This window comes from Rutidosis leptorrhynchoides, chromosome 6 (genome assembly GCF_046630445.1).
Source record: "Rutidosis leptorrhynchoides isolate AG116_Rl617_1_P2 chromosome 6, CSIRO_AGI_Rlap_v1, whole genome shotgun sequence".
Classification (NCBI taxonomy): domain Eukaryota; kingdom Viridiplantae; phylum Streptophyta; class Magnoliopsida; order Asterales; family Asteraceae; genus Rutidosis; species Rutidosis leptorrhynchoides.
In genome coordinates, this window is record NC_092338.1 from 203,717,781 (window position 1) to 203,789,869 (window position 72,089).

Sequence of the window (72,089 nt, forward strand, 5' to 3'; positions counted from 1 at the left end):
AAGCTTAATTTATGTAAATAAAAATAACTTTCGTTATTAGAATCTAATAAATTAAGTGATAAGGGTTAAATACCTAATTACACAATAATGGTTCTTTTGACTAGGCTCAATGTTAAAAATACTCAAGTTACATTTTAATTTTTTACAAATGATTAACAATCCATTTCACTAGGGGCTCTACATCTAAGCAAACACTAGGGAAATTTAGCTACTCATTATACTAAGGTAAACATAAAAATATAAATATGCAAATATAATAATAACGATAATTTTAACAGAATATACTTACTAAAAATTCTTCACTTTCATTAACTTCAAACGGTAGAAAATTACAATAACAACACCCTTTCACGCGTACAATAACACCCTTAATCACGAATAATACACCCTTAATATTTGAAACTATCCTAATCTTGAACCTTGAGAATTAAATTGATACAGAACTAAATTATACGGAGTACTTGAAATTAAGAGTAACTAATAAATTGTGTGTGTAGTCTCCTTGAAAATGTATGTGTGTACTCCTTGAAAATGTATGTGTGTACTCCTTCTCTATTTTTCTCTGCCTTTCTTTTTGTAAGAGTACTCCGTATTATAACATGTGTAGTAGGTCAAAAGTTGATGTCCTTGTTGTACCACTTGAAAAAGAATGAATATTAAAACATAAAAGTAACCGTCCCATTTGCTGTTGAATCTGGATCTGGACTGGATATTACGCGTTTCGCGTAGGAGTCCACACGATCCGCGTAAGAGTTAAATACTACGCGTTTCGCGTAGGTTGCCACACGATTCGCGTAAGAACAGCCGACAGTTTTTTTTTGTTTTTATTTTATGTTTTGTTCTCTTTTGATCCCGCGTTGACGTTTATCGATTTGGAAATTTTCATTTGAACTTTTATTCTTTGCTCATCTTGAACTTGTATTCGGGTAATGTTATCTCGAAATATATTTGGTTTAAATCCATCGTTTATCATCTTTTCTTCAAACTTTGAGCTCGTATTATCTTTTGTCGTTTTCTCGTGATTTATACATTTGAATGTCTTAGTAAACAGTAAAAACCTATGAAATATAAATGATATTGCGTCGAATAATATGTATGTTTAAAGCAATATCAAAATACCCCACACTTGAACGTTGCTTGTCCTCAAGCAATTACATCTTCTAAAAAGAATCGGAAATTTACATATTTTTCCTTATCGATCATTAAATCACACAACACACGCTACACGAAATGAAACACACGCTATATGGAAAAAGTTGTAAACACTACACAATTTTTATTGAATCACACGCACACCACACGAAACGAAATCCTGACAACAGAAACAAAGTTGAAACTCGTGATTAAGGTTTAAAAATTTGGATCCTTAGGGAAAATTGGACCTTGTGAAAACGTTTTATGATTTTATAAAATGTCATGCTAGTTTTTACACTAGACACGTTTTCCGGTTTTAACCTCAAATTTTGGTTGAGGGTAACTGAAAACCAAAGTCTCAGTCGGCGATTAGCAAGCTATCCGCCCCCATAATTGAAGTATCATGGAACTTGAAACCGAATGTCCTAAAAATGGTTTTACACTATATAATTCATAAAAAGCACAAGTTTTAGAGTAAAATTATATCGTGTCCAAATATCATCGGTGAACCATGAGTTTGCACACCTCAATTTGTTATGGCATATGTATGTTGACCGCGGTCAAACATAGATGCGGTTGATCTTTACGGAGATCATCCATCTGGGGATTAGATTCATTAGTCTTAAAAGCTAATTTACAATGTGCCCCCCCATTGTACGAGACAGATCCATCTCATGGTTAGGATAAGTCTGACCACCAAAAACCCTGTTTGATGCTGAGGTGAGGTGGATTTCCAGCCGATGATAGAGATGACTTTTCAAGATTTTTCGTCAACCTACAGCTGTTCTGGACTACATCTTCTAATATAAGTTAGCAAGTGTGTCATTTTTGAAAGACTTTACTTCTTTTACGAGATGTTCAGGTTTATACATTCCAAAGCGATGATATCTGCAATACTTCATAGAAACATGTGATAAATAGTTCTAAACATATAGAGTTTATAAATTCTGTTATACTTCATTTTCTTTTATATATTTCAATCAGATAAACTTATGTATTTTTAATGTATGGAGACAATAATTTCGGTTTTTGACACCTAATCTTTAATTGCTCGTAATTACCTTAAAAATTGATTAGTTATATTTGTTTAAAAAATGTAAAATTTTTCATAAAAAACCACCAAGTTATAAGTTCTCGAGAATTTATATATTCCCTACCCCACACTTAAGATTATGTAATGCCCTCATTACATAAAATCAGATTAAAATGTATAAATTTGAGAGGACAAAAAGTGTACAGTATATAGAACTTGCTTTGTTAAGTAATTGGATATTGTAAAATGCTTATCGTATGAACATATCCAATCCGTTTTATCACAATAATACTTTCGTGTTTCGCTATGTCGAATCTCATCATCATAAGTACTTGTCAACAAATATGTCAATCACAAACGAGATGGGGTTGTACTTTAGTAGTACAAAAATTTTACCCCACACTAGAGTTTTTGTAAAATAATTAAAGATAAGAATAAATTAACACACCATAAAAATCATTTTATACAAACAAATACAAAATAAATAATTCTAAAAATAAAAAGAAAAACTAGAAAAATGACCACGCAGGGCCTCCCTGATCTTCCTGTTCTCGCTCCTGTTACTGCCGTTGTTCGTTTAGGCGTTGTTCCTCGTAAAAACGCCTATAGGCTTCCTGACTCGCGGCAAGGGCAGCGTTGGGATCATAAGGTGGAGGTAGAGGGTCACCGTGTTCTTGCCACTGGGGTATGATGGAAAAGCTGAGGGAGCGTATTGTTGTGGGTTAGCTGTGTATAAATAAGCCTGATGATGCGCCCACTCTAACTGTGCTCCCTGGCCCCTCTGATCGTAGCAGATGTTTTCTAACATAGTATCCTGGGCCAGTTGGGTATGCCTAATATCCCCTATTTGCCTAGATAAACTAGTGTACTGTTATTCTGATCTCCGTCCCCAATTATCATACGAGTTCCTTAAATCTAAACTCAATGAATTAAACAAATTTTGTAGCATATCGAAATCAGAAACACCTACATTAGACGTACTAGCCTCATCTGGCTGTCTTCGTCTCCTCCTAATTTCCCTAGCGGGTTCCTCATCCTCCTCCATAGGAGCGTGAGCGACTACTTCTTGCCGTCTCAAACTAATTACCCTACCCCTCACTTGTATGGCCTTAGCCGTCCTATACACGTCCAATCCTAAAGTTCTATGTGACGACCCAAAAATTTCCGACTAAATTTAAACCTAACCTTTATATTTTTCCGACATGATAAGCAGAATTTGTAATGTTGAATCTCAAAAAGTTTGGAACTACATTCATGTAATCAGTTACCCTTTGACCGTGTTCGACGATTCACGAACAATTATGTGTATATAGATATGTATATATAATATATAATAACTGAAAACATTAACAAAGTATTTGATATATATGATACTTTACATGAACGTATTTGTTTCGACATATTTATCGACAGAATTAAGAGATAATATCAAATGATTGAATTATCAGATACATTATGATATGATTACGGGCCAATGTTATGAGGTCCACTGTGATTTATGAAATCTATTCTTTTTGACAATATTCGGAAAATGGTAAAGTGATCTATAAGTAAGAATGTGGAGTGTAAATAACTTAGATGTTGGATATCGACAAGTTAAGTAACTCGACATTTTTCATTAAGATGATTTCATACGTTTATTAAACCTTTGGATTTTATCCCATGCTTCACCAACGGACTGTAATTTAAAAACTTGAAACCTATTATGAATATATATAATTCTACTTTTCTAAAATGTTTATGATATAATGATTTAAATTAATATTAAATATATTTATACGCGTATTATACGTACATAGTTTTATACTTTTACTATACTTTAACTTTACCTTTACTTTACTTTTACTTTACTTTTACTTTACTTTAACTTTAATAATTCACTTTAATAATTCACTTTAATAATTCACTTTAATAATTCATACTTTAATAATTCATTTTAATAATTCATACTTTAATAATTCACTTTAATAATTCATACTTTAATAATTCACTTTAATAATTCATACTTTAATAATTCACTTTAATAATTTAAAAATCGATTATAAATAGAATTCAATAGGTTTTATTATTTCATAGAAACTTGAAAATATATTTTTCTAAACTCTCTCAATCGAATTACATATATATATTTACTTAGTATTATTTCAAGATATTATTAGTATACATAAAATACTACGACGAAGTTATATTCAGAAGATTTCAAAATAAGTTTTCAAACGGGATAGAGCTAAGGAAATTATGGGTTATAGCTATGGAGGTTATGGATATTGTTCGAGGGTATTGCTCGTGAGGTCAACCTAACGTTTATCATTTTCGTTGCGTCTACGTACTTTCCTGCAATATTGAATCACAATATTGATACGTGAGCATTCATATCTTATCTTTTATATATTAATAGTGTATCCCTGACTAGTGCTCGAGTATATATGATTATGCATGTTTGTATGCTTAGTTTCGTCTTTAAATAGTTTATGATAAATCACGAATTTGATACAGATGCTACTGAGATAAGGTATATGATATGCATGTCGTTGAAAAGCTAAAGAAAAATTAATAACTTTTCATTTAGAAATCGTGTGGGTTCGATGAACGGATTAAAAGATATGTTCAACTGAATTATTATTAATTTTAATATTATTATTAAAACGATTATTATAATTGTTATCAGTTGATGTTATTACTAAAATTATTTTTATTACTAAAAATTAATATTTTTATTGAAACTATCATTTTATTATTTTTATCATTATTATTATTATCAATATTATTTAATCAAATAAATATGCGTACAAAGATATTTTTACCACACGTAATATAATTACATTAATAATACATACCACTATATTTTTATGATATTAAGTGAATTTTATAAATTTTATTACTTGAGATATATAAAAGTATATTTTTATCATATATGAATTTAAATATAAATTTTTATTTATTAATAAATGACTTGTATTATTTAGTATAATAAGATCTGATAAATATATTTAAATATATAAAACGACTATATATAAGTTATATAATAAACATGTATAGATTTTGGAAGTCATTTTGGGTCAAGTTGACTTTTGTTGACTTTTGCATGTCGGTCTCGAGCATTAGGATTGTGATACACTACAACCTGACCTAAATTGTTAGACAGATATTGACCAACATATAAATATATATATACTAAATATAGGTTCATGAATCTGAGACAAACCCTGCACTTGTTCAGTGCCGTCATATACATAATTGCTACGAAATACAGTATTGTGAGTTTCATTTGCTCCCTTTTTAATTGCTTTTGCAATATATATTTTTGGGCTGAGAATACATGCGCTGTTTTATAAATATTTTACGAAATAGGCACAAGTACTAAAACTAATTCTACGTGGGTTTAAACTAGAAATATACCCTTAGCTTGGTAACATTAAACTACTTGTCTATGTACGGTAGGCGCGAATCCTAAAGATAGATCTATTGGGCCTGACAAACCCCATCCTGACTATGGGATGCTTTAGTACTTCGAGGTTATTTTAAACACATCTGATCTGGTGTACTTCAGAGGGTAAACCATGAGCGTTAAGGCTTGTTACCGGGTGCCTACAACTTATAGAATACTTTTATACACTTGCGAGTGTACATATATTTATAAACGGAAATCTTGTGGTCTATTAATATATTGAAATGATTGATATGATAAACCTATGAACTCACCAACCTTTTGGTTGACACTTTTAAGCATGTTTATTCTCAGGTATTAAAGAAATCTTCCGCTGTGCATTAGCTCATTTTAAGGATATTACCTGGAGTCATTCATGACATACTTTGAAAGACGTTGCATTCGAGTCGTTGAGTTCATCAAGATTAATATTAAGTCAATTATAGTTGGATGTAATATGAAATGGTATGCATGCCGTCAATTTTTGATGTAAAGAAAGTTTGTCTTTTAAAAACGAATGCAATGTTTGTAAAACGTATCATATAGAGGTCAAATACCTCGCGATGTAATCAACTATTGTGAATCGTTTATAATGTATATGAACGGATCCTTTCAGTTGGTATCAGAGCGGTAGTCTTAGAGAACCAGGTCTTGCATTAGTGTGTCTAACTGATAGTTGTTAAGATGCATTAGTGAGTCTGGACTTCGACCGTGTCTGCATGTCAAAAGTTTTGTTTATCATTTTTAGTCGGAAATCATCTACTTACCATCCTTAGGAAATTACCTGCTTATCATTCTTAGTCTAGACACGTCTTGCTGCATTGATTGCATGAATAGTGTATAGACAAAATTCATATCTTAGCATATCTGCTAAATCATATCTTATCGTATCTATTACCGTAAACTTTGCCTGACATATTCCGTAAATTCCTCCGTAATCTATGAAATCTTTTGATCTATATATATATATAGATATTCTATGTAGTTAGAATACCACCCGATAGCCGGAAAATCATTTCGTATAAAAAAAATCCTTTATCAAATCGTACGAAATGGAATTCGTCATCAGTTCAAGTTCCTCGGATTCCGAAATGGAATCCCACTCAAGCTTCGAAAGCAGTGTGACTGGAATGGATCAACCAATCAGCCATCATCTATTCTGGATGAATTGGGGATGGGTTCGTAGCCTCCTTAATCATTGGAGACAAGAAGAAGGCGATCCTTTCCATCCACCACATTGCCCTCTTGGAAATGAACCTGAAGCACTTACCGGCGAACCTGTCCGAAACACCATTTTCTCTCTCATTTCCAGAGTATCTCGTCATGATTATATACTACACCAAATTCTAGATCTTATTTATCCGCTCGTCCGAACCGACAATCACCCCGGTGTAATAGAAGAAGTCAACGAGCTTCGCGCTCGGGTAGTGGCTTTGGAGAATATGGTGCAAAGGTTACAAACACCAGCAGCAGCACCAGTACCACCATCAACAACATCAACAGTACCATTACCACCACCAACAACAATCGCATCGCAAACCTCAACTTCACAATCTGTCCCACGAGCATCGACGTCATATGCCATGTAGATACCAAGGAATACCACAACGATGAAGTACTGATTCATAACTTCATTGGGAAAAAATTCTACGACGATTATGTAATTTCTAAAGTTTAGAAATTATCTATCCTAGCCTTAACCATAAATCAAATGAGTTTAATTTAATATTAACTCATTAAATCTATATTACATCTGAAGAAATATACACATATATATTTCCATAAAGACTGTAATAAAATTCTTTTGTACAAAATATTAATTGTGAAATTTTTTTTAACGGGTAGGTAATACCCGAGAGATATATAAATTCACAATTAATATGTTACATTCTTCGAATCGGATTCAGCAAATCATCCATTATACTCCCTACTTTCACAACAATATACATTCTTTTATAGAAATCAAAACAACCATACTCATTCAAAATCTAATTACATATTCTGATTTTGAAATCTCAGAATTCGATTCAAGATATAACCGAAATCATCACTCTTATATTTCTACATCTTTCAAAACTATACTTTGACTTCAAAACTGTCCTAGAACCTCATTTCTATTCAAGGAACTCACAAAAATATTTGTATCATTCAAAATCTTAGAACATCATATGTATATTAACAATTACAATATGTGTTCAAACACTTCGAAATTATTAAAGACATGCGAGATGATGATCCAACCACACATTACCCACTGCCATGCACCTGAAAAGCTCTCGAAACCAAAGTTATAGTTTAACACGTATCCGTGTCAGATCCTTTGATATTTATTACCAAATATAATTTTTCAATCTCTTTCCAAAATAGACAGTTTTGTTATAGCTTCAACAAATCACCTTCATTTGTTTATACGAATAAACCTTATTATAACAATTACCCCTTCATCATTGTTACCGGGGAACCTTTCATATCTCGCCACATTAGCAGTAAACTTATCAACAACTTCATTAACCTTCGACTTAAGCCTCTCCGAAAAGCCACTATACTTATTCATTAAAACCCCATAATGTACTCACCTACATCCTGTAACAATAATTATCACACCAACTACTGGGAATTAGCAATCAGTATTTTGAATTTCGCGACAATTTTACGTCAAAAGTTATATGTATACATATAACGTCTATCTCCTAGACTTACATACTTCGAATGTGAATTTTCTGAAAAACATCCCAAACTATGAACTAGTTCTCCGAAATTGGAAAAATGCTGATGAAGCTGCAAAAACTGTAAACGACTTTAACAGTCAAAAGTTTGATGATAAAGAATAGTATGGTGGTAAAGCTGAGAAAAAGAGAAGGTTTAAAACTGGAAAACGGATTGAGCAGACCATGAAGGAGGCTGTGGACAAATCACAAAGACTAAACCTGCCTTCAAAGGATCCAAATGATTCAGTGTCTACTGAAATAGTTAGCAAACACCTTACTTCTTATTCTAATCCTTCACAGACAAATCGTCTTCATCATCCATCTATGTTAAGAATTCTAAGATAATATCGTATCTTTTATTATAAATATCTTCGATATTCCTGAAGATATTTTCATAACTATTCTTATCCAAAATCTTCTATCTATTCGCAATATCTGCGTTACAACATAAAAAGAAACTGTGTTAGTTTCTAAATTCTGAAGAAAAAAAAATTCGAATTTAAAATAGGAATGTTTTCGAAGTAGTATTGGGAACTGAAGCATGAGTTAGTATAATATAATGACACTTGATCAATGTGATTATATTACAGTAAGTCATACTGAGTTTCTAATGGAACGTGATGATTCACAGAACATACCGTCATCATGTACTATTTACACGACTCTTACATTCTACCCAATTTCCAAACATATTAAGAACATATCATCTTGATATCTCTATATTTTAGGATATTCTGGTAATTTGCCAAATCAAGATCGTGCCATTACGATTTTCTTCTTGGAACATTAACTATGTTCATCCAAAAATTCATATCTACAAATTCTGGACCATTATCCGCTTGACTTAAGGTCGGGAAGAGAAAACGAAAGCATGAAGCTCCGAAATATAATGGAGAATATAAAGCCCGATAACAACCCCGAAATTATAAACCTTGTATATCAATGCGTATAGCAATATAAAGACACGGGAGGATGAAAAACACAATAACCCCAAGGTAATGGTAGAAGAAAATAACTTCCTCCGTTGGTAGATGAAAAAGAAGAATGACAGATATGAAAGTTAAGAGTATATCAAGAATCAATACTAGATGAAGCATATTAACGAATGCTTTAAAGTATGAATTGGGGAGAAAGACTAGAAGGTGTGAGCTGTGGAAATAAAGAAACGAAGGGGTGGATTTATAGTAAAATATCAGACAGAGAAATCGAGACAGATTATCACATTTAATTAAATAAGATCCTGATTTCCTTAATCGCCAAAGAACCAAATCTTATTGCAAAGATTTTCTTTAAATTCCATGAATTCCGGAAATCAATCATAACTACGTCATCGGTTAAAACGAATATACGTTTACTCATTTCACTCTCTTGCGATAGCTTCACTTATACTCTTCGCGTACTCAAATTGTTTTATCTATATTACTCAATGATGATAAAACTCTATTTATCAACTCATATTCGTCATGAAAACATTTTTAAAGTTAGCCATGACGACCTCGATCAAATTTCGGGACGAAATTTCTTTAACGGGTAGGTACTGTGACGACCCGAAAATTTCCGACCAAATTTAAACCCAACCTTTATATGTTTCCGACACGATAAGCAGAATTTGTAATGTTGAATCTCAAAAAGTTTGGAACTACATTCATGTTATCAATTACCCTTTGACCGTGTTCGACGATTCACGAACAATTATGTGTATATAGATATGTATATATAATATATAATAACTGAAAACATTAACAAAGTATTTGATATATATGATACTTTACATGAACGTATTTGTTTCGATATATTTATCGACAGAATTAAGAGATAATATCAAATGATTGAATTATCAGATACATTATGATATGATTACGGGCCAATGTTATGAGGTCCACTGTGATTTAAGAAATCTATTCTTTTTGACAATATTCGGAAAATGGTAAAGTGATCTATAAGTAAGAATGTGGAGTGTAAATAACTTAGATGTTGGATATCGACAAGTTAAGTAACTCGACATTTTTCATTAAGATGATTTCATACGTTTATTAAACCTTTGGATTTTATCCCATGCTTCACCAACGGACTGTAATTTAAAAACTTGAAACCTATTATGAATATATATAATTCTACGTTTCTAAAATGTTTATGATATAACGATTTAAATTAATATTAAATATATTTATACGCGTATTATACGTACATAGTTTTATACTTTTACTATACTTTAACTTTACCTTAACTTTACTTTTACTTTACTTTTACTTTACTTTAACTTTAATAATTCACTTTAATAATTCACTTTAATAATTCATACTTTAATAATTCACTTTAAAAAATTATACTTTAATAATTCATACTTTAATAATTCACTTTAATAATTCATACTTTAATAATTCACTTTAATAATTTAAAAATCGATTATAAATAGAATTCAATAGGTTTTATTATTTCATAGAAACTTGAAAATATATTTCTCTAAACTCTCTCAATCGAATTACATATATATATTTACTTAGTATTATTTCAAGATATTATTAGTATACATAAAATACTACGACGGAGTTATATTCAGACGATTTCAAAATAAGTTTTCAAACGGGATAGAGCTAAGGAAATTATGGGTTATAGCTATGGAGGTTATGGATAATGTTCGAGGGTATTGCTCGTGAGGTCAACATAACGTTTATCATTTTCTTTGCGTCTACGTACTTTCCTGCAATATTGAATCACAATATTGATACGTGAGCATTCATATCTTATCTTTTATATATTAATAGTGTATCCCTGACTAGTGCTCGAGTATATATGATTATGCATGTTTGTATGCTTAGTTTCGTCGTTAAATAGTTTATGATAAATCACGAATTTGATACATATGCTACTGAGATAAGGTATATGATATGCATGTCGTTGAAAAGCTAAAGAAAAATTAATAACTTTTCATTTAGAAATCGTGTGGGTTCGATGAACGGATTAAAAGATATGGTCAACTGAATTATTATTAATTTTAATATTATTATTAAAACGATTATTATAATTGTTATCAGTTGATGTTATTACTAAAATTATTTTTATTACTAAAAATTAATATTTTTATTGAAACTATCATTTTATTATTTTTATCATTATTATTATTATCAATATTATTTAATCAAATAAATATGCGTACAAAGATATTTTTACCACACGTAATATAATTACATTAATAATACATACCACTATATTTTTATGATATTAAGTGAATTTTATAAATTTTATTACTTGAGATATATAAAAGTATATTTTTATCATATATGAATTTAAATATAAATTTTTATTTATTAATAAATGACTTGTATTATTTAGTATAATAAGATCTGATAAATATATTTAAATATATAAAACGACTATATATAAGTTATATAATAAACATGTATAGATTTTGGAAGTCATTTTGGGTCAAGTTGACTTTTGTTGACTTTTGCATGTCGGTCTCGAGCATTAGGATTGTGATACACTACGACCTGACCTAAATTGTTAGACAGATATTGACCAACATATAAATATATATATACTCAATATAGGTTCATGAATCTGAGACAAACCCTGCACTTGTTCAGTGCCGTCATATACATAATTGCTACGAAATACAGTATTGTGAGTTTCATTTGCTCCCTTTTTAATTGCTTTTGCAATATATATTTTTGGGCTGAGAATACATGCGCTGTTTTATAAATATTTTACGAAATAGGCACAAGCACTAAAACTAATTCTACGTGGGTTTAAACCAGAAATATACCCTTAGCTTGGTAACATTAAACTACTTGTCTATGTACGATAGGCGCGAATCCTAAAGATAGATCTATTGGGCCTGACAAACCCCATCCTGACTATGGGATGCTTTAGTACTTCGAGGTTATTTTAAACACACCTGATCTGGTGTACTTCAGAGGGTAAAACATGAACGTTAAGGCTTGTTACCGGGTGCCTACAACTTATAGAATACTTTTATACACTTGCGAGTGTACATATATTTATAAACGGAAATCTTGTGGTCTATTAATATATTGAAATGATTGATATGATAAACCTATGAACTCACCAACCTTTTGGTTGACACTTTTAAGCATGTTTATTCTCAGGTATTAAAGAAATCTTCTGCTGTGCATTAGCTCATTTTAAGGATATTACCTGGAGTCATTCATGACATACTTTGAAAGACGTTGCATTCGAGTCATTGAGTTCATCAAGATTAATATTAAGTCAATTATAGTTGGATGTAATATGAAATGGTATGCATGCCGTCAATTTTTCATGTAAAGAAAGTTTGTCTTTTAAAAACGAACGCAATGTTTGTAAAACGTATCATATAGAGGTCAAATACCTCGCGATGTAATCAACTATTGTGAATCGTTTATAATGTATATGAACGGATCCTTTCATTCTAACAGCTTGATTTACCAGTTGGATTGGAGGTTCTGATTCACTCGGGTCGAGTCCGAACCAGCTTCCTAGACACGTGATATAGTGACCCCCCGACATGTCACTCGTCCCTCGAGCACCCTTACCAACATGGGCCAAAAAGTAAGCAACTCCATAGGGTATACTAATAAATGTATCCATATCTCTGATTGCATCCAAGTACCAAAGGTCAATATAATTAATTTTATCTGTATTAGTAAAAGACCTTTGGTTTATTGTGTTCGCTATAAACTTATGAATTATTCTGAAGCGAACATCAGTGATCTTTAGATAAGATTCCTGGCCTGGCTCATATGTATTTCTATTAGTGAAAGATCGCCAGACTAAACCAGAATCATAGTTACCTGTATATCTAGCCCCTGTAAAAATATATTCCCTAAAACCGGGAGCTATCATCTCGTCTACGGTGTAAATCCCTAATGCGGTAGTCACGTCACTTAGGGACATTGCTCTATCTACCCCACCCAGCCTAAATTGTAGAAAATTAATATCATCGATATTTTCTGGGTGTAAACTTATTCTAACGGTATAGTAGAATTCTAAACACCATTCTCTGTATACAGGGCTATTTAAACTAAACAATCTCTCAAAATCATTAAAAACCAAAGTCATTCCAAATTCATTTGTAAAACTTTGGTTTAAAATTCCCTTTATTTGCAAATCTAAATTGACTGGTGGTCCTAAAGGAGCCCAGTCCACAACGTATACTGGAGAGATATTTCTAGTGACCAGAGAAAGTAATACCTTAACCTTTTGTAATCGGTTAGGTACATCATCAGGAAATCTCAGGTTTGGGTGTAGATTCTGTAGTTGTTGTTCCATTTCTGGGGTTACTTGTTCTTCCCCTTGCTGTTGGTTAACAGCTCTCATTCTGAATAATCCCTGCATAACATTTTAAAACACGAGAACCGTCTCAATTGGGTAGCAAAAACAATAATAATAATGGGAAGGAGAAGCAGAATTCGACAGATATGGTTTTTTGTATTTTAACCTACGCGTTTCGCGTGGGGTTACGCGTTTCGCGTAGTTTTCGATTGTATGCGTTTCGTGTGGTATACCACACGGTTCGTGTAAGTATTAGCCCCTCTTTTTTTTTTCAACTTTATAAGTACTTAAATTTCAAAATATCAATTTTAAATTTATAATTGATGTAGCGGAAATTTCGGTTGGTACACCTAGTCTTTATCCGTTTATAAATTTTCAATTTTAATTTATAATTTAATACTTCAAAAGTTAACGTTTTAATATTTTTCAAAAACAACTTGAAAATAAAACACTCCAATTTTTTTATTTTATTTTTTTTAAAAAAAATTTTATAAAAGAAAATTAATATTTAGAATTAAAAACAAGTACATGAAAAATAAAAATTAAATGAATTTAAAATACACACTATATTTTTTTTTATATATACTTTTAAAACAACTAATTTTCAAACTTAAAACTTTATTTCCTATCAACTAGGTAGAGACAATCTCGGTTGTTATACCTATCATTACCCACGACAAAGGTTTATAAGTTATAAATTTTTACAGTTATTGATAAAAAAGTATAATTTTAGTAGTTTTGATTTTTCTTCTGTTTTTGGTGGTTTACCATATAAAAGATATATTATGAATCCAACAATAAATTTCGTGCAATTTGAAGAACGACAATTCAGTTATTACACTTAGCATTATCGTTTTCAATGAAAACAGGTTAAACTCAAGGTTTATCAATTTTAAACGGTAGACCATTTTTAATAACATCACAGCAAACAAATACAAACTAAAACATACCAAAACATAAACACACAAAAATTCAAAAATACAAAAGTGCACAAAAATACAAAAAATGCACAAAAACACAATTGGCGAGAAAAAGACTTAGATTGTGAAACCGCGTTGACTAGCCTCATAGTGTAGTCGCATCATTTCGCCCCCCATGGCTTCGTAGGCGTAACCTCGTTGGTTTAAGAGGTTTTCTTTTGAACATTTAAAAGGCCCTTCTCGGCATAAGGTTACGTACTCGAAATTAGAGTCTGTCTGGTTCTTTGGACAATTTCCATAATGAGCTGGTTTTCCACATTTTACACATTTGCTCAAATGACGCGCTCGACGTTTCTTAGCTGATTTTGATTTTCCTTTGGCATAATTTTTCTCGTTAAGTTCTTGCCTTATTTCTTTACTCGCCTGATCGCATCTTCTCTTTATATCTAACACCACATCTCTCGGTAAAATTTTATCGCACATTAAAAAGAAGTGGTTGTAGACATATTGATTGCGCATCTTGAAAATAAATAATAAATAAAAACGAAAAGAAGAAAATAAAAAGGTAGAATGGAGGGAGAAGACTAGTTCTTTAGGGTCTGCTAGGGAAAGACCAATCTAACCCCACTCTTAAAGATAAAAATAAAAATCGAGAATGGAGTTTAAAACCTTAAAGTTACCCTGAATTTACTTGTCCTTAGGGTAGAATGTGATCTCATCTCTTTCCGTAGTATTGATTCCTTCAAAGTATAATTTGAGTCGATGACCGTTCACTTTGAAAGTTCCACCGTCTTTGCTATATAATTCTGCATATCCAGATGGAAAAACCTGTTTTATTATATATGGCCCAGTCCATCGGGATCTAAGTTTACCAGGTGAAAACTTGAAACGTGATTGGAATACTAATACTTTATCCCCTTGTTTAAATTCTTTCTTTTTTAATCGTGCATCGTGCCATTTTTTAGTTTTATCTTTGTATGTTTTAGAATTTCATATGCTTGTAATCTTAATTCATCTAGTTCGTGAAGTTGTAAGAAACAATTTTCTCCGACTTGCACAAGGTCAGTGTTACACACTCTCAGAGCCCAATATGCCTTGTGTTCAACTTCGACACGCAGATAACATGCTTTACCATATACAAGTCTAAAGGGTGTGGTACCTATTGGTGTTTTATACGCAGTCCTAAAAGCCCACAACGCGTCGTCTAACTTGCGTTGCCAAATCTTAGGGTTGTTATTAACCATTTTCTCAAGTATGCGTTTCAAGGCACGATTCATATTCTCCACTTGACCACTTGTTTGCGGGTGGTACGGAGTAGAGAAACAATGAGTTACGCCATACTTCTTCAACACCTTTTCAAGAAGGTTGTTGGCAAAATGTGTTCCTCGGTCGGATATGAGCGCCTTTGGGATTCCAAAGCGTGAGAAGAGATTTTTCAAGAAGTTCACCACCACCCTAGCATCATTTGTAGGCAAAGCTTTTGCTTCAGCCCACTTGGATACATAGTCAACGGCTACTAGGATGTACTTGCACTTATGGGAACTTGGAAATGGTCCCATGAAATCGATTCCCCAAATATCAAAGATTTCACAAACTTGGATGCCGGTTTGAGGCATCTCATCCTTTTTTGTGATGTTACCCGTTCGTTGGCATGCATTACAAGTCCGAACGAAATTATGGGCATCTTTAAAGATCGTGGGCCAATAAAAGCCAGAGTCAAGGATTTTTCTTGCAGTGTGGTTTGGTCCGAAATGACCGCCGGTGGGCCCTTGATGGCAATTGATGTGCAGCGGGGTGTATATAAAATAGTTATTAATTTTAGCAGGAAATACTATTAAATACGATACAATTTTACACAAGATATTTATTTATTTATAGAATGGATATACTTAAACCTTGCTACAACACTTATAGGCAGTGTACCTAATCGTACAGTAGTGTAGTTTTTAGTAAGTCCGGTTCGTTCCACAGGGAAAATCTTTAAACAAAGCTTAACGCTATATTAGTTTACTTTTATAAAAATACAAATATATATATATATATATATATATATATATATATATATATATATATATATATATATATATATATATATATATATATATAAGTAATATTATTATTATAAAGGGGGGTTTTTACCGTTTAATGACCGGTTTGTCGATTTTAAAACTTTAGTCGCAGTTAAAACCAAATGTAAAATAAATACAAGACTTAAATTAAAGCGTAAAGTAAATAACGATAATGAAATTGCGAATAATAAAAGTGCGATAAAATAAACTTGCGATAATTAAAAAGGACGATAATTAAAAGTGCAATTAAATAACAATAAATAAAAGTGTGATAATTAGAAGTGCAATTAAATATAAAATAAAGGAAATTAAATATGAAATAAAAGAATTATGCTTATTTAAACTTCCGTAATCATGATGTTTGACGTGTTGATTTTTGTTTTATGCCCATGGGTTAATTGTCCTTTGTCCTGGATTATTTAATATGTCCGTCTGGTTTTTGTCCATAACAGTCCATCAGTCATAAATATAAAGTGCGAGTGTCCTCCTCAAATTATCCTTATACCCGAAGTTAAATATTCCAACTAATTGGGGACTTAAACTGTAACAAGATTTTAATACTTTGTTTAATAATTACACCAGGATGTCGACTGAGAGTAACCCAAGGTTTTAATATTTTGTTATCAATTATACCAAGTGTCCTTGTACATAATTTCACCCCTGTTTTAATTATTCTAGTGGCTATTAATCCATTCCCGTGTCCGGTTAAATGAACGATTATTCGTACATATAAATACCCCGCCCATCGTGTCCGATTGAGTGTATATGGTAAATTATAGGGACGCCCAATTGTAAATCTTTATATTAACATTAACAAACTATCATTTAGTTAAACAAATATAAAGCCCATTAATAGCCCATAGTCTAATTTCCACAAGTGTCGTTCTTTTGTCCAAACCCCAATTATGGTATAAAGCCCAATTACCCAATTTTAGTAATTAGCCCAACATCATGATTACTTCGTTTTAAATAAGCATAATAATAACTTAGCTACGAGAAATTAATGTAAAAAGGTTGAACATAACTTACAATGATTAAAATTAGCGTAGCGTTACACGGACAGAATTTCGACTTACACTCTTACAACATTAGCTAACATATCCTTATTATTAGAATTATAATTAAAATTAAAATTAAAATATAAAATATATATATATATTTTACGTATATATGAGAGAAGAAGAAAAAGATGATGATTTGCGATCAGAATTCGGTTGCTTTTATAGGAAAAGTCGACTTTTGGGGCTCCGCGACTCGCGGCCAATTTTGCCTTCAAACTCCGCGAGTCGCGGAGAATGAAATTACAGCTCAGTCCCTTTGGAGTCTTTATTGCCGACGGTTTTTATTATTTATTATAAAATATAAATAATTATAAGAATTATTTAAATATTATATTATATTTATGTGCATAGTTGACTTGTAATTTTTAGTCCGTTGCGTCGAGCGTTGAGAGTTGACTCTGGTCCCGGTTCCGGATTTTCGAACGTCCTTACGTACAATTTAATATCTTGTACTTTGCGTTTTGAATCTTGTACTCTTGTAATTTCGAGACGTTTCTTATCAATAATTGGAACCTCTTTGATTGTCTTTTGTACTTTTGAGCTTTTTGGTCGTTTGCATCTTCAATTCGTCGAATCTATCTTTTGTCTTCACCTTTTATTATTTAAACGAATATCACTTGTAAATAGAACAATTGCAACTAAAAGCTTGTCTTTCTTGAGGAATAATGCTATGAAATATATGTTCGTTTTTAGCATTATCAAATATTCCCACACTTGAGCGTTGCTTGTCCTCAAGCAATATCGTCTTGAAATACTAGAATCACTTCTTTATTCTTCACACTTTGTACATCAGTGAGTTCTATACGGTGGTATAAACAATGGTAGTAACGATATGGTTTACAGTCCCACATGACTATAAAAATTTAGATCCATTAAGGAAATTGGATCTTTATGAAAACATTTGATCTTTTGAAAATTAAATCTAGTTTTTACCCTAGATAAGTTTTCCGGAATAACCCTTTACCGGTGTTTGCAAAATATTTTTGTGGGTTTGGTGGGTTTTAGATTTGAAAATTTTAGCTCAAAACTTGTGGTTTTGTGTCACCCACTTGCTAACCTTGTATTTGGAAAGCAACACGTCCAGTTTACTTGTCCCGTATATTACCTTTCGGTAAACTACCGTCCGGTTGTAAAGGAAAGCGTTGAACAAGCAACTGTTAAGGTAATGTCCCCTGACATGCTTTTAATTATGGTCTATAACGTGTCGGACACAATTACTATCCTTGGTAGGAGCAATAGTAAAGCTCACCCTTATAATTTTTCGGTATGGCACAAGGTCCTGTCTTTGACCACTATGCAACCACCGTTCTTACGGTTGACACCCGATTTAGTTCAGGTGACCTAATGAATTCCAGGTGAATTCCTAGGATTTTACGTTCAATGGTAATGAACGCATTAAAAATAGGGTTTTCAGAAAACAAATCGGTTTGTAATTTTGATCAAAATATTTTCTCGTTCAAGCTCGAGTTTAGATATCATTGAATTCCATGAGTTTGAATTCTCAATCTTTAAGGTCAATCTCTAGGATTGAGTAATATCAGTCTTAAAAGCTGATTTTTAATCTTTAAGGAGATTATCCTTTCTGGGGATCTGATTCATTAGTCTTATCCAGCTAATTTGCATGGTGCCCCCCCCATTGTACAAGATAAATCCTTCTCATGGTTAGGATAAATCTGACCACTTGGCGACCCTGTTTAATGATGAGGTCCGTGGATTTCCTGCTGATTTTAGTGATGACTTTTCTAGATTTTTCGTCAACCTACAGCTGGTCTGGACGACAACTTCATGACCTAAATCAAGAAGCGCGTGTCTTTTTCGGAAGACTTTACTTCCTTTTAATGATGGAATTGATTCATCGTGTAGATCCATCTCTTCTTTTCTTTCATCGGGTAAAACAGTTTAGTTTAGTCCAAAGCAAAAGTATTTTCAGTTATTTGTTACAGATATATGTGACATATGTTTAAGATAACTTGGTAAATTTTCCCACACTTGGCTTTTATTTTCCTTTTTATCGTCCTCTATTCCATTTTAAATGAATTTTAACATTTTGGTTTGTTTCTCAATTTATGTCCTTTTTGAGGTAACAATAATTTCGGTGTTAAAACCTAGTTTTATCGTTCATAAATATGTATAAACATGATTTTTAGTTCATTTAATTGAAAATTTTGAAAAATTTTACTAGAATTGGGTAGTCAGTATATAAGACCAGGGCTGTTCTTTATTATCAGAGAGCACTAGATTCTAATACAACTGCTGCTTTACTAGTATTTTTAATGGTAACCAAGTGTATAAAGTAAAAATTTTTAAAATCCGAAAGAATTTAACCCCTTCCCACACTTAAGATCTTGCAATGCCCTCATTTGCAAGAAATCAGTAACAATTTAAATTATTGAGGGTGATTTGTGTGAAAATGATTAAATTTTACCAAAGTTTCCAAATATATTGGCGTTTGTTTGCTGAATGATAAATGGTGCACATCATTTGTTCATTCCGTCTTGTTGTTATTTCACATATATTTTGCATCTTGTCGTCAAAATTAGTTGCTTTTGCTGAACTTAATGCCAGTCTTTGAAAATGCGTTGTTTTACCCTGTTGTGTACATAAGATAAACTGCAAACATATATACATATTTTTGAAGTTTGGTATATTACTCCACATTCAAAAATTATTAAAATCTAAGAATAAAAGTTAGATAATTATAAAAATGATTACAATATTAACAAAAGTATTAAACGTATCAATAATTACAAATTACAAAAAAAAAACCTAAGTATACTAGGGATGATACTGGTACCAATAGGGGTTCCAGGCATAACCATAGGTTCTATAGAATGCTTCGGCAGGGTCATACGTAGGATACGGTGGCTGCATCTCTATAGACCAGGGAGGGAAGATGGGTTTCGGTGTAGGAATATAGTTTCTACCTATATGTTAGCAATGAGCTATGATTTGGTTCTGATGAACTTGCCAATCTTCAAATGCTCTCTGTCTAGCATTTTCGTATTCCTGAGAAGCTATAAACCTTTGCATTTCTTGCATCTCATTCCCCCCTCCTACATTACCTTGTTGTTGGTTTCTCTCCACCTGTGGATGTCTACCATGGTATCGTACTGCGGCGTTATTTCGCCTCTTCAAAACTTTCGCACCATGGTATACATTTAAACCTATAGTATCGCGGGGTTCTGGTTCTTCTACTAATAATCCCCCCCGACTTATATCCACACCGAGATATTCACCAATCAAAGTAATAAAAATACCACCTCCTATTATGCTATGCGGTCGCATCCCCCGAACCATAGCTGATAAATAATAACCCACACAATACGGTATACTTACAGTGCTTTGTGGGTCTCGAATACACATATGGTAAAACAAATCCTGTTCATTTACTTTTTCCTTGTTCTTACCCCTTTGTGTAATCGAATTAGCTAAAAACCTATGTATCACTCTTAATTCGGCTCTATCTATATCCAAATAAGAGTAATTTCCCCCTTTGAAACGGTGATGGCTTGTCATTTGACTCCACACACCGTGTGTATCAAAATTTTCATCTATCTTTCTACCGTTTAGTATCAACCCTCTACAATCGGCAGACGCTAACTCCTCAGGCGTATATATACGTAAAGCCTGAGCCATGTCCAGTAAAGACATGTGGCGCATCGAACCGCCTAACAAAAATCTAATAAAAGAACGATCGGTTAAACTAGCTACCCGATCATTCAACTCTATACTACACAACAATTCTTCACACCATACTTTATATACAGGTCTACGCATGGTGAATAAACGTACCCAGTCATTAAAAGTAGAATTACCATACCTCTTTACAAGTAATTCCCTAATTGGCCCGGCCAATTCTACAGCTTCTAAGGGTCCCCATTCTATGACCCTCGGTACCTCAACAACCTTAGAATGAAGAGTATGCAAACCCCTTTGATATTTTGGATAATCTATCCAAAGTCTGTCAAATCTCAGGTTCGGGTGCAACTCTTCCAAGTGCATATCAGAAAAGGTCATGACTGGATGAGGTATATCCTGCTTGTAGTAGTTATCCACCTCCTGTTGTTCCGCATTCTCAGCAGGAGCATTACGGGCTTGGGATGAAGATTCACCCCTTTCAGTCTGCAAAACACATCAAACACAATTTTTATTTGCATCCAAATATGCATTAGTGTCAGCAAAATCATCAATCAAAATAATTACAATGACATGATCAATTTATATCAAACTTAAGCTCATTTTCACATTTTTATCAAATCTACACTTTTTCAAATAAGCATATACGAAAACGCTCGCCAAGTTCATAAGCATTCAACTCAAATAACATGTCAAAATAATCATTACTAGCAATTAAACAAGTCTCAAATGGCATTATCTTTCAAAAATCAAGTTCATGAATTTTAGACTTGAAAAAGTCCACTTTAATTCTCAAAATCATGTTTAGGCTCAAAGTTTGGATCATTTAACTACCTAGACATGTTACACTACTCAATTTAGCAACAATTCATGATAAAAATCGACCATAACCTGTTTATATCAAAAAGCCCCAAATTTGCTAAAGAACACAAACCCTAGATTACTCAAAATTTGAAGTTTAAGGCTTCTAATCATGTTAAACAACATCAATCTAGGTTATACAAGCATAATACATAAACAATTTAAGCCTAATTACACTAAAAAGCATCAAAATCAAATTGGGGAAAAAATTGCTCAAGAACACTAAATTTCGGATTAAATGGTGTTTAGGTGTAGAAATTTACCGTTTTTCTTGAGTAATTCCTAGATAGCATCCTTCTCAACATGATTTTAGCAAAAGATTTGATGATTAACGGTTAAAAATTGTGATTTTGGGGTGTATTTTTCGGGTTTTTCGCGCAGGTTTTCGCAGTTTTTTTTTTTCTGTGTTGGGACTGATCAGTTCGGGTGTTTATATTTTTTTCTGATTTTTCGACCCCTCCGCGAGTCGCGGAGATTAAAGCTCCAAACTCCGCGAGTCGCGGAGTTTGGTATTTTTTTTTTTTTTTATAATCTTTAACTTATTAAAACAATTAAGTAATTAATTTTAAAATTTTGTTTCCCTTGTTATTTAGGACGAGGTCGTTTCGGATCGATGTCCTAGTCCGTCCCTCGACAAAATTTTAAAATTTGTCTTTTTGTAGCGATTGTTTTAAAAGCTAAGATTTTTGGGTTTTTTTCAATGTTTTTGGCATACTTTAATTCAATAAGATTAAAAATAATGATAATAAAAGTTCTCGTCCCTCCCTCGGGTAAAGCAATTTCGGTTCAAAGACCTAGTCTTCAACTTACGACGAATTTTAAAAATCATATTTTAACTTAATGAGATAAAGTAAATTTTTGTTTTTAAATTCACACAACTTAAATATAAAATTCAAAATTAATATTAAAAATTCACACCAAACTTAAAAATTTGAAATGCATAAAATTAAAAATTCATATTTTAAAAATTAAAAATTCACACCAAACTTAATTTAAAAATTCATATTATAAATTCATACCAAACTTATATTAATTTTTCAAATATTTACAATTTTAAAAATATTGTTTTTACAAAGTTTACAATATTAATTTAAGATTTAAATATTAATTTTAAAAACATGGTAAAAATAAAATTAAAAATCTTTTTGGCTTTTTATCCCACTTTAATCAATCAAATATTATCAAAAATATGCGCCCCTCTTTTCGGTAAAGTAATTTCGGTTCCAAGACCTAATTTAACTCATGCCGAATTTTTGAAATATTTTGGGTTGATTGTTTAAAGATATTTATACCTTAAGAATAAACGTTAAATTTCGCAGTGATGTAATAAATTTTTGAATGATATCAATAATTTCGGTCGCCAAACCTAATTTTATTCAATACCAATTTAATACTTTTTAGCGAACAAATTAGCGTTTAATATCAAAAGGTTAAAAATAAAAATAAAAACTGTACAGACATACCTGTGAAATACATTTCTTAGTTATATGATCTATCCCATTCATAAGATAGTCGGTTTAATTGGTTTTCCATGGCTACATAGGCGTAACCTCGAGCATTCAGTGTCTTTTCTTCTAAACATATGAACGGTCCGTCTCTGCATAAAGTAACAAATTCGGTATTTGAATAGGTTTGATTATTTGAACATTTACCTCCATGTGACCATTTTCCGCATTTGTGACATCTTTCTAGGTGTCGTGCTCTTCTTTTTGCTGCGGATTTTTATTTTTCTTTACCAAATTGTAACTTATTATCTTCGCATCTGGATTCTTTTCTAACTCCGTCCATTCTTTCTCTGATTACTGATACTATTTCACTCGGTAGTATGTCATTATTACGTTTAGTGATCAAAGCGTGTAGCATTAGACCATGGTTTAGTTCACAGGCAGTCTTCATTTCGTAAAAACCTAAAAAATAAAAATTCAGAATGGGGGGAGAAGACTAGTTCTTTAGGGTCTGCTAGGGAAAGACCATTCGAGTTCCATTTTCGAGAACTACACGAAAACAGACAATCTAACTCTAACAGAAATACATATTATCTTTTAAAGACTTGATTCTCCCCACACTTAGTTAGCTGTGGTGTCGAAATTGTGATTAACTTCGTTGTCGACTTCCATCGGACCATGTATGTAATGTTTAACTCTGTGACCATTAACTTTAAATTCAATCCCATTTGAATTTATTAATTCTATCGTTCCGTATGGGAAAACTCTTTTGACTATGAATGGTCCAGACCATCTTGATTTCAATTTTCCAGGAAATAGCTTGAATCGTGAATTGAAAAGAAGAACTCTGTCTCCTTCTTTAAATTCTTTTGAACTTCTGATTCTTTTATCATGCCATTTCTTCGTTCTTTCTTTATAGATTAACGAATTTTCGTATGCTTCATGTCTTAATTCTTCTAATTCATTTAGTTGACTTAATCGTAGACGTCCGGCTTCATGTAAATCAAGATTACATGTCTTCAAAGCCCAAAATGCTTTGTGTTCAATTTCTACTGGAAGATGACATGCTTTTCCATAAACAAGTCTAAAAGGTGTGGTTCCAATTGGAGTTTTGTAGGCTGTTCTAAAAGCCCAGAGTGCATCCTCCAATTTAATGGACCATTCCTTCGGATTTGATCCTACGGTTTTCTCTAGAATACGTTTTAAAGCTCGGTTGGTATTTTCAACTTGTCCACTTGTTTGTGGATGATATGCGGTGGAGATTTTATGAGTTACTCCATATCTTTTAAGAACTTTCTCAAGTTGATTATTACAGAAATGAGTACCCCGATCACTTATTAAAGCTTTCGGTGTTCCAAACCTTGCAAAAAGACGTTTTAAAAAGTTGACTATAACTCGTGCATCGTTAGTTGGGAGAGCTTGTGCTTCCGCCCATTTAGATACATAATCAATGGCTACGAGTATATATAGATTATTATGAGATTTTGGAAATGGACCCATAAAGTCAATACCCCAAATGTCAAATACTTCACATACTTGGATGATATTTTGTGGCATTTCATCACGTTGACTTATTTTTCCGACCCTTTGACATGCATCACAGGATTTGCAAAGAAGGTGTGCGTCTTTGTAAATTGTTGGCCAATAGAATCCAGCTTCATAAACTTTTCTTGCTGTTAGTTGAGGCCCATAATGCCCTCCTGTTGGTCCTGTGTGACAATGGTTTAAAATTTTACTAGCTTCATCTCCAAATACACATCGGCGTATTATTCCATCGGGACAACTTTTAAACAGATGTGGATCTTCCCAGAAATAGTGTTTTATATCACTGAAGAATTTCTTTCGTCTTTGGTACGATAATCCTTTTTCAAGGAATCCACATACTAAATAGTTTGCATAGTCTGCAAACCATGGGATTTCATTATAATCTATCTTCAATAGATATTCATCAGGAAAGTTGTCTTGTATGGCCGATTCATTTAGAACTTCTAATTCGGGATTTTCAAGACGAGAAAGATGATCAGCGGCGAGATTTTCTGCTCCTCTTTTATCTCGGATTTCAATATCAAACTCTTGTAAGAGTAAGATCCAACGGATTAATCTTGGTTTAGCATCTTGTTTTGAAAATAGGTATCTAAGAGCAGAATGGTCGGTATAGACCACCGTTTTTGCTAGAACGAGATATGATCGAAATTTGTCAAAAGCAAAGACAATAGCAAGGAGTTCTTTTTCAGTAGTTGTATAGTTCGTTTGTGCTCCTTGTAATGTCTTACTAGCATAATATATAGGTTGAAATCGTTTTTCAATCCTTTGTCCTAAAACGGCTCCCATTGCAAAATCACTTGCATCGCACATTAGTTCAAATGGTAGATTCCAATTTGGTGTTATCATGATCGGCGCATTAGTGAGTTTCTCTTTAAGAATATTAAAAGATTTGATACACTCATCTGAAAAGATGAATGGCGCATCCTTTTCTAGGAGTTTATTCATAGGAGTGGCAATTTTAGAAAAATCTTTTATGAAACGTCGGTAAAAACCGGCATGCCCTAGAAAACTCCTAACTCCTCTAACATTGGTGGGATGTGGAAGTTTAGCAATCACATCTACTTTAGCTCTATCCACTTCAATTCCTTCTTTTGAAATTTTATGTCCAAGAACGATGCCTTCTTTAACCATGAAATGGCATTTCTCCCAATTAAGTACTAGATTTGATTTTTCGCATCTAATTAGCATTCGTTCTAGATTAACTAGGCATGATTTAAATGTATCACCGAAGACTGAAAAGTCATCCATGAATACTTCCATGCATTCTTCTATCATGTCGTGAAAAATCGCCATCATACACCTTTGAAAGGTTGCAGGGGCGTTACAAAGTCCAAATGGCATGCGTTTGTAAGCAAAAGTACCATAAGGGCACGTGAATGTGGTTTTCTCTTGATCTTCGGGTGCTATTGGAATTTGAAAATATCCGGAAAATCCATCTAGAAAACAATAGTAACTATTTCCGGCTAATCTTTCCAACATTTGATCTATGAAAGGTAAGGGAAAGTGATCTTTTCTGGTGGCGTCATTTAATTTTCTATAATCAATACATACACGCCATCCTGTTACAGTCCTAGTAGGAATAAGCTCATCTTTTTCATTTGTGATGACAGTCATGCCACCCTTCTTAGGCACGCATTGAACTGGGCTTACCCATGGACTATCAGAGATTGGATAAATTAAACCTGCATCTAGCAGTTTAATAATCTCTTTCTTAACTACATCTTGCATATTAGGATTTAGTCTTCGTTGGCGTTGCACATACGTTTTATGACCTTCTTCCATAAGGATTTTATGTGTGCAATACGAAGGACTTATTCCTTTAATATCATGAATTTTCCATGCAATGGATGGTTTATGAGCTTTCAACACAGAAATGAGTTGTGATTTCTCATTTTCAGTAAGAGAAGACGATATAATTATAGGTAATTCAGATTCACCATGTAAATAAGCGTATTCCAAATGGTTTGGAAGTGGCTTTAACTCTAATTTCGGAGGTTCTTCTATCGATGATTTATATCGATATCTGTCTTCTTCTTTTAGCATTTGAATTTCTTCTGTTGTTGGTCATATCCATTAGGTATAAGTGTAGCTAACATTTCAGCTTCATCAATTGGTTCATTACCTTCTCCTAAAGAACATTCTCCTGTTCCTTGTAATTCTGGAAATTCTTCTAATAATTCTGCATGTGCATCTATAGTTTGAATATAATAACATGTATCATCTGCAGATTGTGGTTGTTGCATTGCTCTATCAACTGAAAAGGTAACACTCTCATCCTCTATACTTAGGGTCAGTTTCTTACCGAACACGTCTATCATTGCTTTAGCCGTGTTTAAGAATGGTCTTCCTAATATGAGAGGAACTTGAGAATCTTCTTCCATGTTCAGAACAACAAAATCTACTGGAAATACTAAAGTACCAACTTTAACTAGCATGTTCTCCATTATCCCTCTAGGATATTTTATTGATCTATCGGCTAGTTGTATGCTTATTCTTGTTGGTTTCAATTCTCCAAGGTCTAGTTTAGTGTATAGTGAATACGGCATTAGATTTATACTAGCACCTAAGTCTGCCAATGCTTCTATTGAACTAAGACTACCCAGAAAACATGGAATTGTGAAACTTCCTGGATCAGATAGTTTTTCTGGTATCTTATTCAACAGCACTGCTGAACAATTAGCATTCATAGTAACAGCCGAGAGTTCTTCCATTTTCTTTCTATTTGAGATTAGATCTTTCAAGAATTTAGCATATCTAGGCATTCCTGAAATCACATCAATGAAAAGAAGATTTACATTTATCTGTTTAAACATATCCAAGAATTTGGATTGCTCGGCTTCAAGTTTCTCTTTCTTCATTTTACTCGGGTAAGGAAGTGGTGGTTGGTATGGTTTAACATAAGGTTTAGCCTTAACTGTGTTATCTTCATTAACCTTTTCAACTACCGGTTCTTTTTCCTTATCTTGATCAGGTTGTGGTTCTTGTGGAGTAGGAATAGTTTCATCAGAAGTTACAGGTATTTCCGGTGGTTTAAGTGTTGTACCACTTCTTGTGGTAATAGCTTTAGCTGTTTCATTCCAGGGGTTAGCATTTGTATCACTAGGTAGACTTCCCGGTTTTCTTTCACCTATTAACCTTGCTAGGTTACTCACTTCTTGTTCCAGATTTTGAATAGAAGCTTGTTGATTTCTAAATGCTTGAGCATTTTGTTCATTGGTTTGTTTCTGAGATGTGAAAAACTGCGTTTGAGTTTCAACTAGCTTCGTCATCATATCTTCTAAATTTGGCTTTTTATCATCGGTTTGTTGTGGTGGTTTGTTTTGAAAATTAGGTCTTTGCTGATTATAAGTATTATTGGATACTTGTTGATTGCTAGGACCTTGTTGGTTGTTGTATGGAATATTTCTGTTATAATTCTGGTTTTGATTGTAAATCGGTCTTGGCGGTTGATAATTATTCTGATAATTATTTCCAGGCCTTTGGTTTATGTATGAAATATTCTCTCTTTGTTCCATTGTTAATTCAATACTGAGACAATCTTTTGTCAAATGTGGTCCTCCACACTGCTCACAACTAATTCGTATTGAGTGAATATCTTTAGTCATCTTTTCCATTCGTCTCTCCACAGCATCTATCTTTGCAGAAATGGAATCTAAGTCATGGCTAGAATCGGCTCTAGCTGCTTTAGATGATCTAACGATGTCTTTTTCTTGGTGCCACTCATGTGAGTGGGAAGCAGTATTATCAATAATTTTGTAAGCATCAGTTTTGGTTTTCTTCATAATAGAACCACCAGCTGCTATATCTATGTCTTTTCTTGTAGTGATGTCGCATCCTTGGTAGAATATTTGTACTATTTGACAGGTGTCTAAACCATGTTGCGGACATCCTCTTAATAACTTTCCATATCTAGTCCACGCCTCATATAGAGTTTCATTTGGTTTCTGTGTAAACGTAACAATTTCTGCTTGAAGTCTTACGGCTTTAGATGCAGGAAAGAATTGTTTAAGAAATTTGTCAACTAAAACGTCCCATGTATCGATCGCCCCTTCAGGTAACGATTCCAACCAATCTTTGGCTTCTCCCTTTAAAGTCCAGGGAAATAACATGAGATATATCTGTTCATCCTCCACTTCTCGGATTTTAAATAGTGTGCAGATCCTATTAAAGGTACGTAGATGTTCATTTGGATCTTCCTTCGGCGCACCACTAAATTGGCATTGATTAGTCACCATGTGTAGAATTTGTCCTTTGATTTCATAATCTGGCGCATTAATGTCAGGATGAGTAATTGCGTGACCTTGGCTAGTACGTTTAGCTCTCATTCGGTCTTCCATACTTAAAGGTTCCAGATTCTCCATAATTGAATTTGTTGATTCGGAATCACTAGATGATTCTGATTTAATGGTTCGTTCCTCAACAATCTCTGTTTGAATGATTGGTGGTTCCGGAGGAAAGTTTAGTGGTTCAGGATCTACGAACCGTTCCTGAATATTTTCCGGATTCTCAATTGTGAGGTCGGGTTCAAAAAATGGATTATCGGAAATTTGAACTGAAGTACTTGGTCTACTGAATGACGATTCTAAAGAAAAATCAACGGCGGTTATATTTCCTAAATGTCTTGATCTAGTTACAGGTGGTGAACGTACAAAAGGTGATGAACGTCTTGCTCGGTGCATTCACTGAATATCCTATTAGTTTTAAAAAGGAAAGAAAAATTATAATAAGTTATCCAACCAATAGACTTTTCTGATTTTGCCCACGTTTCGAATAGCCAAAAGATGCAGCAGAGGGGCAGGATTCGTTTGGTCTCAATATAATTGAGGACTGTTTGGCTCCAATAACCCGGTCCACGTACAAATCTAACTATTACTACGAACCAGAAAATTTTGATGTCTATCAATTTAACCACTTAAAATAAATTTTCGTAATTTTAAGAAATTTAGATAAGAAGTAGAATAAAAATCTATGTCCTAAAAACTAGAATAGCGAGAAATAAGAAAGAAAAAGAGTTCGTCGGAAAAAAGTTGAAAAAGAAAAATGGTTGAAAAAATAAAAGGTGACGAAAAAATAAAAGAAACTTATAAAACTTAAAAATACTTGACTAACCTAACCTTATTACTACAACTAACTTAAAATTATAATCGCAAATTGAGATTACTAATTGGAATGATAATTGATACATAGGTAAAAGTCGTCTAAAAATATTAAAGCTTACAGGAAAAACTAAATCCCAAATGGAAATAACTTAAAAAGAAACTAAAACTTAAAAAGGCGTCGCAAAATTCTAAAGCACCTAAATCTTAGTCTAAAGAAAAAGCACTTAAGGAATTCTACGGCAAAGCCTAAAAATCTAGGAGTAAAAATAACTATAGCAAAAACTAAGTTTAAAATTAAATATGAGCGAAAAATACAAATATTACGCTACAACGATTAAAAAGGGACAAAATATAAAAATATACAAAAAGTTGTAAAAAGTACAATTTTTATAAAAATATTATTTTTATATTATTTATTTAATAAAACTACTAATTTTACAATTTAATTAAACTAATTTAACTAAAATATAAATTAAATAAAACTTAAATTAAAAATAAACTTAATTATAATAATAATAATAATTAGGGTTAATAATAATAATAATTAATAATAATCCGTAATAAATGCAGGATTAGGGCTTCCTGTTCGTGTGTCAGGTCCCCTCCGCGACTTGCGGTATTCAAAGCTTCAAACCCCGCGACTCGTGGGGTTCAGAAATTCAGATGACAGGTTTAATCTTCGACGCGTTTTTCTTTATTTATTTATTTAATTTTTTTTTTCTGTTTTCTGTTTTTATATAAATAAAAGATATATTTAAATAAAACTTATATTTTTATAAACTAAAATAAAAATAAAGAAACTTATAAAACTTAAATATTTAACAAAATCTTAAAAATACTTATATTTTTGTTTTTCTTTTTATATTTTCGAATAATTAAAACGTTTTTTTTTTTTTTTTTTTTTTTATATTAGCGTTGTGCTTCCGGCGTTTAGAAAGTTTCCCCGGCAGCGGCGCCAAAAATACTTGATGTGCAGCGGGGTGTATATAAAATAGTTATTAATTTTAGCAGAAAATACTATTAAATACGATACAATTTTACACAAGATATTTATTTATTTATAGAATGGATATACTTAAACCTTGCTACAACACTTATAGGCAGTGTACCTAATCGTACAGTAGTGTAGTTTTTAGTAAGTCCGGTTCGTTCCACAGGGAAAATCTTTAAACAAAGCTTAACGCTATATTAGTTTACTTTTATAAAAATACAAATATATATATATATATATATATATATATATAAGTAATATTATTATTATAAAGGGGGGTTTTTACCGTTTAATGACCGGTTTGTCAATTTTAAAACTTTAGTCGCAGTTAAAACCAAATGTAAAATAAATACAAGACTTAAATTAAAGCGTAAGGTAAATAATGATAATGAAATTGCGAATAATAAAAGTGCGATAAAATAAACTTGCGATAATTAAAAAGGACGATAATTAAAAGTGCAATTAAATAACAATAAATAAAAGTGCAATAATTAGAAGTGCAATTAAATATAAAATAAAGGAAATTAAATATGAAATAAAAGAATTATGCTTATTTAAACTTCCGTAATCATGATGTTTGACGTGTTGATTTTTGTTTTATGCCCATGGGTTAATTGTCCTTTGTCCTGGATTATTTAATATGTCCGTCTGGTTTTTGTCCATAACAGTCCATCAATCATAAATATAAAGTACGAGTGTCCTCGTCAAATTATCCTTATACCCGAAGTTAAATATTCCAACTAATTGGGGACTTAAACTGTAACAAGATTTTAATACTTTGTTTAATAATTACACCAGGATGTCGACTGAGAGTAACCCAAGGTTTTAATATTTTGTTATCAATTATACCAAGTGTCCTTGTACATAATTTCACCCCTGTTTTAATTATTCTAGTGGCTATTAATCCATTCCCGTGTCCGGTTAAATGAACGATTATTCGTACATATAAATACCCCGCCCATCGTGTCCGATTGAGTGTATATGGTAAATTATAGGGACGCCCAATTGTAAATCTTTATATTAACATTAACAAACTATCATTTAGTTAAACAAATATAAAGCCCATTAATAGCCCATAGTCTAATTTCCACAAGTGTCGTTCTTTTGTCCAAATCCCAATTATGGTACAAAGCCCAATTACCCAATTTTAGTAATTAGCCCAACATCATGATTACTTCGTTTTAAATAAGCATAATAATAACTTAGCTACGAGACATTAATGTAAAAAGGTTGAACATAACTTACAATGATTAAAATTAGCGTAGCGTTACACGGACAGAATTTCGACTTACACCCTTACAACATTCGCTAACATATCCTTATTATTAGAATTATAATTAAAATTAAAATTAAAATATAAATTATATATATATATATATTTTACGTATATATGAGAGAAGAAGAAAAAGATGATGATTTGCGATCAGAATTCGGTTGCTTTTATAGGAAAAGTTGACTTTTGGGGCTCCGCGACTCGCGGCCAATTTTGCCTTCAAACTCCGCGAGTCGCGGAGAATGAAATTACAGCTCAGTCCCTTTGGAGTCTTTCTTGCCGACGGTTTTTATTATTTATTATAATATAAAAATAATTATAAGAATTATTTAAATATTATATTATATTTATGTGCATAGTTGACTTGTAATTTTTAGTCCGTTGCGTCGAGCGTTGAGAGTTGACTCTGGTCCCGGTTCCGGATTTTCGAACGTCCTTGCGTACAATTTAATATCTTGTACTTTGCGTTTTGAATCTTGTACTCTTATAATTTCGAGACGTTTCTTATCAATAATTGGAACCTCTTTGATTGTCTTTTGTACTTTTGAGCTTTTTGGTCGTTTGCGTCTTCAATTCGTCGAATCTGTCTTTTGTCTTCACCTTTTATTATTTAAACGAATATCACTTGTAAATAGAACAATTGTAACTAAAAGCTTGTCTTTCTTGAGGAATAATGCTATGAAATATATGTTCGTTTTTAGCATTATCAGCAATGCTCAAGAATTTGTTGAGCCTCTTGTCCGTACACACAACGGCAAATTATTTGATCTGCACCAACACGAAATAGGTCGAGGTGTTCCCCGAAATAGGATTTCAAATCCGCAAAAAATTTCTTCTTTTGTTGGTAAGAAAGTCCTTTTTGAAGAATGCCTGAAGCAAGATAGTTTGCAAAATGAGCAAACCATGGGATTTCAGATTCCTTGTCAACCCTCATTAGAGATTCGTCCGGAAATGTCTCCTTGATGATTGTATCATCGAGTTTATCTAATTCAGGGTTTTCAAGTCGGGATAAATGGTCGGCAGCTAGATTCTCGGCTCCTTTCTTGTCACGTATCTCAATGTCAAATTCTTGAAGTAAAAGAACCCAACGTATGAGACGATGCTTTGCATCTAGTTTCGAGAATAAGTACCTAAGTGCCGAATGGTCCGTGTAAACAATGGTCTTGGACAACACCAAATATGACCGAAATTTATCAAACGCATAAACAACCGCTAGGAGCTCCTTTTTCGTGGTGGTATAATTAATTTGAACCCCCGTTAGCGTTTTGCTTGCATAATAAATTGGAAGAAAATGATTATCGGGTCGTTGTCCTAAACCAGCACCTAAGGCATAGTCGCTTGCATCACACATTAGCTCAAATGGCATACTCCAATCCGGAGATACGATAATGGGAGCTTGTGTGAGTTTTGACTTTAGAATCCAGAATGCATTTTCGCAATTAGAATCAAAGTCAAATGGAGCATCCTTTCAAGAAGCTTGGTCAATGGGCTGGCGATTTTAGAAAAATCTTTGATAAATCGCCTATGGTATCCCGCGTGACCAAGAAAGCTTCTAATGGCCTTAACATTCGACGGTTTAGGTAGCTTAGATATAACTTCAATTTTAGCTTTATCTACCTCTATTCCCGCACGAGATATTTTGTGACCAAGTACAATGCCCTCCTTTACCATGAAGTGGCATTTTTCCCAATTTAGGACAAAATTTGCTTTCTCACATCGGATAAGCATACGTTCAAGGTTAAAAAGACACGATTCAAAGGAATCTCCAAACACAGAAAAGTCATCCATGAAGACTTCCATACAATCCTCTACCATATCATCGAAAATTGCCATCATGCACCTTTGAAAGGTTCCGGGTGCATTTCATAAACCAAACGGCATGCGGCGATAGGCAAAGGTACCAAAAGGACAAGTGAATGTGGTCTTTTCTTGGTCGTTGGGATCAATTGGAATTTGGAAGTAACCGGGGAAACCATCTAGAAAGCAATAATATTCTTTCCCGGCTAATCGTTCAATCATTTGATCAATAAAAGGTAACGGAAAATGATCCTTTCTTGTGGCATCATTGAGACGTCTGTAATCAATACAGACTCTCCAGCCGGTAACCGTTCTAGTTGGAACGAGTTCGTCCTTTTCATTTAGAATAACGGTTGTACCCCCCTTTTTGGGTACTACTTGTACTGGACTAACCCAAGGACTATCGGAGATGGGATAGATTAACCCGGCGTCAAGAAGATTGACTACCTCCTTTTTAACAACCTCTTTCATGTTGGGATTTAGCCTGCGTTGTCTTTGTACTACTGGTTTGAAGTCATTCTCAAGGAGAATTTTATGTGTACAATAAGACGGGCTTATCCCTGGAATGTCGGTTGTTTTCTAGGCTATAGCCTTTTTATGGGTTTTTAAAACGGAGATTAACCTATCCGTCTCGTTACCGGAAAGATGTGAAGCAATAATTACAGGTAATTGAGATGTACCTTCGAGATAAGCATACTCCAAGTGTTTGGGTAGCTCGTTAAGCTCTAGTACGGGTGGTTCTTCCAAGGAATTCTTTATACGGAATCTATCTTCATTCTTTATTTCCTCAAACGATTCCTCTTCCTTGGGAATTTCTTCTTTGATGGTCTCGTCATCCGTGACCACCTTCATCAACTCATCAAAATCTTTATCAATATTGAAGTATTCATTCTCACTTACCGGGGCTGACCCCGGGATATCAATTTCCAGTAGCTCCTGCAATTCATTCTCGACACAAAGATCTATAACATCAATTTGAAAACAAGAGTCATCGGTGGAAGTGGGTCTTTTCATGGCTTTGTCAATGTGACAAATTATTCTCTCGTTTCCCACACCTAGACTCAATCATTCTTTTTGGACATTAATGATAGCATCTGCAGTGTTAAGGAAAGGACGTCCTAAAATGATAGGAACTTTTGTGTCCTCTTGCATTTCTAGAATAACAAAGTCGACGGGAAAGATAAGTGAGCCAACTTTTACAAGAATATCCTCGGCTATACCTATGGGAGTATCAAATGATTGGTTTGCTAATCGAATACCCATCCGGGTTGGTTTTAAGTCTCCTAAGTCAAGTTTTAAATATAACGAGTAAGGCATTAGGTTAACACTTGCACCTAGGTCGGCTAGTGCATTGTACACTACCGAATCACCCATCATACATGGAATGATAAAACTACCCGGGTCTCCCAATTTTGGAGTTACATTTTGTTTCTTCAAGATGGCTGAACATTCCTCATGGAGGAATGTGGCAGAAACGTCGTGGTATTTACCCTTCGAAGATATGAGATCTTTCAAAAACTTCCCGTAATTGGGCATATCCCTAAGAACCTCCGCGAGTGGCATGTTAATGCTAATTTGCTTGATCATATCCGCAAATTTCTGATATCGACTCGCGAGTCTATCTTTCTTCAATGCTTTTGGGTATGGAATAGGTTCCTTATACACCTTTACTGGTGGTTCTTCACTTTTCTTCGATATGACCTCTGGTGGATCATCTTTTTCTTGTTTGTTGTCAACTTGCTCATTTTTATCAACCGGTACTTGTAAAATAGAAGGAGATAAAGGAACTTCCGGGGACTTTAGAGTCTCCGGGTTAATAGTTAAACCACTTCTAGTAGTTATAGCATTTACATGCTCATTTCTTGTTTGGTTGTTGTTGGGATTCACTTGAGTATTTGAGGGGAGAGTACCTGGTGGTCTCTCTGATAGTAACTGTGAGATCCTTCCAACATCTCTTTCTAAATTCTGAATTGTGGCTTGTTGATTTCGAATTTGCTGAGTTTGGAGCTCTGCATTTTGCTGGTGCTTAACCATAAAATCTCTCAAGAGATCTTCTAAACCGGATTTCTTCTCGGGTTGTGGTTGTATGAGTGCTTGTGGTTGTGGTTGATTGTGTTGGAAATTATTTTGATAAATTCGTTGAGGTTGATTTCGGTTATTTAAGTGATTGTAACCTGGTGGTGCATTTCTTTGATATTGATTTGGGAAATTTTGGTTATTTTGGTAACCTGGATTTCCTCCTTGATAGTTATTATTATTTGAACCTGAAGGTCCTCCTATTTGATAGCTGTTTATAGGAGGATATTTTCGGTTGTTTGCTTCTATTGCTGGAAAATCATTGAAATTCATTTCACCTTTTCGCAAGTAACCTAAGAAATTTGCTTGCTCTTCCATTGTACTTTGATCACAAACTCTAGTAAGATGGGGACCTTGGCACAGTTCACACCCTACTCTGATAGCGTGCATTTCTTTGGTTACCTTCTCAATTTGCCTTGCTTGATTTGCTATTTGGACTTTTAAAGAAGCAATTTCATCATTACTTTCGATACTAGCAACCTTTGATGATCTAGAGAATTCCATCTCTTGATGCCAATTATGGGAATGGGCTGCTATATCGGCAATGATTGTGTGAGCGTCTTCAGGTGTTTTCTTCATGATCGAACCTCCGGCTGCAACATCTATATCTTTTCTAGTTGCCACATTGACTCCTTTATAGAATATTTGGACCTTTTGGAATGTATTCAACCCGTGTTGAGGACATACCCTAAGCATTTTGTTGAATCGGGTCCAAGCTTCATAAAGAGTTTCATTAGGCTTTTGCATAAAGTGGTTTATATCACTTTTGCAATTTTGCTGCTTTTGAAGCAGGAAAGAATTCTGACAAAAACTTATCCATCATATCATTCTAGTCTTCAATATAACCTTCTGGTAATGAGTCTAGCCAATCTCTTGCATCATCCTTTAAGGACCATGGAAAGATTTTTAAACATGCAACTTCATCGGTGACATCTTTGATTTTGAAAAGCTTGCAAATGCTTACAAACTTACGAAGATGCTCGTTAGCATCCTCATTTGGGGCTCCACCGAATTGACATGTATTAGTCACCATATGGAGAAATTGACCCTTTATTTCAAAACCGTCAGTCATAGTGGGTTGAATAATTGCGTGGCCTTGACCTGTTCTTGTTGCCTTCATTAATGCTTCCATCGTTTGATTTGTAGCCGCCATCTCTTCTTCTTCTTTAATAAATGGCTCTATGATTGGTTGGATAACTGGTTCAGAGTCAGATTCTAAGGAAAGTGATTGTAAATTCTCAGCAAGAGATTCTACTTCTTGAGCTCTTAAGCGTTCGTGGAATTTCCTTTCGGGTTCAGGATATGAAGGAGTTAATTCAGTGTTGGAGGAACGTAAGTTCATGCATTAATTTCTATTATGAGATCATAACACCAAAAGCTTTTCTAGTGTTACTTACTTGTTTCTTTTTTAGTGTTTTTCTGTGTTTTAAAATTACTAGTACTTCCTGCTTCTTTTTGTTGTTTTTGTCCTTTATTAATTCTTTGCGGTTCCGGATTAAGTTTAACGAGTTTAGGATTTTCTGAACGGATCATACAATTGGGAAATTGTATAAAGAACTAAAGGATTTATTCATAAACTTTGAACTTTCTTGGAAATGAATTTCCTCGAGAGGATCGAATAACATAAAAACAATGATAAAAACCCTTAAACAAACAGATTTTCCTTCTGATTTTGCCCACGTTTCGAATAGCCAAAAGATGCAGCAGGGGGGCAGGATCCTTCTATTGACCAATAAAATTGGTGATCCAACAACCCGGTCCACGTACAAATCCAACTACTACTATGAATCAGAAAAATTATCTATTTATTTAACTGCCAACTCCCCGGCAGCAGCGCCAAAAAGTTGATGGTTCGAAACGCAACCTTTATTTATGAACGGATTTGAGTTATTTTGTTACACGAATTGATTTATTGTATATGTGGTATTTTAATGATTTTAGGTTGATTTCACACATATAGGCAACTAGTCCTATCCGCGTAGTTTAGTTTGTCGGTAAATCCGGTTCGTTCCACCGGGAGATGGAGTGTTTAATGGTTTTTAATAGTCTTTGAAGTCAAACTTATTTAAAGGGGGTTTTGGATTAGGAATTTATAAAATAACAATAATGGAAATGAGACTTAACTAATTTACTTCATAATTAAAATTACAATATTACGAGATTTATAATTACTAACTTAAAAATGAACTAAATGAAATTATTCTAATTGTGATAAAACAATTTTAATACTAAATGATAATAAATAAAACAATAATTTTTAATAAAACTAAATGATTAGGAATTTGTTTTAAACAATAAAATAAAATTACAAATTAACTTAAATTAAATAAAAGATATGTTTTAATGAAATTAAAAGGAAATTACAATAATTAACTAATTATAAACTAATTACTAATTATAAATTATATTAATTAATACTAAATAGTAAGATTAAAACATGTGTTATAATAATTAATACTAAATATAAATTAATAACTTAAATATAATAATAATATATTCAAAACCCTATATTTTAACCTAATTTCGTACTGTTCCCGTATTTATACTTACGCGTTTCGCGTATTTATACGCGTTTCGCGTATATCTTAAAACGTACGCGTATCATGTACTAAATTCGTAACAGTAATAGATTACTACTTACGCTTTTCGCGTATTTATACGCGTTCTGCGTATATTCTGTTTCTACGAGTTTCGTGTGATCATACACGATCCGCGTATGTGTTATACGATGTGACAAACAGTTCTGGTACAAATTCGAATATTTTGATGTAAATTTTTATATTTTAGTGCTGTTATACTTCGTAAATAATAATAGTGATAATAATTTTACAATATATAAATGGGAGTGTTTACTTAAATGTGTCACCTCTAGATCCATGGATTGTTTTTGAGTTTAAGCCCTATTTAAAATGTTCTAGTAATAAGCTTTATATTTTTCTTTCGAATAAATATAAGGTTATGACTAGCTAAATTAAATCTAATTTTCATCGGATTCTATTTAGATAGCTACTATTCCCCAAGTATTTAAATTGAGACCTAATCTAGTTTTGAATTTCACCAATACCCAAATTATAACGGTTTCCCTTATTACAATTTCACTATTATATAACTATTGATATTACCCAAACCACCGAAGTTTATTTATAAATTAGTGTTAATAACTTATTTATAAATTCGTCTAGATCACTTTTAATGTTGAAGCTTAATTTATGTAAATAAAAATAACTTTCATTATTAGAATCTAATAAATTAAGTGATAAGGTTTAAATACCTAATTACACAATAATGGTTCTTTTGACTAGGCTCAATGTTAAAAATACTAAAGTTACATTTTAATTTTTTACAAATGATTAACAATCCATTTCACTAGGGGCTCTACATCTAAGTAAACACTAGGGAAATTTAGCTACTCATTATACTAAGGTAAACATAAAAATATAAATATGCAAATATAATAATAACGATAATTTTAACAGAATATACTTACTAAAAATTCTTCACTTTCATTAACTTCAAACGGTAGAAAATTACAATAACAACACCCTTTCACGCGTACAATAACACCCTTAATCACGAATAATGCACCCTTAATATTTGAAACTATCCTAATCTTGAACCTTGAGAATTAAATTGATACAGAACTAAATTATACGGAGTACTTGAAATTACAGAGTAACTAATAAATTGTGTGTGTAGTCTCCTTGAAAATGTATGTGTGTACTCCTTGAAAATGTATGTGTGTACTCCTTCTCTATTTTTCTCTGCCTTTCTTTTTGTAAGAGTACTCCGTATTATAACATGTGTAGTAGGTCAAAAGTTGATGTCCTTGCTGTACCACTTGAAAAAGAATGAATATTAAAACATAAAAGTAACCGTCCCATTTACTGTTGAATCTGGATCTAGACTGGATATTACGCATTTTGCGTAGGAGTCCACACGATCCACGTAAGAGTTAAATACTACGCGTTTCGCGTAGGTTGCCACACGATTCGCGTAAGAACAGCCGACAGTTTTTTTTTGTTTTTATTTTATGTTTTGTTCTCTTTTGATCCCGCGTTGACGTTTATCGATTTGGAACTTTTCATTTGAACTTTTATTCTTTGCTCATCTTGAACTTGTATTCGGGTAATGTTATCTTGACATATATTTGGTTTAAATCCATCGTTTATCGTCTTTTCTTCAAACTTCGAGCTCGTATTATCTTTTGTCGTTTTCTCGTGATTTATACATTTGAATGTCTTAGTAAACCGTAAAAACCTATGAAATATAAATGATATTGCGTCGAATAATATGTATGTTTAAAGCAATATCAACAATTAAAATTGATCTCTCTAAAGTTCTATCTTCAAGTTCTAAGTGTTCTTCATAAATTCTATAAGTTCTAGTTTCATAAAATCAAGAATACTTCCAAGTTTGCTAGCTTACTTCCAATTTTGTAAATGATCATCCAACCTCAAGAAATCTTTCTTATTTACAGTAAGATATCTTTCTAATACAAGGTAATACTCATATTCAAACTTTGATTCAATTTCTATAACTATAACAATCTTATTTCGAGTGAAAATCTTACTTGAACTTGTTTTCGTGTCATGATTCTGTTTCAAGAACTTTCAAGCCATCCAAGGATCCTTTGAAGCTAGATCTATTTTTCTCATTTACAGTAGGTTTATCCACAAAACCTGAGGTAGTAATGATGTTCATAACATCATTCGATTCATATATATAAAACTACCTTATTCGAAGGTTTAAACTTGAAATCACTAGAACATAGTTTAGTTAATTCTAAACTTGTTCGCAAACAAAAGTTAATCCTTCTAACTTGACTTTTAAAATCAACTAAACACATGTTCTATATCTATATGATATTCTAACTTAATGATTTAAAACCTGAAAACATGAAAAACACCGTAAAACCGGACATACGCCGTCGTAGTAACACCGCGGGCTATTTTGGGTTTGATAATTAAAAACTATGATAAACTTTGATTTAAAAGTTGTTCTTCTGGGAAAATGATTTTTCTTATGAACATGAAACTATATCCAAAAATCATGGTTAAACTCAAAGTGAAAGTATATTTTTCAAAATGGTCATCAAGACGTCATTCTTTCGACTAAAATGACTACCTCTTACAAAAATGACTTGTAACTTATATTTCCGACTATAAACCTATACTTTTTATGTTTAGATTCATAAAATAGAGTTCAATATGAAATTATAGCAATTTGATTCACTCAAAACAGATTTAAAACGAAGAAGTTATGGGTAAAACAAAATTGGATATTTTTTTATTGTTGTAGCTACGGGAAATATTGTAACAATTCTATACAAATCATATCCTAGCTAACTTATATTGTATTATACATGTATTCTAATATATTATGTAATCTTGGGATACCAGAGACACATATTCAAATGTTTTGACATATCATATCGACCCATCTATATATATTATTTGGAACAACCATAGACACTCTATATGCAGTAATGTTGGAGTTAGCTATACAGGGTTGAGGTTGATTTCAAAAATATATATACTTTGAGTTGTGATCTAGCCTGAGACGTGTTTACACTGGGTCGTGGATTGATTCAAGATAATATATATCAATTTATTTCTGTACATTTAACTATGGACAACTAGTTGTAAGTTACTAACGAGGACAACTGACTTAATAAACTTAAAACATCAAAATGTATTAAAAGTGTTGTAAATGTATTTTGAACTTACTTTGATATATATGTACATATTTGTTATATGTTCGTGAATCGACCAGTGGCCAAGTCTTACTTCCCGACGAAGTAAAAATCTGTGAAAGTGAGTTATAGTCCCACTTTTAAAATCTAATATTTTGGGATGAGAATACATGCAGTTTTATAAATGTTTTACGAAATAGACACAAGTAATTGAAACTACATTATATGGGTGAATGATCGAAGCCGAATATGCCCCTTTTACTTGGTAACCTAAGAATTAGTAAATCGATATACTAATTGACGCGAATCCTAAAGATAGATCTATTGGGCCTAACGAACCCCATCCAAAGTACCGGATGCTTTAGTACTTCGAATTTGTTTTTATCATGTCCGAAGGATTTCCCGGAATGATAGGGGATATTCTTATATGAATCTTGTTAATGTCGGTTACCAGGTGTTCACCATATGAATGATTTTTATCTCTATGTATGGGATGTATATTGAAATATGAAATCTTGTGGTCTATTATTATGATTTAATAATATATAGGTTAAACCTATAACTCACCAACATTTTTGTTGATGTTTTAATCATGTTTATTCTCAGGGGATTATTAAGAGCTTCCGCTGTTGCATACTAAAATAAGGACAAGATTTGGAGTCCATGCTTGTATGATATTATGTAAAAACTGCATTCAAGAAACTTATTTTTAATGTAATATATTCTTATTGTAAACCATTATGTAATGGTCGTGTGTAAACGGTATATTTTAGATTATCATTATTTGATAATCTACGTAATGCTTTTTAAACCTTTATAGATAAAATAAAGGTTATGGTTGTTTTAAAAATGAATGCAGTCTTTGAAAAACGTCTCATATAGAGGTCAAAACCTCGCGACGAAATCAATTAATATGGAACGTTTATAATCAATATGAACGGGACATTTCAGATGGTATCAGTGCGTTGATCTTAGAGAACCAGAAATTTGCATTAGTGTTTCTTATCGAGTTTGTTAGGATACATTAGTGAGTCTGGACTTCGACCGTGTTTTCATTAAAAACGATTGCTTAACACTTTTGTTGGAAACTATATATTATTAACATGTAAATAGTATGTGATATATTAATCTCTTAACGTGTTTGATTTTGTGTGATAGATGTCTACCTCTAGTACAAATCCCATTGATTCACCTAATAATAATGAAGAGTCGGAACCGGAAGAGGAGGAACTGGAAGAGGAGGAACCGGAAGAAGAGGAACCAGAAGAGGATGAATTAGAAGAGGAGGAACCAGAAGAAGAAGAGGTTCCGGAGGAAGAAATATTGATACCTATAGTAAATCGATTAAATAAAAGAAAATCCTCAACCAACAGACCAAAGTTAATAATGGTCAATGGTGTTTTCGCAGAGGAAGCAAAATATTGGGAAGATTACCAATTTTCTGATGAATCGGATCCCGATGAGGATTCCGATGATGTTATAGAAATTACCTCGACCCAATTTAATAAAGCGAAAGAAAATAATAAGGGAAAAGGTATAAAAATAGAGAAACCCGATTCCAACCCCGATGAACTTTATATGTATCGGCAACGTCCGTATTTCCTAAATTGTAACAATAACCCGGGAAACTCTAAACCACCAGGTTTTTCTAAACCATTGTGGAAAATGACGGCTCGTATTAGAGGAACACCATATATCCCTAGAAAATTAGGAAAACGAACCAAGTCCGATGAAGATGAAACCAGTGATTCCGATTAGTGGGTTGTAATCATGTTATGTATTATATGTATTGTAGTGTGCTTGTACTTTTATGTTCTATGTAAAAATTGCTTGTATTGTTTGTTAATTATCTTTTACGAATCTAATCCTTGTCTATTTTACAGTATAAAAACAAAATGGACGTTAAGGGTAGACAACCGAATATTTTAGAAGATCTACCAGATGATATTATTGAGGAAATCTTGTCAAGAGTCGGTCAGAATTCATCAGCACAATTAATTATGGCAAAATTAACTTGTCAAACATTTGAAAGACTTTCCAGAAATGCCTTAGTTTATAAAAGGCTTTCCTTTGATAGGTAGGGTATATCACATTGGGGAGACCGTAAGTTACGCCGTGTTTTCTTTAAAGCGTTAAATGTTAACGGGGAACCCAAATGCAATTTTACGCAACGGGTTAAGAACCTATTTTGACTCAACATATCCTAACATAGGATTTCGTGAATTAGAAAGAGCTTCTAACATGCCACATAAAGAAGCATGTTATGCTTACGGGTTAGTGATGTTCGCTTCTTACCAAAGTGAGAAAAAGAACATCGGATTGCAACTTTTAAATAAAACCTTCCCACAAGTGTCGGATTCAGTAGTTGGGGTGAGAAACAAGGTTTTTAGATTATTACGGGGCTGTTGGACATTACGAAACCCTCGTCCTTTTGACGACATTACAACATGCTGCCTAGCCAATGGTCATAACGGTTATTTTCCACAAGACCAAGGATGGGAAGTCATCTTAGTAAAACCAGAATACATGATTTGTTTCTGGACTTATGAATTACGTGTCTTTATTTCCTTTGCTGAACAACTTGCGTATTAACTAGATTTATCTTCAAAACTGTCCTGTATCATAGTATACTATATTTCATGTTATATGTATTATAGCGAAGTTGTAAGTTTGAAGAATATTTGTATGTGATATATTATTATAATAAGTTTTTCATATGGAATTGTAGTAGTTGAATTGTATATTAGCTACTAAGTATGAACTTAACGGGTAGGTAATACCCGAATTTAAACTTATAAAACGCTAATATGAAGAAAAAGCTTTTATAAATGAGTTCATATTATGCTACGAAATACTATTGACTACTCTTAATATTCTGTATGATTAACTCGATTCAGTTGGCTATTTTGAAGGAAATGGCACCGACTACTCAACACACCATGAATATGAGCGAAGAGGAATTTCGTACCTTTCTTGCTGCAAACATAGCCGCAGTACAGGCTGCGCTACATACCAACAATAACTCTGAATCTAGCAATGCATCTAACGGCGCAAGAAATCGTGTAGGATGCTCCTACAAAGAATTCACTGCCTGCAAACCTTTGGAATTTTATGGAACCGAAGGACCAATTGGATTAAAACGGTGGACCGAGAAAGTCGAATCGGTGTTTGCCATAAGTAAGTGTACTGAAGAGGACAAAGTTAAGTACGATACGCATACCTTCACAGGTACCGCGTTAACGTGGTGGAACACCTATCTTGAACATGTAGGATAAAATGCTGCTTACACACTACCGTGGTCGGCATTCAAGCAATTGATGAACGAGCAGTAACGTCATAGAAACGAAGTCAATAAACTCAAGGCAGAACTTAGAGAGTTACGAACAAAAGGGTTCGACGTTACCACATAAGAAAGACGATTCACAGAGTTGTGCCTATTGTGTCCGGGAGCATTCGAAGATGAAGAAGAGAAGATCCACGCGTTTGTAAAAGGGTTATCAGTAAGGATTCAAGAAGATGTGAGTTCACACGAGCCCGCTTCTATACAGAAGGCAAGTCGAATGGCTCATAAACTCATAAATCAGATTTAGGGAAGAATTAAAGAGCAGGCTGCCGAAGAAGCCAACACGATACAACTCAAGAGGAAGTGGGAGGAAAACGGTGACAAGAGTCACCAGTACAGCAACAACAACAATTACAACCACAATCGCAACAACTATCCCAACAACCGCAACAATAACCGCAATCTTAACAATAACTACAACAAACATCCCAACAACAACAACAACTACAACAACTGTTTCAACAACAATAACAATCCCAACAACAACCTCAATAACAACAACGGCAACAAAAACCAAAAACAGCCATGTCATAGTTGTGAAGAAAATCATCAGGGATTTTGCACGACATTTTGCAACAGGTGTAAAAGAAATGGTCATAGCGCGAAAAAGTGTGAGGTCTACGGACAAAGTTTAACAGAACTAAAGGAACAAATAATGTTGGAACAAGTAATGCCGAAACGAATAGTGTCGGTGCAAGTAATACCAACGCTGTTTGTTATAAATGTGGAAAATCGGGCCACATTATTAGAAATTGCCCGAATCAGGGGAATACTAATGGGCAGGGCCGTGGAAGAGTTTTCAATATTAATGCGGCAGAAGCACAGGAAGACCCGGAGCTTGTTACGGGTACGTTTCTTATTGACGATAAATCTACTTATGTTTTATTTGATTCGGGTGTGGATAGAAGCTATATGAGTAGAGAATTTTGTGCTAAATTAAGTTGCCCAATGACGCCTTTGGATAATAAATTTTTACTCGAATTAGCAAATGGTAAATTAATTTCAGCAGATAATATATGTCGGGATAGAGAAATTAAACTGGGTGATGAAACGTTTAAGATTGATTTAATACCAGTCGAGTTAGGGAGTTTTGATGTAATAATTGGCATCGACTGGTTGAAGAAGGTAAGAGCAGAGGTCGTTTGTTACAAAAATGCAATTCGCATTATGCGTGAAAAAGGAAAACCTTTAATGGTGTACGGAGAAAAGAACAACGCGAAATTAAATCTTATTAGTAGTTTGAAAGCGCAAAAACAAATAAGAAAAGGTTGTTACGTCATTCTAGCACACATGGAGGAAGTTAAACCTGAAGAAAAGAACATCAGTGATGTTCCCATCGCAAAAGAATTTCCCGATGTATTTCAGAAAGAATTACCGGGATTACCCCCACATCGATCCGTTGAATTTCAAAAAAACCTTGTACCAGGAGCTACACCAATAGCTCGTGCTCCATACAGACTCGCACCCAGCGAAATGAAAGAATTATAAAGTCAGTTACAGGAACTTTTAGAGCGTGGTTTCATTCGACCAAGCACATCACCATGGGGAGCTCCTGTTTTGTTTGTCAAGAAGAAAGATGGTACATTCAGGTTGTGTATCGACTACCGAGAGTTGAACAAACTTACCATAAAGAACCGCTACCCACTACCGAGAATCGACGACTTATTTGATCAACTACAAAGCTCGTCTGTTTATTTGAAGATCGATTTACGTTCTGGATATCATCAAATGCGGGTGAAGGAGGATGATATTCCAAAGACTGCTTTTAGGACGCGTTACGGTCATTACGAGTTTATGGTTATGCCATTTGGATTGACTAAAGCACCAGCTGTGTTCATGGACCTCATAAACCGAGTGTGTGGGCCATATCTTGACAAGTTTGTCATTGTTTTCATCGATGACATACTTATTTACTCGAAGCATGATCAAGAAAATGAAGAACATTTGAGAAAAGTTCTAGAGTTGCTGAGAAAAGAAAAACTGTACGCTAAGTTTTCAAAGTGTGCATTTTGGTTGGAAGAAGTTCAATCCCTCGGTCACATAGTGAACAAAGAAGGTATTCAGGTGGATCCAACAAAGATTGAAACCGTTGAAAAATGAGAAACCCCGAAAACTCCGAAACACATACGCCAGTGTTTAGGACTAGCTGGTTACTACAGAAGGTTCATCCAAGACTTTTCTAGAATAGCAAAACCCTTGACTGCATTAACGCATAAAGGGAGGAAATTTGAATGGAAGGATGAACAAGAAAAAGCGTTTCAATTGTTGAAGAAAAAGTTAACTACGGCACCTATATTGTCATTACCTGAAGGGAATAATGATTTTGTGATATATTGTGATGCCTCAAAGCAAGGTCTCGGTTGTGTATTAATGCAACGAACGAAAGTAATTGCTTATGCGTCTAGACAATTGAAGATTCACGAGCAGAATTATACGAAGCATGATTTGGAATTAGGCGCGGTTGTTTTTAGATTAAAGACTTGGAGGCACTACATATATGGGGTCAAAAGTATTATATATACCGACCACAAAAGTCTTCAACACATATTTAATCAGAAACAACTGAACATGAGGCAGCGCAGATGGATTGAATTGTTGAATGATTACGACTTTGAGATTCGTTACCACCCAGGGAAGGCAAATGTGGTAGCCGACGCCTTGAGCAGAAAGGACAGAGAACCCATTCGTGTAAAATCTATGAATATAATGATTCACACAAACCTTACTACTCAAATAAAGGAGGCGCAACAAGGAGTTTTAAAAGAGGGAAACTTAAAGGATGAAATACCCAAAGGATCGGAGAAGCATCTTAATATTCGGGAAGACGGAACACGGTATAGGGCTGAAAGAATTTGGGTACCAAAATTTGGAGATATGAGAGAAATGGTACTTAGAGAAGCTCATAAAACCAGACACTCAATACATCCTGGAACGGGGAAGATGTATAAGGATCTCAAGAAACATTTTTGGTGGCCAGGTATGGAAGCCGATGTTGCTAAATACGTAGGAGAATGTTTGATGTGTTCTAAGGTCAAAGCGGAGTATCAGAAACCATTAGGTATACTTCAACAACCTAAAATCTCGGAATGGAAATGGGAAAACATTACCATGGATTTCATCACTAAATTGCCAAGGACTGCAAGTGGTTTTGATACTATTTGGGTAATAGTTGATCGTCTCACCAAATCAGCACACTTCCTGCCAATAAGAGAAGTTAGCACGACTGTATTTGAAGAAATTAGTCTCCAGACATGGAATACCAATCTCTATTATCTCTGATAGGGATGACAGATTTATTTCAAGATTCTGGCAGACATTACAGCAAGCATTAGGAACTCGTCTAGACATGAGTACTGCCTATCATCCACAAACTGATGGGCAAAGTGAAAGGACAATACAAATGCTTGAAGACATGCTACGAGCATGTGTTATTGATTTCGGAAACAGTTGGGATCGACATCTACCGTTAGCAGAATTTTCTTACAACAACAGCTACCATTCAAGCATTGAGATGGCGCTGTTTGAAGCACTTTATGGTAGAAAGTGCAGGTCTCTGATTTGTTGGAGTGAAGTGGGGGATAGACATATTACGGGTCCGGAGATAATACAAGAAACTACCGAGAAAATCATCTAAATTCAACAACGGTTAAAAACCGCCCAAGTTGACAAAGGAGCTACGCCGACATTAAAAGAAAAGATATAGAATTTGAAATTGGAGAGATGGTCATGCTTAAGGTTGCAACTTAGAAAGGCTTTGTTCGATTTGGTAAACGAGGGAAATTAAATCCAAGGTATATAGGACCATTCAAGATTATTGATCGTGTCGGACCAGTAGCTTACCGACTTGAATTACCACAACAACTCGCGGCTGTACATAACACTTTCCACGTCTCAAATTTGAAGAAATATTTTGCTAAAGAAGATCTCACTATTCCGTTAGACGAAATCCAAATCAACTAAAAATTTTAATTCATCGAAGAACCCGTCGAAATAAAGGATCGTGAGGTTAAAAGACTTAAGTAAAACAAGATACCAATTGTTAAAGTTCGATGGAATACTCGTAGAGGACCTGAGTTCACCTGGGAACGAGAAGATTAGATGAAGAAGAAATACCCGCACTTATTTCCAGAAGATACGTCAACACCTCCAACTGCTTAAAATTTCGGGACGAAATTTATTTAACGGGTAGGTACTGTAGTGACCCGAACTTTTCCATGTTTATATATATTAAATGAAATTTTTATTTACATGATTAAGTGTTTCCAACATGTTAAGTAATCAAACTTGTTAAATGTTGATTAATTGAAATAGGTTTCATATAGACAATTGACCACCCAAGTTGACCGGTGATTCACGAACGTTAAAACTTGTAAAAACTATATGATGACATATACATGATTATATATATAGTTAACATGATATTATGATAAGTAATTATCTTATTAGGTATTTTAACAATGAGTTATATACATAAAATTAAGTTTATTGAATTAAGAAACTCGAAACGATATATATAACGATTATCGTTATAATAACGTCTTACTAAATACATATGAATCATATTAAGATATTGATACACTATGTTTAATCATGATAAATGATAAGTAAATATGTGATTAAGTGTATTAACAATGAACTATATATGTAAAAACAAGACTACTAACTTAATGATTTCGAAACGAGACATATATGTAACGATTATCGTTGTAACAACATTTAACTGTATATATATCATACTAAGATATATTAATATATCATAATATCATGATAATGTAATAATTTAACATCTCATTAGATATAATAAACATTGGGTTAACAACATTTAACATGATCGTTAACTTAAAGGTTTCAAATCAACATTTACATGTAACGACTAACAATGACTTAATGACTCAGTTAAAATGTATATACATGTAGTGTTTTAATATGTATTCATACACTTTTGAAAGACTTCAAGACACTTATCAAAATACTTCTACTTAACAAAAATGCTTACAATTACATCCTCGTTCAGTTTCATCAACAATTCTACTCGTATGCACCCATATTCGTACTCGTACAATACACAGCTTTTAGATGTATGTACTATTGGTATATACACTCCAATGATCAGCTCTTAGCAGCCCATGTGAGTCACCTAACACATGTGGGAACCATCATTTGGAAACTAGCATGAAATATCTCATAAAATTACAAAAATATTAGTAATCATTCATGACTTATTTACATGTAAACAAAATTACACATCCTTTATATCTAATCCATATACCAACGACCAAAAACACCTACAAACACTTTAATTCTTCAATTTTCTTCATCTAAATTATTCTCTCTCAAGTTCTATCTTCAATTTCTAAGTGTTCTTCATAAATTCTATAAGTTCTAGTTTCATAAAATCAAGAATACTTCCAAGTTTGCTAGCTTACTTTCAATCTTGTAAAGTGATCATCCAATCTTAAGAAATCTTTCTTATTTATAGTAAGATATCTTCCTAATATAAGGTAATACTCATATTCAAGCTTTGATTCAATTTCTATAACTATAACAATCTTATTTCGAGTGGAAATCTTACTTGAACTTGTTTTTGTGTCATGATTCTGCTTCAAGAACTTTCATGCCATCCAAGGATTCTTTGAAGCTAGATCTATTTTTCTCATTTTTAGTAGGTTTATCCATAAAACCTGAGGTAGTAATGATGTTCATAACATCATTCGATTCATATATATAAAACTACCTTATTCGAAGGTTTAAACTTGAAATTACTAGAACATAGTTTAGTTAATTCTAAACTTGTTCGCAAACAAAAGTTAATCCTTCTAAATTGACTTTTAAAATCAACTAAACACATGTTCTATATCTATATGATATGCTAACTTAATGATTTAAAACCTGGAAACACGAAAAACACCGTAAAACCGGACATACGACGTCGTAGTAACACCGCGGGCTGTTTTGGGTTTGATAATTAAAAACTATGATAAAATTTGATTTAAAAGTTGTTCTTCTGGGAAAATGATTTTTCTTATGAACATGAAACTATATCCAAAAATCATGGTTAAACTCAAAGTGGAAGTATGTTTTTCAAAATGGTCATCAAGACGTCGTTCTTTCGACTAAAATGACTACCTCTTAAAAAACGACTTGTAACTTATATTTCCGACTATAAACCTATACTTTTTCTGTTTAGATTCATAAAATAGAGTTCAATATGAAACCATAGCAATTTTATTCACTCAAAACGGATTTAAAACGAAGAAGTTATGGGTAAAACAAGATTGGATATTTTTTGATTGTTGTAGCTACGGGAAATATTGTAACAATTCTATACAAATCATATCCTAGCTAACTTATATTGTATTATAAATCTATTCTAATATATTATGTAATCTTGGGATATCATAGACATGTATGCAAATGTTTTGACATATCATATCGACCCATCTATATATATTATTTGGAACAACCATAGACACTCTATATGCAGTAATGTTGGAGTTAGCTATACAGGGTTGAGGTTGATTATAAAAATATATATACTTTGAGTTGCGATCTAACCTGAGACATTTATACACTAGGTCATGTATTGATTCAAGATAATATATATCAATTTATTTCTGTACATTTAACTATGGACAACTAGTTGTAGGTTACTAACGAGGACAGCTGACTTAATAAACTTAAAACATCAAAATGTATTAAAAGTGTTGTATATATATTCTGAACATACTTTGATATATATGTACATATTTGTTATAGGTTCGTGAATCGACCAGTGGCCAAGTCTTACTTCCCGACGAAGTAAAAATCTGTGAAAGTGAGTTATAGTACCACTTTTAAAATCTAATATTTTGGGATGAGAATACATGCAGTTTTATAAATGTTTTACGAAATAGACACAAGTAATTGAAACTACATTATATGGGTGAATGATCGAAGCCGAATATGCCCCTTTTGCTTGGTAACCTAAGAATTAGTAAACCGATCTACTAATTGACGCGAATCCTAAAGATAGATCTATTGGGCCTAACGAACCCCATCCAAAGTACCGGATGCTTTAGTACTTCGAATTCATTTTTATCATATCCGAAGGATTTCCCGGAATGATAGGGGATATTCTTATATGAATCTTGTTAATGTCGGTTACCAGGTGTTCACAATATGAATGATTTTTATCTCTATGTATGGGATGTATATTGAAATATGAAATCTTGTGGTATATTATTATGATTTGATAATATATAGGTTAAACCTATAACTCACCAACATTTTTGTTGATGTTTTAAGCATGTTTATTCTCAGGTGATTATTAAGAGCTTCCGCTGTTGCATACTAAAATAAGGACAAGATTTGGAGTCCATGCTTGTATGATATTATGTAAAAACTGCATTCAAGAAACTTATTTTTGATGTAATATATTCTTATTATAAACCATTATGTAATGGTCGTGTGTAAACGGTATATTTTAGATTATCATTATTTGATAATCTACGTAATTCTTTTTAAACTTTTATAGATAAAATAAAGGTTATGGTTGTTTTAAAAATGAATGCAGTCTTTGAAAAACGTCTCATATAGAGGTCAAAAACTCGCGATGAAATCAATTAATATGGAACGTTTATAATCAATATGAACGGGACATTTCACAAAACACCCAAAATGGTTTCCAATACTTCCATAATCACTAACACTAGAGATTATACACCATTTACAAGCCTTAAACAAAGCTGAATCGTTCACCAACCCGAAACCCGCCAACATCAACAATAACTTGCTACAAATAACCCATTTGAGGTCTAGATGGGTTTTCTCTACAATTAGAACCCAAACCCTAACTTGGATATCAAATCATAAAGAAGAAATTCGGAGTTGAGACTTACCAATACCACCAAAATGATGTCACTGACGAGTAGAACAACTTTAACACTAGAGTTTTCACCGGAAACACTCTTCTTCTTCTCCAAATGGAGCTTTCTCTCACTAAAATGGGTTTCTCACTCTAGGGTTTGATGAAGGAGGTGAAGTGTGTGAAAAATGAGGATAAGGATAAGTTTGGTTATAACCCGTTCATAATGCGAAATTACCAAAACACACTTAAAATACCCCTAAAACGAGTTGAAAATAGACATTCAGCGTGTCTGTCGCGTTTCACGACTCCCTGTCGCGTTTCGCGACACATCCAAACACGATACACTCAGCTGAAACGCGGCAATGTGATCAGGCCTCAAGGAAATTTAACCATCGCATTTTAATTCAATCTATCGCGGATCGCGACGTCCTCAGATTCGATATACCATGTTGAAACGCAATAGGTGACCTGATTCACCCCATTTTCACTTTTAAGAACATCCAAAGTCAAACGTGGTCAAGTAAAATATGTCAAAAGATAAAATACGCACCTTGGAACATGTGCAAGGAAAAACGGGGTGTTACACAACCCAAAACGCACAAACGTGCCACGTGGACCCAAAACTCATAGATTCTATCATCCCACAAACGTGTAAAGTGAACCCGAACGCACAAGGATTACTCTACTCCACCTACACCCATCCTTTGCATACATACGCATATAATATAGTTACACGCACCTTAGCGCCTTAATGAATGTAAAGTCAAATCCGCAAATCGCCAATAGAAAGTACCTATTCCATTTATCACATAACAAACAGTACAATTAGGGTAGATTACAAACCTACCCATATTAACAATTAGTGCAATTTTGACCCAAATGCATTTCCAAGCACAAATAACGCCCAAACTAACCAATAATCACTCAACGCTAGTGAAAATGGTCCTATAACGCCAACTAAACCGAAACAAAAGTATTAAATACTTGTCTTCCCCAATTTGACCCATAAACCTAATTTTGACCCATTTCAAAATTTGTCTTCCATATGAACCCAAATGGCTTTCAATACTTCCATAATGACTAACACTAGTGATTACTCTCACATTACAAGCCCTACACATGGCCAAATTGGTTTTTAACCCAAAACCCACCAACAACAATATAAAACCCGATTACTAGCACTTAACTACCACTAAAGAGCTAGGTGGGTTTTCTCAAGAACCTTTAAGCTCAAACCCTAACATGAACACCAAATCAAACAATCGAAACTCGGATTTAGAACTTACCACAACAACGATAACGTAGCCGTGAATGAGGTGGTCAACTTTAACTCTTGAGCTTTCACCCGAATCGACCTTCTTCTTCCCAGATCTCAACTTTCTCACTCTAGGGTTTCAAGGCCTCTCTCTAAAGTGAAATGTTGAAGTGGATAAGAATAAACCCCTAGTGAGCCTTGTGGTCAGTTTTGTGCCTTAAAAAAAATGACCCTAGGGTGAAAAGACAAGAACACCCCTTAAAACCCTTTTTAAAAAACGAGTTGGGAGGGTGTTACTGCAGCAAAATCGCGACCGTAATACATGTAATCGCGACCGCGATGTTTTTCTCCCAAAATAGCTGTTCAGAACACTACATCTCGCGACTGCAAGAGGAGCCATCGCGTCTGCGATCATGACTGGTTCATCAATTCTTCAGTTTTTGTAGTTCAGGGACTAAAACTGTCTTATTCTGATTCTGATGTAAAATCTGAAAATGCATAAGTATAGGTAGACTTGTCCCGACACTTTTTGAGGACACTTTCTGGTGACACATTCTGGCGACATTTTCTGATGTATTAAAAGGGTGTTACACTGAATTACAAATTTTATCGCATTTACTTTATTTTATCTTATAAACTAGAAAACCCCAAAATTAGGTACCAAACCACTACTCCTTCACATTAGGATTATCTTAAGCTTTAGTTATAGGTTTGATTCCACTGATATCTTAAAAATTTGACCCTAGGTCATACTTCCCTTATTCACCATAATAATGAGTAGTACGATTTAGGCCCTGCAAAATATAAATTTAAAAGTATTGCTCTCACCTCTCGATAGATGATTCTGACACCTTGCGACCTAACGACACCGCATAAATAAAATCGTCTGTTTCGGTCATATCATTCATCCTTTCCCTAAGACTGTTTAAAGATTAATTCCTGATCGAAATATTTAAAGGATTTCTTGCTGTTTTTGTTCAAATGTTACTGGGTGATCAGGCTAGTTTTGTCAAAATAAAGCCAACTCATTTAATCATATGATTTGTCTTAAATTTTAATTTGAAAAAAATAAACCAACTACCTCACTAGGGCCAGTTACACCACCATCACAAGTGAAGTTCACAAAATAGTTGATAACCATGAAATAAAACCATACAATTTTAGACATGAATAATTAATAATTAATTAGTGTACAATTAATTAATAAAATCAAGCAAGGACCATTGGTGTACTAATCACTATTGTGACTCTCAATAATTATGGAAAAATTAACTCAAACAATGATGGTTCAATAGACAGACAGACGAGTTGATTCAATCCAGACCGCTGGCTGCTGTCACCAGGCAGCCGTCCTGAAACCTAATACAGCCGTCGACCGCTGTCACCAGGACGCCGACTGTATATATATTTTGACAGTAAAATAAAAATCTAAAATCAATCTTACTCACTCCATATGAATACTTTAAGCAATTAGTTCATAATGCATAATAGTAGCATAATAATAATATAATTGAACTTGAATGAATGCATAGGAAATGCGTAAATCTTAATTAGAGACGATCGCTTATCTTGAATCTCGAATATGACAAGAAGAAAGGATTCCCAACAATGAAGTAAATGCTTGTACCGAAACTGAAATCAACTAATTCTTCTACTTAAAACATGAAATTGAAATGAACTTGAAATGTAAAAAAGACTTGTAAATTGTAATTGACATTCGGACTGGAAATGGAGAAGAACATCACTGCCCAATGTCTCTTTATGTAGAAAATGACCCTCTAATCATAGTTGTAAACTTTTCCAAGTCCGGCCACCGGTTAGATGTCTCAGGCCGATGACCTCGTAAATTAGTTGTCATCTAATCAACTCGTTTTGGTATTTTAGGAAGGTTGTTTAGCAGTTTGGCGCCAACTTCAAAAGTTTGGCCAGTGTCCTAAACTGTTACCAGAGATTCCTCATAAGTGTTCGGTCATCATTTGTTACACGTACAACCATCGATTTCAGATATTTGGCCGCCGACCTTAGGTTTTGGCGGGAAACTTCTTCTGTTTGAATCTTTAAATGAACCTTTCTGTTTCATTTCCTTCTGTCGGCGGCTAACATGCATGAGCCACCGGCCTCTGCCTAATTTCTTCATTTTAGTCAGCTTTTAATATTTTTCCAATTAAGTTCGCTATTTTTATGGTTGAGTTCGGTAATGTTTTTTGAAATCTCCAAATAGCAAATTATGCACAAAAGGTGTAAATAAGTGTGTTCATATGTATAAGTTTAGCGATATCAAATTCCCCCACACTTAAGATTTTGCTTGTTCTGAAGAAAATCAAGTGCTAAAAAATAATCAGCGTTTTATATCAAAAATCCTTTCAAGGTTTGCAACTTGTTTTAGGGATTTTACCCCACGACTTTCTATGAGATTTCATAACTAACTTTTTAGACCAACCATCCCAGACCAGAGCCTTAGGTTGCCAGGTGATAAAGCACCCTGATGTGCAAAAGTGTGTGCTTGATTGCAATGACTTTTATATTTATATATTCTAAATTACTAATCACTCGAGCACTCTATAGAGCAACAAAACTCGATCATATGCAGTATAGTAACAGTAAGTCAGGTATCGTCCCAAGCGAGGGGTGTTTTAAATTTAAGCTTTATTAAAGATTTTTGGGTTTGTAATTATAAAACTAAATCGAAACAATAATAAAAGACAAGAGTAATTGAAAGCAGTAAATAAAATGTCGAAGTAAACACTAATATTTAAATACACATGCTTGAACATTTTCATACCAAGGTTCAAATTGCATTCTATACATATGCTATATTAACTCTGATGAATGAACCAAAAACTTCGACCCTTCTTTCTAAATGGGAAGTGATCGGGTTAATCCTAGATAAGACGTCTAAATTAACGTAAGACTTAAGACATAATAAATAGTTTAATGTGATTATTAAAACCTTAAAATAGTGACTAACCATAACTCTCTCCATTATTTCAATTGAATTTTAGCAAGATATTTGGGTCAGCTCGCTACGCTGGGCCCAATTATTAGCTACCTAGTTCAAGACTATTTAAAAAGGAAAAAAAAAATATTGCCTAGTCTCAATTTTGAACTCGTGACCAATAGCTTATCATGTAGGACGCCAAACCAACCTAGCATAGATGTTATTGTTATATTTTTAGAAAACCAAATGTTTTTATTTACTTACAAAAACTGAAAAAATGTTGAAAAGTCAAAATAGGTGAATTGAACAGTGTCAATTTTGGTTTTCTAAAAGAATATATATATATATATATATATATATATATATATATATATATATATATAATATATATATATATATATATATATATATATATATATATATATATATATATATATATATATATATATATCAACTAATCTCATTAATATGGATAGTTTAGAAAAGATCAATCAATAATTTTAGTCCTAATAATAAAAGTATTCCTAGTGATGTACTATTAAAAGCTCTCATTATATATTCAATTATAAATTCAATTGATAAAATAGTGGTAATAATTAAGCTTAAGACCTTACTAATGTCCAGAATCTAACTTAACAGCTAATCAGAAATTCCATTGAATTTCTGATTTTGACCTCAACAGCCGGCGACTATGTTTATTATAGACGGCAGCTGTGATAAAAAAATTACACCATATACAATTTAATTTCGACTTAGTTATTTGATTAATAAACTGTTACAAAATAAAGTTGAAAGCCGTCGACTTTAGTCATCACAGCCGGCGGCTGTGAATGCTGAATCCGATTCTGATTAAAAACAGTTTATTGAATTTATAGTTAATTGCAATTATCATCAGGGTATTACTTTATTCAAGCATGTGTTTAATATTTTTAGTTCATAATTAAAGAATTAAAGCTAACAAACTACAATAAATGAAGACTATAAAAAACTTACCTTTAAAAGCTTAATAACAAAGAGAAAAAAGTGTGCTAATATAGCTTGAATGAACTTGAAAGCAAAAAAACAAATAATCATTAATCCTAAACTAACGATTAACTAAAAATTATAAATGTAACACCTTGATTTTTTTAATCATAACGGAAGTAAAGATAATTACCAAAATAGCCCTGGTTAACGTTTACAAAACATAGTTTATAATTTAACATTGATAGAATACATTACAACGCTACACAAAGACGGTGTTACATAAAAACAGTTCAAAGCTCTGGTCACCGCCAGTTTCAAAATGAAGTATGAAAACATCAGAGTTAAATTCTCAGTCAAATATGTCTTCAAAACCATCCACAATACCCGTCTGACTAGCAGTACCTGAACCTGCAATGGGTGAAAATGTCAGGGATCAGCACAACTGCTAAGTGAATGGATACTATCAAACAGACCAAGCATAAGCCATTGAACATGCAAGGGTCACAAATATGCAAAAGTCCTGAACTAGCATACAACGGCTACAAATGACAATATGAGGATCGACGGCTTATACGAGCACACGACTTAGCTGATCAGGCTACAGTCTACCGATAGTCTACTTTACTGAATCCATTGCATAACTATCCAGACACAAAACATGCATCCTTCTATGCTATACTGAATAGACAGTAACATCATGATCTGACCAGGCTACCACGGTCGACCTCACACAAACCGTACCTTGCCGCCTGGGTAGATTCCCAACGTTGCCACCTCTGTTGGTGTCTAAAGATACAGTGCGTACATAAGATCACAGATAATCAGTCATGCAATTGTCCTAACTAGCATGACAATATCTAGCTACTCATGGCAATAACAATGAACATTGATATAATAAATAAGCATGTGTAACGCCCCATTTCTCCTCGTACATATCCTAAGGTACCTATTTAATCCTTAGAACGTTATACTTGTTTGCGTATGTGACTAGGTGTTTTTGAGAAATTGAGTTTGGGAAGTTACTGACCAGTTGTCACGTTCAAAGTGGTTCAGTCGCGTTTAGTGTCATCGCGATACGCGATGGGTAAGGCCAAAACGCGATGGGATGAGACCACCCCCTTCTGATTCGTTTATCGCGTTCAAAAAATAAATGTCACATCTGGGCATCGCGTAACGCGACCGGGAGTCGCGAATCACGACGTATGTCAATGTTTGACTATTTTAACCCGATTTTAAAAGGCATCTTCGGGGGTGTTTTGGTCTTTTCACTTGTGGACAGTTTTAGAACTAAAAAATTGATACAATCTTATCCCTATCACATTTATCACTTCCTCATCTACCTAAATTAGATCTAAAGAGAGATAAGGTTTTAGAGTGAGAGAGCTCACTTTGGGAAAGAAGAAGGCCAAATCTCACCCGAGCCCAAGTTTTAAGGTTGTTCCCTACATCTCTAGCTATGTCGTGATAGTGTTGGTTAGTCTTAACTCCGTGTTTTAAGTTTTAATTAATTTATGGCTAGGGTTTGTTCATTTGAGACTTGTAGACCCATTTGGGGGTTAAATGGGTGAACTTGGGTTAAATTGGTGCATGAAAACCCTAAGTCTTGTAATCTAGGGTTTGGTCATGAATTTGGTGTTTGTAAGTGTTAATTTTGTTGTTAAAACACTAGTACACTTGTGAGTTAGTGAAAGGTTGTTAATGAGTTCAAGTTTGACCAAATTTGTAAGTCTAAGTGTCAAAATGGGTCAAATGGGTAAAGGTTGACCTAATTGGGTGAGATGGGTATGAAAAACCCTAAGTTTGTGTTAGTTGGTGTTAGTAGACTTTAATCACTAGCTTTTAGTGATTAATGATGAGTCTTGGCCTTTAATGGGCGGTTTTGGTGTAAATGGGTCGTTTAATGTAATCGGGTCATTAAATACTCAAGAGTTAAGTGTTGGTGGTTAGTTCCACTAGTTTGTATGTTGATTTGGGTACTTAATGTATTAGGTACTTCGCTTGAAGCTTACGGAAGTGTTTAATCACCACCAGCGTGATAAGGTGAGTGGAATAATTATACGTGTGTGTATATAATGTATTTATTTGTGTAAGATAGATATGTAATATCCGTACCGCCCATGAGTTAGTGATATATGTCGTTGTACACTAACGGTTTTTATGAACAGATATGTGTTGTCATTACCACCCATGAGTTAGTAATATATGTCGTTGTACACTAACGGTTTTTATGAACGGATATGTGTTATCATTACCACCCACGAGTTAGTGATATATGTCGTAGTATACTAACGGTTGTTATGAACGGATATGTGTTGTCGTTCTGCCCAAGGGTTAGTGATATATGTCATTGTACACTAATGGTTGTTATGAACACCGATGGGAAATTCGAGTACCATTCCTTTGTACGATTGGTTAACCATGGTTGCGTGTTGTAGTGTAGCATATTGTATTTGATAATGCTAAAAACGAACATATATTTCATAGCATTATCCCTCAAGAAAGACAAGCTTTTAGTTACAATTGTTCTATTTACAAGTGATATTCGTTTAAATAATAAAAGGTGAAGACAAAAGACAGATTCAACGAATTGAAGACGCAAATGACCAAAAAGCTCAAAAGTACAAAGTACAATCAAAGTGGTTCAAATTATTGATGAGAAACGTCTCAAAATTACAAGAGTACAAGATACGAAACGCAAAGTACAAGATATTAAATTGTACGCAAGGACGTTCGAAAAACTGGAACCGGGACCAGAGTCATCTCTCAACGCTCGACGCAACGGACTAAAAATTACAAGTCAACTATGCACATGAATATAATATAATATATAATTAATTCTTAAAATTAATATATATATTATATTATATATTATAAACGTCGGCAAACAAGAAAACAAACTTATGTGAGCTGGTACCTACCTCCATGCGATCGCATGGCCTGTAGGCTTGTTTTCCATGCGATCGCATGGGCCACTTTTTGTGGCCACATGCCTATAAATTTTGCGGTTTTGCTCGAACTTTAACAAATCCATCCTATCTCTCTATCTCACTCACGTATATATATATATATATATATATATATATATATATATATATATATATATATATATATATATATATATATATATATATATATATATATATTTATATTATAATTTTAATTTTAATTTTAATTCTAATAATAAGGGTATGTTAGCGAATGTTGTAAGGGTGTAAGTCGAAATTCTGTCCGTGTAACGCTACGCTATTTTTAATCACTGTAAGTTATGGTTAATGTTATTTTTAAATTAATGTCTCGTAGCTAAGTTATTATTATGCTTATTTAATGCCGAAGTAATCGTGATGTTGGGCTAAATATTAAAATTGGGTAATTGGGCTTTGTACCATAATTGGGGTTTGGACAAAAGAACGACACTTGTGGAAATTAGACTATGGGCTATTAATGGGCTTTATATTAACTAAATGATACCTCATTAATTTAATATATAGACTTATAATTTGACATATTTATATATAACCACATACGCTTGATTGGGCACGGTGGGCGGGATATCTATAAATACCAATAATTGTTCATTTTACCGGACACGAAACTGGATTAATAGTTAACAGACTTGTTGAAACAGGGGTGGATTACATTCAAGGGTAATTGGTGTAATTGTTAACAAAGTAGTAAAACCTTAGTTTACACGCAGTCGATAACCTGGTGTATTCATTAAACAAAGTATTAGAACCTTGTTACAATTCGAATCCCCAATTAGTTGAAATATTTGACTTCGGGAATAAGAATAATTTGACAAAGACTTTCGCACTTTATGATTATGACTGATGGACTATTATGGATAAATCCGTATGGACATATCGAATAATCCAGGACAAAGGACAATTAACCCATGGGAATAAACTAAAAACAACACGTCGAACATTATGATTACGGAAGTTTAAATAACCATAATTCCTTTATTTCATATTTAATTTCGTTTATTTCATATTTAATTGCACTTTTAATTATCGCACTTTTATTTATTGTCATTTTATTTAATTGCATTTTTAATTATCATACTCTTTAATTATCGCAATTTTATTTTATCGCACTTTTATTTATCGCAATTTCATTATCGTTATTTACTTTACGCTTTAAATTAAGTTATATTTATTTTTAATATTTTACATTAGGTTTTAACTGCGACTAAAGTTTTAAAATCGACAAACCGGTCATTAAACGGTAAAAACCCCCTTTTATAATAATACTACTACTTATATATATTTTTGTATTTTTACAATTATAAGTTAAAACTAATATAGCGTTAAGCTTGTTTAAAAGATCCCGGTGGAACAAACCGGACTTACTAAAAACTAGACTACTGTACGATTAGGTACACTGCCTATAAGTGTTGTAGCAAGGTTTAGGTATATCCACTCTATAAATAAATAAATCACTTGTGTAAAATTGTATCGTATTTAATAGTATTTCCTTGCAAAAATACTACTATTTCATACACCACCTCGTACACATCAAGTATTTTTGGCGCCGCTGCCGGGGAACTTCTTGCTTAAACACCGGAAGCGCAACGCTATATATAAAAAAAATATTTTTATTAATTTTTAGTTTACTTTTATAAAAATACGCTTTTGTAAAAATAAGTTTTAAATATATGAAAATATAAAAAGGAAAGAAAAACAAAATATTTATATATTTTTAATAGTTTGTTATATATATATATATAAAATTATAAAGTTTCTTTATTTTTATTTTAGTTTTTAAAATACAAGTTTTTATTTATTTATATAATTATTTATTAAAACAGAAAACAGAAAAAAAAAATATATAACTCTCGGCCTGGTACTGTAGCAGCCCAACACCTAGCCCGAAAACCTAGCCCATGCGATCGCATGAGCCCAAAGGCAAAATTTCATGCGATCGCATGAGGGTACCTGACACGCCAGGTTTGACCATCCAACAGCAATCATTACGGAGTATTATTATTAATTATAATTAATTAAAACCCTAATTAGGTTTTTATTTATTTATTATTTAAGATATAGTTTTATTATTTAATTTATATTATTTAGTTTATTTAGTTTTATAAATTATATAAAAATTAATAATTTTATAAAATAAATAATATAAAAATAATATTTTTATAAAAATTGTACTTTTTACAACTTTAAGTTTATTTTTATATTTTGTATCTTTTTGTTTGTTTTAGCGTAATATTTGTATTTTTCGCTCATATTTACTTTTAAGTGTAGTATTTTGCCACAGTTAATTTTATTTCTAGATTTTTAGGTTTTGCCGTAAAATCTCTTAAGTGCTTTTTCTTTAGCCTAAGATTTAGGTGCTTTAGAATTTTGCGACGCCGTTTTTATATTTTAGTACCTTTTTAAGTTAATGCCATTTGGGATATAGTTTTTCTTTTAAGCTTTAATACCTTTAGACGCAACTTTTAATTCTTAGTTTTTAGTTCCTTTTTAAGTTTCGATGCGCTACTTTCTTATTTTTATATTTTTTTTCGACCTTCTATTTTTCGACGTTTTCGGACGCACACTTTTTCTTTCTTATTTTTTTCGCCAATCTAGTTTTTAGGACATAGATTTTTTCTATTTCTTCTCTAAAATTTCTTTAAATTTCAACGAAAAATTATTTTAAGTGGTTGAATTGATAGACATCCAAATTTTCTGCATCGTAGTAATAGTTGGATTTGTTAGTGGCTGAGTTGTGAGCTTCCGATTTAAAGGGTTCTGGCTCCCTGCTGCATCTATTGGCTATTCGAAACGTGGGCAAAAGCAGAAAAGTCTATTAATTGGATAACTTATATAATTTTTATTTTTATAACTAATAGGATATTCAGTGAATGCACCGAGCAAAACGTTCACCACCTTTTGTACGTTCACCACCTGTAACTCGATCAAGACATCTAGCAAATATTGTCGCCGTTGATTTTTCTTTAGAATCGTCATCTAGTCGACCAAGTATTCCAATTCAAATTTCCAATAATCCATTTTTTGAACCCGACCTCACAATTGAGAACCCGGAGGATATTTAGGGACAATTCAGAGATCCTGAACCATTAATCTTTCCTCCGGAATCACCAATCACTCAAACGGAGATTGTCGAAGAACAAACCATTAAATCAGAATCCTTCAGTGATTCAGATTCAACAAACTCAATCATGGAAAATCTGGAACCTCTAAGTATGGAAGACCGTATGAGAGCTAAACGCACTAGCAAGGTCACGCAATTACTCAAACAGGAATTAATGCACCAGATTATGAAATCAAAGGACAAATCCTACACATGGAACTAATCTATGCCAATTTAGTGGTGCGCCGAAGGAAGATCCAAATGAACATCTTCGTACATTTAATAGGATTTGCACTCTATTTAAAATCCGAGAAGTGGAGGATGAACATATATATCTCATGTTATTTCCCTGGACTCTAAAGGGAGAAGCCAAAGATTGGTTAGAATTGTTACCTGAAGGGGCGATTGATACATGGGATGTTTTAGTTGAAAATTTTCTTAAACAATTCTTTCCGGCATCTAAAGCCGTGAGACTTCAAGGAGAAATTGTTACTTTTACACAAAAACCAAATGAAACTCTGTATGAGGCATGGACAAGATTTGGAAAGTTGTTGAGAGGATGTCCGCAACATGGTTTAGACACTTGTCAAATAGTACAAATATTCTACCAAGGATGCGACATCACTACACGAAAAGACATAGATATAGTAGCTGGTGGTTCCATTATGAAGAAAACCGCAACTGATGCTTACAAAATTATTGATAACACTGCTTCCCACTCACATGAGTGGCAACAAGAAAAAGATATCGTTAGATCATCTAAAGCAGCTAGAGCCGATTCTAGCAATGACTTCGATTCCATTTCTGCAAAGATAGATGCTGTTGAGAGACGAATGGAAAAGATGACTAAGGATATACACTCAATACGAATTAGTTGTGAGCAGTGTGGAGGACCACATTTAACAAAAGATTGTCTCAGTATTGAACTAACAATGGAACAAAGAGAGAATGTTTCATACATAAACCAAAGGCCTGAAAATAATTATCAGAATAATTATCAACCGCCAAGACCAATCTACAATCAAAATCAGAATTATAACTGAAATGTTCCATACAACAACCAACAAGGTCCAAGCAATCAACAAGTATCCAATAATACTTACAATCAGCAAAGACCTATTTTTCAAAATAAACCACCACAAACCGATGATAAAAAGCCAAATTTAGAAGATATGATGTCAAAGCAAGTTGAATCTCAAACTCAATTTTTCACATCTCAGAAACAAACCAATGAACAAAATGCTCAAGCATTTAGAAATCAACAAGCTTCTTTTCAAAATCTGGAACAAGAAGTGAGCAACCTAGCAAGGTTGATAGGTGAAAGAAAACCGGGAAGTTTATCTAGTGATACAAATGCTAACCCCCGGAATAAAACAGCTAAAGCCATTACCACAAGAAGTGGTATTACACTTAAACCACCTGAAATACCTGTGATTTCTAATGAAGCTATTCCTACTCCACAAGAACCACAACCTGAACAAGATAAGGAAAAAGAACCGGTAGTTGAAAAGGTTAATGAAGATAACACAGTTAAGGCTAAACCTTATGTTAAACCATACCAACCACCACTTTCTTACCCGAGTAAAATGAGAAAAGAGAGACTTGAAGCCGAGCAATCTAAATTCTTGGATATGTTTAAACAAATAAATGTAAATCTTCCTTTCATTGATGTGATTTCAGGAATGCCAAGATATGCTAAATTCTTGAAAGATTTAATCACAAATAGAAAGAAAATGGAAGAACTCTCGGCTGTTACTATGAATGCAAATTGTTCTGCAGTGCTGTTGAATAAGATACCAGAAAAATTATCAGATCCAGGAAGTTTCACGATTCCATGTTTTCTGGGTAGTCTTAGTTCAATAGAAGCATTGGCAGACTTAGGTGCTAGTATAAATTTAATGTCGTATTCACTATACACTAAACTAGACCTTGGAGAATTGAAACCAACACGAATAAGCATACAACTAGCAGATAGATCAGTAAAATATCCTAGAGGGATAATGGAGAACATGCTAGTTAAAGTTGGTACTTTAGTATTTCCAGTAGATTTTGTTATTCTGGACATGGAAGAAGATTCTCGAGTTCCTCTCATATTAGGAACACCATTCTTAAACACGGCCAAAGCAATAATAGACGTGTTTGGTAAGAAACTGACCCTAAGTATAGAATACGAGAGTGTTACCTTTTCTATTGATAGAGCCATGCAACAACCGCAATCTGCAGATGATACATGTTATTATATTCAAACTATAGATTCACATGCAGAATTGTTACAAGAATTTCCAGAATTACAAGGAACAGGAGAATGTTCTTTAGGAGAAGGAACTGAACCAATTAATGAAACTGAAATGTTAGCTACACTTATGGCTAATGGATATGAACCAACAATAGAAGAAATTCAAATGCTAAAAGAAGAAGATAGATATCGATATAAATCATCGATAGAAGAACCACCGACATTAGAGTTAAAGCCACTTCCAAACCATTTGGAATATGCTTATTTACATGGTGAATCTGAATTACCTGTAATAATATCGTCTTCTCTTACTGAAAATGAAAAATCTCAACTCATTTCTGTGCTAAAAGCTCATAAACCAGCTATTGCATGGAAGATTCATGATATTAAAGGAATATGTCCTTCGTATTGCACACATAAAATCCTTAAGGAAGAAGGTCATAAAACATATGTGCAACGCCAACGAAGACTAAATCCTAATATGCAAGATGTTGTTAAGAAAGAAATTATTAAACTGCTTGATGCAGGTTTAATTTATCCAATTTCTGATAGTCCATGGGTAATCCCAGTTCAATGCGTACCTAAGAAGGGTGGCATGACTGTCATCACAAATGAAAAAAATGAGCTTAATCCTACTAGGACTGTAACAGGACGGTGTGTTTGTATTGATTATAGAAAATTAAATGACGCCACTAGAAAAGATCACTTTCCTTTACCTTTTATTGATCAAATGTTGGAAAGATTAGCCGAAAATAGTTACTATTGTTTTCTTGATGGTTTTTCCGGATATTTTCAAATTCCAATAGCACCCGAGGACCAAGAGAAAACCACATTCACGTGCCCTTATGGTACTTTTGCTTACAAACGCATGCCATTTGGACTTTGCAACACCCCTGCAACCTTTCAAAGGTGCATGATGGCGATTTTTCACGACATGATAGAAGAATGCATGGAAGTTTTCATGGATGACTTTTCAGTCTTCGGTGATACTTTTGAATCATGTCTAGTTAATCTTGAACGAAAGCTTATTAGATGCGAACAATCAAATTTAGTACTTAATTGGGAGAAATACCATTTCATGGTTAAAGAAGGCATCGTTCTTGGTCATAAAATTTCAAAGGAAGGAATTGAAGTGGATAGAGCTAAAGTAGATGTAATTGCTAAACTTCCACATCCCACCAATGTTAGAGGAGTTAAGAGTTTTCTAGGGCATGCCGGTTTTTACCGACGTTTCATAAAAGATTTTTCTAAAATTGCCACTCCTATGAATAAACTCCTAGAAAAGGATGCTCCATTCATCTTTTCAGATGAATGCATCAAATCTTTTAATATTCTTAAAGAAAAACTCACTAATGCGCCGATCATGATAACTCCAAATTGGAATCTACCATTTGAACTTATGTGCGATGCAATTGATTTTGCAATGGGAGCCGTTTTAGGACAAAGGATTGAAAAACGATTTCAACCTATTTATTATGCTAGTAAGACGTTACAAGGAGCACAAACGAATTACATAACTACTAAAAAAGAACTCCTTGCTATTGTCTTTGCTTTTGACAAATTTCGTTCATATCTCGTACTAGCTAAAACGGTGGTCTATACCGACCATTCTGCTCTTAGATACCTATTTTCGAAACAAGATGCCAAACCAAGATTAATCCGTTGGATCTTACTCTTACAAGAGTTCGATATTGAAATCCGAGATAAAAAGGGAGCAGAAAATCTCGCCGCTGATCATCTTTCTCGTCTTGAAAATCCTGAATTAGAAGTTCTAAATGAATCGGCAATACAAGACAACTTTCCTGATGAATATCTATTGAAGATAGATTATAATGAAATTCCATGGTTTGCAGACTATGCAAACTACTTAGTATGTGGATTCCTTGAAAAAGGATTATCGTACCAAAAACGAAAGAAATTCTTTAGCGATAGAAAACACTATTTCTGGGAAGATCCACATTTGTTTAAAAGTTGTCCCGATGGAATAATACGCCGATGTGTATTCGGAGATGAAGCTAGTCAAATATTAAACCAATGTCACACAGGACCAACATGAGTTCATTATGGGCCTCAACTCACAGCAAGAAAAGTTTACGATGCTGGATTCTATTGGCCTACAATTTTCAAAGACGCACACCTTCTTTGCAAATCCTGTGATGCTTGTCAAAGGGCCAAAAAAATAAGTCAACGTGATGAAATGCCACAAAATGTCATTCAAGTATGTGAAGTATTTGACATTTGGGGTATTGACTTTATGGGTCCATTTCCAAAATCTCATAATAATCTCTACATTCTCGTTGCCATTGATTATGTATCTAAATGGGCGGAAGCACAAGCTCTCCCAACTAACGATGCACGAGTTGTAGAAAACTTTTTAAAACGTCTTTTTGCAAGGTTCGGAACATCGAAAACTTTAATAAGTGATCGGGGTACTCATTTTTGTAATAATCAACTTGAGAAAGTTCTCAAAAGATATGGAGTAACTTATAAAATCTCAACCGCTTATCATCCACAAACAAGTGGACAAGTTGAAAATACCAACCGAGCTTTAAAACATATTCTAGAAAAAACCGTAGGATCAAATCCGAAGGAATGGTCCATGAAATTGGAGGATGCACTCTGGGCTTTTAGAACAGCCTACAAAACTCCAATTGGAACCACACCTTTTAAACTCGTTTACGAAAAAGCATGTCATCTTCCAGTAGAAATTGAACATAAAGCATTTTGGGCTTTGAAGACATGTAATCTTGATTTACATGAAGCTGGACGTTTACGATTAAGTCAACTAAATGAATTAGAAGAATTAATACATGAAGCATATGAAAATTCGTTAATCTATAAAGAAAGAACGAAGAAATGGCATGATAAAAGAATCAGAAGTTCAAAAGAATTTAAAGAAGGAGACAGAGTTCTTCTTTTTAATTCACAATTCAAGCTATTTCCTGGAAAATTGAAATCAAGATGGTCTGGACCATTTATAGTCAAAAGAGTTTTCCCATACGGAACAGTAGAATTAATAAATTCAAATGGGATTGAATTTAAGGTTAATGGTCACAGAGTTAAACATTACGTACATGATCCGATGGAAGTTGACAACGAAGTTAATCACAATTTCAACACCACATCTAACTAAGTGTGGGGAGGTTCGAATCTTTTTAGGGTAATATGTATTTCTGTTAGAGTTAGATTTTCTGTTTTCGTGTAGTTCTCGAGAATGGAATCCGAATGGTCTTTCCCTAGCAGACCCTAAAGAACTAGTCTTCTTCCCCCATTCTGAATTTTTATTTTTTTAGGTTTTACAAGATGAAGACTTCCTGTGAACTAAACCATGGTCTAATGCTGCACGCTTTAATAACTAAACGGAATAATGACACCCTTCCAAGTGAATTGGTATCATTAATCAGAGGCAAATTGGACGGAGTAAGAAAAGAATCCAGGAACGAAAATAATAAGTTAAATTTTGGTAAAGGAAAATCAAAATCCGCAGCGAAAAGAAGAGCATGAAACCTTGAAAGATGTCACAAATGCGGAAAATGGTCACACGAAGGAAAATGCTCGACGAATCAGACATATTCAAATACCGAATTCGTTACTTTATGCAGAGAAGGACCATTCATATGATTCGAAGAAAAATCGTTGAATGTTCGAGGTTATGCCTATGTAGCCATGAAAAACCAATTAGTCCGACTATCTTATGAGTGGGCTAAAGCAGGTCACTGGGAATTCTATCTTACAGGTAAGTATGTACAGTTTTTATTTTTATTTTATTGCTTTTAACCTTTGGATAATAAACGCTAAATCGTTCGCTATAAAGTATTAAATTGGTATTCAATAAAATTAGGTTTTGCGACCGAAATTATTAATATCATACAAAAATTTATTACATCACTGCGAAATTTACCGTTTATTCTTAAGGTATAAATATCTTTAATCAATCAAACCAAAATATTTTAAAAATTCATCAGGAGTAAAACTAGGTAATATAGCCGAAATTACTTTACTGAAAAGAGGGGAGTATATTTTTGATAATATTTGATTGATTAAAGTGGGATAAAAGGCCAAAAAGATTTTTAATTTTTATTTTTACTTTGTTTTTAAAATTAATATTAAATTATTATTGTAAACTTTTTTAAAAATCAATATATATATTTAAGTTTGTAAATATTTGAAAAATTAATATTTTTAATATAAGTTTGTATGTATAAAAACAAAAATATAATATAAATTTGGTGTGAATTTTTTCAATTTTCATAATATAAATTTTTAATTTTATGCATTTTAAATTTAAGTTTGGTGTGAATTTAAAAACAAAAATTTACTTTATTTCGCTAAGTTAAAAATATGATTTTTAAAATTCGTCGTGAGTTGAAAACTAGGTCATTGAACCGAAATTGCTCTTCCCAAGGGAGGGACGAGAACTTTTATTATCATTATTTTTAATCTTATTGAATTAAAGTATGCCAAAAATATTAAAAAATCCAAAAATCTTTACTTTTAAAACCGCGCTTTGAATTGACAAATTTTAAAATTTTGTCGAGGGACAGACTAGGACATCGCTCCGAAACGCCCTCATCCTAAAAAGAAACAAATTTTTAAAATTTAATTTAATTATATGTTTTAAAAAGTGTAAGGTTTTATAAATAAAAAAAAAAGTTACTGTACCCGAACCCCATGCGATGGCATGGGATTTGGCCTTCCAATCCATGCGATCGCATGGTGCTAGAAATCAGGCTAGAAATAAAACTGGCAGCGAGCTGCTCTCTGTCTCCACTTTCACACGTACACACATACGAACATACACACACAAACACCTCTAAATTCATCATTTTAACACCAAAATTCACCAAATTTCTCGCTACAATCCGCTCTAAACATGAATTTGATAAGAAGTTTATCAAAAAGGGTAACAATTTCACTCCTAAACCTCTTTAAATTTGATTTTTAGTGTTCATGAGCTATAATTTACCTAATTTGATTTTGTTAATTTCTAGTGTAATTAGAGTTAAATTGTTAGTATTTTATGCATGTATAACCTAGATTGATGCTATTTAACATGATTTGAAGCCAGAAACTTAAAATTTATTTAGAAATCTAGGGTTTGTGTTCTTGAGCAATTTGGGGCTTTTTGATATAAACAGGTTATGGCCAATTTTTGTCATGAATTATTGCTAAATTAAGTAGTGTAACATGTTTAGGTAGTTAAATTATCCAAACTTTGATCCTAAACATGATTTTTGAGAATTAAAGTGGACTTTTTAATTCCAAAATTCATGAACTTGATTAATTTGATATAATTGCCATTTGAGACTTGTTTAATTGTTAGTAATGACTATTTTGACATGTTATTTGAGTTAAATGTGTATGAACTTTGTATACATTT